The sequence below is a fragment of the Hydra viridissima genome, unplaced genomic scaffold (assembly GCF_058129835.1).
Source record: "Hydra viridissima isolate aposymbiotic clone 2 unplaced genomic scaffold, HvirCarnegie_v1 scaffold_1, whole genome shotgun sequence".
Taxonomy (NCBI): domain Eukaryota; kingdom Metazoa; phylum Cnidaria; class Hydrozoa; order Anthoathecata; family Hydridae; genus Hydra; species Hydra viridissima.
Genome location: NW_028324300.1, coordinates 39,924,226 through 39,996,314, shown reverse-complemented (window position 1 = coordinate 39,996,314; position 72,089 = coordinate 39,924,226). Strand labels below are relative to the sequence as shown.

Here is a 72,089-nt window from a genome sequence, read left to right as displayed (position 1 = left end):
AGTTTAACACCTTATAAAATTTAATTAACTCGATATTTGACAAATGCTCAAAACTACAATTATACCCCCCCCCTCCCCCGTTTAAAAAGATCCCCAAAGTTACGTAAAACAAATAATTAGGAATAAAATAGAGAAGATTTTTAAAAATTGAACTAATTGCATATATCTATATCATTTTAACTGACAAAAATTTACAATAAAAGGTAATCAGGTTTTTTTTATAAAACGTATAAATGCGTCAATCGTAAATCTTAAAGAGAAAAAAAAAAGGAATTATAATACCATAACAAAAAAAAAACAACAAAAAACCAAAAAAAAAAACACCACTAAAAACTGAAAATCGATTTACCTATTTATAGTAACCTATTTTGACATGGCAGTTAATATAAACATTTATCGAAAATTTAACTATAAAATCTATTTCGAAGTACAAAAGGATTAACAATACTAATATATTTATATATAAAATCAAATTAGGATATAAATTGTATTTTTAGCATAATGTTGTCTTGGCTTTAAGTAAATAAATAAAAGCAGTAAGTTTCAATAATGAAACTGCCTATCATTCATTTTTAACAATAGACACCAACATGAAGGTGTTTATTGTTAAAAATGAATTTGAACAAAAAACATCACAACAATAACACATAACAATAGAATATTTACACTCTTGATCCTAAAATCCAGCGAAAATAACAAACCAAATTAAAATATGAAAGTCAAAATTAGAAAACCAATTTAAAGTTAACTATATTTACTTTTTTACTAAACATATAAATACATAAAGTATATTTGTTTTTATATTCAATATTTGTTATTCAATTACTTCAAACTTAGGACATTAAAACACCCTAGATTTAAAGATCAAGGTTGCATACTCTCTCACACACATTACGCTAAACATTAACAGACATTGTGTTTCCAGAATAATTAAAAAGGCCACAAAACACAACCTAGCTCTAAAGCAGTAACACTGCCTGACACTAAATGCTGCCAAGTCACACCTCTGCTATAAATACATCGTTTGGCTGGCAAGGTTATCAATCTTGCTCAACATAATCCCAAGTCACCTCACTTTGAAAACATGGAAACAATATAGTTTAAACATACATACAACTATAAACAAATATGGTTTTATATAACACATATAAACACATTTTATAACAATATTAAATGACAAATATATTTATCAAAAACTATAAAAAATATATACATATATTAAAATAATAAATAAATTTATACAAACAAAATGTGCTCACAACTTACAAACAGTAAATTTTCAAAATAAAAATCTTAAGACTATAAATTAAGAACATTAGAAAATATAACATTTACCTTGAATGAGATGTTTATTAATTTTGAACACCTTGAATGAGATGTTTATTAATTTTGAAAAACAAACTATTAAATGCTCTCATTCTTAAACATGCAACATATTGTTGACCATGAGAGAAACTTGGTTTTTTTAAGATATACCCCAACTCTATTAAATGTTTGACTTTTATTAATTGTCATTGAGTAAGCCAATCTGACAGGAAACTCACGACGTTTCAGAACAAAAGGTATATTAGAACCTGATGGAGCCAACTGAATTTGAGGAACAAAATCCTGTTTACCACCAGAAACACCTGTCAAATCCTCTGCATCAATATAATTATTTTGAAGAGCACAAACTTTCATTCGAGTACCATTGCATAACCCAGCTTTTAGATCTAAATATCTAAGTAGCATTATTACACAAACAATTTTCAATTTTAAACAATGAGGTGGCATACCTGAAGGAGTTAAACTATTCAAACACTCAACAGGTAAGTCATTTCTTTCATTAAGGTCATCAGTATCAATTTGATCAGCACTTAAATAAATTTTGACCTCACCCGGCAGACATTCAAGCACTTCTTCATTGATTGATAATGAATCAACATTAGTTGGTGTTAAAATCACGCATTTAGAATAATCATTTTGATCAGCATCTCCGAAAATCTTTTCAACAGTCAATTTATTTTCTCTAATAATGCACTGATTTGGTATTTTAATGCATCTTTTATAAGGATCCTCCTCTTTGACAGGTATTGTTCCTTTCCCAAGTTTTAGTAGCCATTGGGAAAATTCATCTTCCCCATCTTGTACTCTCATATTTTCAGTTCATGCAAACTTCTGCACCAATTGCCAATGTAAAGAACATTTTATACACGATTCTACTATCTCAGCTGGTTGTCCTCTTTTCACAACAGGCAGAATTTGCATTAAGTCACCACCAAAAAGAATGATTTTTCCTCAGAATGGAAAGTTGTTGTTGCAAATATCTTTTAACAACCTATCAATTGCATTTAATATAGAAAAAATAGAGGATAAACCATAGGATCTAAGTTGGCAGACATACTTGATAGAGTTTTAAGAGGATGACCTCTTGGGTAAACAACATCTTCCCTGGAAACAGGTAGTACACCAACAAATACAACTGCAACTTCATTACATGAAGGGAGACTGATAGCGATTATAGCAATTTATGCTGGAACATCATGATTCCAAAATATTTATAGCAAAATCATGTAGTAAACAGCACTAAAGACAAAAAATCAAATTGATGTAAAACAAATTGTATATATAGCAAAATAATTTGTATTGGCTTTTAGTAAATGATTAAAAGCAGTGATTTTTAACAAAATTACCTATTCACCATTCCTTATAATATAATAGCTTTTCACCTCTTTTGAAAATGTAAAATATTTAATTTTGTAGTGTTGGGGCCCTGCAAAGAAATCTTTCACAACAGATTGTCAGAAGTAATTCTTAAGATGAAATTTTTGATATCTGTTTATTGAGTCTCCTGCAATTAGCAAAAGTATTTTGTTTAAGTTACAAGTCTCTAGTTTTTTTTTAACAAAAATGGTTGAGTAAATGCAGCATCTTGCACATAGTTATTTTTTTCACTAGCAACAGTCTGTATTTTTTATACGGACAATATTTAATAACAGACACAAACATGAAGATAAGCCAAATGTCTATTAACTCAAAAGATAACAAAAAAACATCACAGCAACAACACACCATAAGTTAATATATGTATATAATATAACTTAAGTAAGATAATATTCATATATAACAAAACATAAGTAACAACATTACGCAAAATGTTATTAAAATACATTATGTATTTTTAGAATAATCTTTAAAAATAAAGGCTTGAAAACAGCAAGACCTAAAGCAGTAACAGTTTGACACTAAAAACTATTGTGTAACCCTCTGTTAAAAGTGCATCACTTGGCTGGCAAAGTTGACAAATCTTGCTCTACACGTTTACCAAGTCACAGCACTTTGAAAACACGGAAACAACATAATATAAACATATGTACTAACTATAAACACAATAAATGTGTTTAAATATGTATATAAGGTTAAATATATATACCTCATATACATATTTAAACACATTTTTAAAACAATTATATAACACATACTAACACATACACGAACAATAAAAAAACACTTTACATTATTATAAAAACACATTGATAAAACAGCTATAAGTGTGCAAATAAAAATTTTAAAAATGATGCCAGAAAATTTAAAAAGATACAAAATATATATTTACAAACAATACTCTTTACCTTCTTTTTTTTTTTTTTTTTCATAAGAACTGTAATCTTCACAACAAAATTTAACCTTTACATACTATAACATGTGACATGCCATGTCAGTGTAGGCACAAAATTTTAATTTATTTTCTAAATTTTCTAAAAAAGAACAATAATAGTTAATAGCATCACAGAAATTTCAAAGTAATAATAATTTCAAAGAAGTAATAACCATTTTATGGAAATAGCATTAGTATAACTTTAAATAACATCCATACCCTTATTTTCCTTCTAAAAAATAAAATAACAAAAATAAAACTGCTAAAAGAAAAGCTAAAACAAACAAAATATAAACGATTTAAAAAATTAAAATCCTTTCTACTTTTTCTGATAAAAATTTAAATCCTTTCTACTTTAGCTAATAAAAATGTATATATAACTATATATAGTTATATATACATTTTTATATACATATATATAAATATATATAATGTATATATAACTATTTTATATACTTACTTCAATTATAACATGGTCTTAACGATTATCATTTATCTTAATATGATTCTTTAGGTAATATATCTAAACTAATAATTAAAAAAATAAAATTTCAAAAGGAGAAAAGTTTTAACTCGCTTAAAAGATTTTTTTCAACATTATTACAAGACAATAACAATTGAAATATGGAAAAAAATTTGGGTTCCTTGTCACTTCGGAATGAGTATTTATTGCTTAAGCCAAAACATAAGTTTTTCACTTTTTGAATTTTTGCTGGGCATAAATTATTTAAATTTGTTTCTCCTCCGACTTCTTTCTTCATTAAACAAGAAGTTTTTTCTTAGATAAAGTTTTATATACTGCCCTTTTTTTTTAGACTTCCTTCTAAAACGTATTTACCCAGTTAATGGTAAGAATTATTTAAATTTGTTTATGGAAATTTTTACATGGTCAACCCATTGATAATTGATGTGATTGCTTTATTTTCGAGAAAATTTCTTCGATTCGTTCACTTGCCACAAATTTAAAATAATTGATGAATTCGACTACTCAGTAATTGATAAAGATTTAGTATTTTACTAATTGTAGTGTAAACGATGTTATTTTCAGTTGCGCTCGTTATCTAGTTAGATGGATCGTTTCGTCAGTTTTATTTGTCAGCGTCGTTTTGTAGTAAACTTTAATTTTAACATAGTTTCTATTTTGTGAGTTTTTCTTTTCAGTGTCAGTTTCATTATTTTGTTAAATTGCTAGAAAATATTTATTATTTATGAATTTGTTATGTATCGATAGGTTAGCAATATGCATTAGACCATAGAAAAATGATTATATTGAAAAAATTTCATTTTTCTAATAAGTTTGAAACTGTAAACATTAATTGAAGTATTTCTCGTGTGAGAAATAGAATCAAATACACTTGTGTTTTACTTTACTAGCCTTCGGAAATCGCCTTCATTCGGCCTTATCAGTAGATCAACTCTAGATGGCAATACACCCTTATAACTTCTTATTCAAGTTTAATCGAAACACTTTAGTCAAAACAACTTCTCTCTCTCTCTAAAAATACCCCTCCTAGAGTTTTACGGAAATGTCTCCCTTTAACATATAAGAAGAGGGAAAAAAATAAAAAACTAAAGTGAGAAATATCTATTTCTCTTTATATCTTTCTCTAAATATATTTTAATTATTTCTCTAAATATCTTTAAAAATAAATCCTTCCATTTATTTAGCGACTTAATTTTGGAAAACCACATAAAATTAAGAAAAGAGAAAAACATAGCAGCCCCTCTAAATCAAAAATTGCACCCTTCTAACCCTGTTCTTCATTAAACTGAAACATTCTGTCTTCCCGTAAGACATAAAGCTGTGGGCACCTTTTTCCTATTCATCAATACTTAATTAAGAATGGAGAAGACGCCGTGCATGTGCTTGAAAAATTTTGAAAATCTTAATTTACCTCTCGTTGAATTAAAGTAAGATGCTATAATTTGGAAACTAAGCAAATAGATAGCAAATTATAAGAAAATACTCTGAAAGCGAGTAGCTTTTATCAAAATTTATTCAAAACGCTACGTAGTACCAATCAATAAAACGTAAACGAAACAACACGATATAATATATAAAAGTAATCATTTCTAACTAAAATTAATAACTCATTTTCTCCCAACGTTTAAAATTGTAGATAAAACAAAATAATTGTAACCTCGCGATTTATCAAAATATTTTAATTTCGAATTGATTATATCAAAGAGATGTCAAATTATGATCAAAGTGAACAAAGCAAATTTATGGAATTAATAACCTGTTCATTAGTATCTCTAAAATGACTGCAGCAATAAGATTCCGACTATCCTCAGCTCTTTTAAGTTCATTTTGCTTGGTTGAACGAAAATAGTAACGAAAACAAATGCTAAATGTAAATTGTTGCTCTAAGAATATGGGTATCTAATGTAAACAGCTAATAGAAAACTAAGCAACTCATGTTCATAACATATCCATCCTTAAACTCAACAGCACCTGCTGATATTGACTTCTTAAATTTATTAAAAAAAAAAAAATTGCGTTAATCAAATTGCAGCTAAAAGCAATCACTCAGAGCTATTAGACCCTTAGAAACGCTTTAAGTTCAACATCAGTTTTTGACGTTTAATCGCTGCATTCATCTTGGTTTTAAGTTCATAATGTTTCAGTTGCAAAATATGTTCGATTTCGAATATTGCTAACAGAAAGCACCACTTGAAAAAAGGATATTAGGTTAAAATAGATTGATAGGATAGGGTTTTAGCTCATTGTTTTCTTCTCTGCGAAGTCTCTTGTTGTTTTTTCTCTTTTAAACAATTTCTTACGATAAAAAAACTTTACCACTTAAAGTAAACTAATCGCTGTCATCCCTGCTCTTTCGGTTTGTAAACACTGTTTTTTTATAAAACAGGGTGTAATATTATATTTTATGTAAATGCTTTCGAGGAAAGCACATCCAGTTGAGCTAAGTAGCTTAGTAGCTACTTTGTTTTTATCGTTATTTAACTCAATACTGATTAGTTTTTTGAGGTCACGTATTTCAATTTTCGCTAACAAAAAGTATAATCTGTTTTCAACTTGTTTTTCATTTCAAATGGGGTTTGTTTCGAGCCTAACAGTTCTATTCTGTATTTTTATCGACTTGTTGAACTGAATTGTTCCCTTTAAAACCGACGCTTCGAATCTGAACTCAAACTGGGCTGTATTTATCGTAAAGTTTCTTCCCCTGAAAACATAACAAGAGTTCAAAAATGGTTTTAAATATAACAGTTTAAATGTTTCAGTTTTGTTTGAGAGTTCCTTCAAGAAATCTTTTTTTATATTTTACACATGATGGGTGAAAGGAAAAATAGAATGTCTTTTTTTTTTTTTTTGTAAATTTCAAAAAGAATATTTGGCAACTTTTTTATATAGTTTAGTTGAACAGGTTGTTATTCGATGTTAGTTTTTCAGGAAAAATATTCAATGATGTTGTACAGAGTTGAAAAGGTTTATTGATATTTCTTTAGCTTTTTGTAGCCGCACCGTGACCAATCCTGTTTTTAGAATAGAATCTTCACTGACAAACCTAAGTTTCTATAATTCTTGTTTTTGTAATTATTTCATCTATTTATGTACAATATTTTTAGGTATTATATAATTCATGTATTGCTTTAATTTTTCTTTAATGTTAATTTTTTATTTTAGATATTCGTGTAGTTAGTGAATCTATTAGGGATTGCCATGTGGGAGATTTCAATTGGTTTGAAAAAGAAATTACTGGTAATTATTGGCTATAAGATAATAAACTAGAAGCTGCCATTTCTTTAACTTGTTGAGGGCATTTCTCAATATTAATTTCGAAAGTTTCAGATCACCATATGTTTTCTCGAATGTTTATTGTTTTTTATTGTTTTGTTTATTCTTTAAACGTTTGTTGTTATAGAAAATTGCTTTCCATCTCATTCTTTTTGTCAGCAAATTCTGTTTTCTTTTTATCAGGTTGCAGATTAAGTTTATTGTCGAATTTTTTGATTTTTTGAATCTATTAAAAGACAAATAATTAAATGAGTACGCAGTAAAAAAATAAATACAGCCAATAAGAATTTAAACGTGTTTTCAAATATCACTATTAAAGATATTGGTATTTGGAGCAGTAGTTAAAATAATTAGAGCTCAATTATTCATTAACTTTATGCTTAAACTGATACTTAAAAAACAGCCAGAAAATATTAGTTTTGCCAATAAACAATATTAAATTTTGGGAAAGGAAATTTTTACTATTTAGTAGATTTTTGCGAATTTTTTTATTGAACAAAAAAAAATTGTTTTTTTTATAGATCTTAAAAAAGAATGTTGGAAGATAAGTAAAAGTAATAAAGTTATTGATAAGCCGTTGCTATTTTTTTTAGCAATCACTAAAGTTACAGGTAGCGGTCTCTCTGAATCACTAAATAATTGTGGAACCACCCTTCAGGCTAAATTTTAAGAAATTTCTAGTGTTGATAATTTCTGTATAGTCACAGACCAACTTGATATAAATTTATTAATATCTATATTATAATCGAACTAAATATTATACTTAAAGTGTTTATTTTCAAAACCTTAAAGTGTTTCAGTTTTTATGACACCAATTTCTGTCAGAGAGTGAGATTTGTTAGTCGTCCCTAACAACAAATTAAAATTACATTTATTTTTATCATAATGGATATTATTCGCTCTACGAATCCTAATTGAAAGAAAAATTCATTTGTCTTCATCAAATTTATGTTCAAAACATTCTTTATGCCTGACCTATCCTATTTGCCCGTTTATTTACTATATTTACAATTACTGTGAGGCGGGGTTTTGTTGTGTTACTCTAACTCTTCTAACAATATATTCAGGGGAATTGGGATGGGGTTTTGGGTGTTTTGATAGAGGTTAGGAGGTTTGGGTTAAAGGTGAGTGGGGATGCCTCTTGGTTCTGTGTAATGGTAGCACTCTGAACAGTATTAAAATACGCGCGTACTTTTCTTTATGCGCAATATTTCTCCTTTAAATCTCTAATAATAATAATTCTTTTCTTTTAATGTTCCGTAATCTTTAATAAAAAATTTCTCCACTTAAAATTATAAATACTATATCTTTTAAACTCCTTTTATAAAATCAATCAAAACTCCTTTCGTATTTCTTTTTTTTATTCAGCATTCACTGACTGACTCCAACTAACTCTAACTTCAACTTACACTTCTGTTTTGTATCTCCCCGTTCACCTATCGAACCCCGTTCACCTTCTCCGATCCTTTTCGACGCTCAGACTCTTTTTCTAATCTTTCTCTTCTAATCTCTTTTCTTCTAATCTCTTCTAATCTTTTTATATTTCTCACTCCACCTTTTTATATCGGTTCTAATGTTTTTGGGCGTTGGCGTCTTTTCATTTGTTATTCGTTATTGTAAAATATTAATTAATGTCTTTGGGTGGTATTGCTTTAAACGGCATCTTGTTTTACTAGAATTAGCTTCCTCACATTACTATTAACAGCTGATAGAAGACTAAGCAACGCGTGTTCATAATGTAGATATGCATGTATATCCTTAAACCCATCCTTAAACTCCAAAGCACCTAGTAGCAGCACCGTGACCATTCCTGTTTTAAAGTCTAAACATTCAATATATAGAAAATGTTTAGGATATCTTATATTTGATGATAAAATAATGCAAATAAAGCAACAGGAGTATAAATTATCAACTTTAGTAGGATTGAGAAAATAAAATATTAAATTTTGTCTACGTTTAATGACAGTTTTGAAAATTACTTTTAAACTCATTTATTTGAATAACTCTTAATTAACTATTTGAAGAGGATTTTTCAATTTTTTTATAAGAAAAGCACCTTTCGGCTTGTAAACGCTGTTTTTTGTAAATGGCATTAAAGTCTATTCTAATAATGACATAAAGGTCTATTGATATTTCTTGAGCATTTTGTAGCAGCACACGGTGCATAGGAACATACTCTAAGACCTTGCAACACATCCCCAGAAATTTTATTTTTGATTATCATTAGAAAACGTTTCCTCATTCAAAAAACGTAAACGACAACATTTTTTAGTGGGGGCCTGGGGAGAAAACACATATTTTAGGGCAGTGCCCAGGAATTTAGTTGTTCAAGATAGGTTACTAAGAAGCATGTGGCATACTCAAATTTTTAGTATGTTGATACTGGTAGCAAATGAGGATGACTTGCAAAAAATTAGGGTAATTGGAGCTAAACCAAGCCCTCCCCGATCCCTGATTGCCCCCTTCCTAGAACTACGTGTCCTTTAATCGTAAAAACTTTTTTTTTGTTCTATCATAAACTAGATCAAAATTCATCGACAGATTTCAAATTTCATCAAAAAATCTCTTTTCGTTTAAGATTTATAACAATGCAAAGCTTAAAATTACCCCCTGAAATAACTTTAATGGTCTCAACTTTCAAACGAGAAATTTTTTTTTAATGTAATTTGAAATCTGTCCATGAACTTTGATCTTGTTTAATATGAAACAAGCCAAAAATTGAAAAGTGTTTTTAGGAACCATACCCTAGGGGGGATTCGAGGGATCGTTTCGAACACAACAAAATCATGCCCATACCCCTGTATTTAGATTTTCAGAATCTCTGGGGAGGGCTATTAGGGGTCGAGAAGGGTTTGCTACAATTATTTATTACAGTAAAAAAAAAAAAAAAAACTCTGATTTTTATGGTTACATTATGGTTGATATTTTCCATTTCAAAGTCATACTAAAAGTTTGTTCATAGGAGATTTAACACTTTACTTTTTACAAACTACATTCCTGCAAATAGAAAGCTACTTTAAAAGCGCTTGTAGTTGTAAGCAACAGCCGCGTTTTTCACCTCCTCTATATAGTTTGGGCAGTGCTCTCCAACTTTTCTCATTCGCCAAAATTGATTGAAATCCTGATGAATGGATTCGAGAGCTTGTTCAGTCCAGTAACCTAAGCCTATAGAATAGTAGAAGTACAAAAGAAATGCAAGTTTATTTAATAAATATTCGTCGTAAATTATGCAAATTCTACTATTCAACTGTTATAATAGAGTATTTAATTACTAAGATTATAAATTATTCTTAATCAAATTTAAAAGTTATTTATCATACCAAAGACTCCACCTTTGATGTTGATAAATTCAATAACATGTTGCTCAATTATGTGTACCTTCAAAAGAATTGTAGCCCTTAGATTTCTATAGCTCGTAGAGAACTCCTCTTGATCTTTAACATACGTGGAGCTTAATTATTTTCCAAAATTTTTTCCCTCTATAACTCTGGTATTCAGGTCTATATTTTGTAGCACATGTATAGCAACTATAATAACTAAAACAGCGAAACTAAATTTTAAATGAAGTAAATTAAACATCAATATAATTATAATTACCTTCATAAAACGGCCGCATAATGAAGTAAGGATCAGTCCCTGCAAGCCTTTTTCTACATTTTGAGCAAAGCATGGTAGGAAGGTCAGGGTTATCCGCTGAATAATCTTTCCAGAATATAGTTTTGATAAGGTTTGAGTAGTCATTTTTCTTTTTATTTAGATTTAAATAAGTTGTTTCAGGATTATTTATTGGTCTTAAATCCGTGCCTTTCCTGAAGCAGCAAATGCAAAATTTTTTTACAAAATCACTATGTTCTTTTGCATGTTAAGGCATTTTAAATGAATGCTTCAAATAAAAACTTCTGATATGGATTGATAATATTAGCATGATATATCGGTCATATCAATCAAATGTCAATATAATGGCTATAAACACATGTCACTATAACGGCTAAAAACATGTTTTCAGTTCGTATATCAACGCGTGCAAAGAGTTATTATGCAACTGTTAACAATTAGCAACTGCTAGCTTTTACTAATTGTTAATAATTAAAGGTTGCTTTGCTTTGTTTTTATTTCAATAAAAATGTTAATAGAAAGTAATAAAAATTATTTATCCGTCTGTAAATTTCACTGTTAAACAAAAATTTTTAAAAACTTTAAAAAAAAATTGATAAATCTATCACAAACATTTCTGAAAACCTAAATATGGCATGGGCTCGATTTTGTGGTGTTCGAGAAGATCCCCCAAATCCCCCCAGGGTTTGGTTCCTAAAAACACTTTTCAATTTTTTGCTTGTTTTATATTAAACTAGATTAAAGTTCATCGACAGGTTTCAAATTACATCAAAAAAACATTTTTCGTTTAAAAGTTGAGACCATTTAAAGTTATTTCAGGGGGTAATTTTAAGCTTTGCATTGTTATAAATCTTAAACGAAAAGAGATTTTTTGATGAAGTTTGAAATCTGTCGATGAATTTTGATCTAGTTTATGATAGAACAAAAAAAAAGTTTTTACGATTAAAGGAAACGTAGTTCTAGGAAGGGGGCAGTCAGAGATCGGGGCGGGGTTGGTTTAGCTCCAATTACCCTAATTTTTTGCAAGTCATCCTCATTTGCTACCAGTATCAACATACTAAAAATTTGAGTACGCCACATGCTTCTTAGTTACCTATCTTGAACAACAAAATTCCTGGGCACTGCCCTAAAATATGTGTTTTCTCCCCAGGCCCCCACTAAAAATAGTTGTCGTTTACATTTTTTGAATGAGGAAACGTTTTCTAATGATAATCAAAAATAAAATTTCTGGGGATGTGTTGCAAGGTCTTAGAGTATGTTCCTATGCACCGTGAAAAGCCATCTACAGCCGCAAATTTTGAAACAACTTCTTCTATAAGGTAAGTATGGGTATTAAGGCCCGGCGGGTAATAAGGCCCACTAATCCAAAGTTAGGGAAAAAATAAATTGTGAAACTTTTTTTCGACATTAAAATATTAGAGTTATCTGGTTTTATCACTGGCAGCAAAAAAAAATCAGCATTTCTATACCGCGCGTTCGACAAAGCAAGATTACTTTGTTAGTTTCGTCAAAAATTACTTAAGTCTAATTTTTAAGATACGTGTTTTTACATTTTAAAATATTTTATAGAGCTTCTATTTTTTTCAATTGCATTTATTTGCATTAAGTACTTATTCGTTATCATTACTCATCATGTAATATTTATGCAAGTGTTGAAACAAAAGGATACATTATCGATAAACGTAACAGGTTCAAAGCGGGTAATAAGGCCCACTAAAAATCACCAGCTTCAGTCACCCAACCCAGTCCCTCAACAGTTTCAGTCGATCAACCTGAAATTAATCTTAATGCAAGTTTCAATGATTTAATGCCGAGTCCTGCTAAAAAGAAAAATATGGCTATGGTCGGTCGCAAAAAAAGTTTTAACTATGTTGCTAAAGCCCTAACGAAAGAAGATTTTCAATCTTCTACTTCTAAAGCTGTTAATAATAAGAATAAGGGCAAAGGAAAAGCAAATGTTTCTAAAGACCTGAAAAAAGATTATTCTCAATCTTCCACTTCTAAAGCTGTTAATAAAAAGAATAAAGGCAAAGGAAAACCAAGTGCAAAGAAAAGTAAGTCTGTAAGTGTGGATGTGAATGATTGGTTTTGTTTGTTATGCCAGCAAAAGTCTGTAGAAAGTATGCGACAATGTTGTAAATGTAAAGTATGGTACCACGAGGGGTGCATGGGGTATGATTCTGAAGATGAGGAAGAATTAGTATGTCCATTCTGCGAAGAATAATGTTTTTCTTTGTAACATTTCTTTATTGAATTTTTTAATTTTCTGTTGTTATTCACTGTTGTATAAAAAATTGATTCTTTTAAAGTATATAAATATGCAAGATTACTTATTATTTTATAAATGTGAGATAAACTATGCATTAAAAGAATGCTTCCAAACTTTTTTCTGGTTTTTCTTTATTTATTTTTTGTATTTTTTACATGGGCCTTATTACCCCCATAAGGGGGTAATAAGGCCCAATTAAGGTATGCTACAAAAACATGAATAACTTTTGTTATAATTATTTCCTCAATATGCAGATAAGATTTTTACATCAAGGAATGATTAATCTTAAGCAGCAATAGAAAATATTTTTTTAAACTTAATTTTTAAAGCCTAAATGACCAAAAGTCTGTTAGGTGGGCCTTAATACCCATACTTACCTTAGATTCCTTTTTTATAAATGACGTAATTTTAGGTTGAGTTTTTCTAACTTCAAAATTTGTTTCTTCGTTTGGTCTTTTTTTCGTTTCTTCAATTTTGATTTCCATGCATAGCAGCCGAGAGAAATTTCGGGCCCCGGGGAAGTTCCCTTAAGGGGCCCTCTTTATGATCAATTACATACCCAGGACCAAAAGAAGCGTGCTCTGGTCATTGAAAATGAAAAATAAAAGTTAATTAAATCTTTTGAAAGTCAAAACTATCTAAATATTTTAAAAATTACTTTAAAAAATTGATTGTGCACACGCGGGGCCCCGGGAATCTTCCCCGTCCACCCCCTTCCCCCTCTCGGCGGCTATGCTTCCATGTGAAGATTTTTTAAATAACGAAGAAGACCACTTGAAAATCCTTTACACATTGTTGTTTTACATATATTACAAGTGGCAGATTCTGTGTTTTTTTCTTTGGTAAAATTTTGCCTTGCCTTAGATCCACTTGGCATGATGCGGTATATTCATTATCCTATTAATTAAATAGATAAAAATATACTAAAATATAAAACTATATTACTTACAATAAAAATCCCGAATTAGTGTGCTGATTGTAGATAAATTATTTTAAATTAGTTGTAATTACTAAACATATATTTTAAACTTCACTTACTTGGTTTTTCACTTATTTTACTTTTTACATACAAACTTCTTCCTTAACGTAACCAATTACTTTACTTTCTAACTACAAACTTTTATGCGTAACTAATTACTTTTTTTGCACGTACAAGTATTTGTAACTTGTCCGTAGTTATTTTATATTTAACATATCAGGGACTCCCCTTTATTCATTGTAATTTCTTGCAATTGTGATTATTTATTAGACTAGTCACCAATATTTTGCAGTTTTGGTTTGTGTCTAAGATATATAAAATATTATTGAATTTGATTTATAAATGGATTTGGTTTGTTTATTTAAGCTTTATATGCTGTAAGTTACAACATACAAAATTTAAATAAGTAAATCAAATCTATTCATAAATCAAATTCAATAATAATATTTTATCTATCTTAGACACAAACCAAAACTGCAAAATATTGGTGATTTAATTGCCCTTTATAATATATCTTCCTAATTTTTATAGAAATTTACAAAAGGGAAAAGGAAGTAATTAGAACTCAAATTTTGAGCAATAATATTTTTAAAATCTTTATAAATGTTTAAAATATGTTTTAAAAAATTATCGGGATTCCCGTGAAATTTCATTGAAATTCCGGGAAAACGGGATGGTTTTTTTTTACCTCCGGGATCCCGTTTGAGAAACCCTAATCATGACAATTAGAGTGAAGAGAACGATTTCTAACTGCATTTTAACAGAACTTTAAACGCTTCCACAAAATTAAACCAGAATGAGGTTTTAAGTTGTATTAGAAAATTCGAACGTTGATTCGAATTTTCAATTACAACTGAAACTTTCACTCTGGTGGATTTTCAAAAACCACTATGAGCAAACGAACGTTTTTCAAACGAGAGCATCGCCGCAGGAGTTGAGTTGTTTCACGGATGAAAATCGCTAACTTAATATTCTTGTAAACAATTATTTCTGAACGAGCGGTGTGAAAAAAGTAAGTGTTCATGATTTTATTCTTATGTATAATGTTAGAATTAATTTTGAGCAGAATAATTTATTATAATAATATATTTGTTTAAGTTGAGATTTTAGGTAAAAAGCGATAAAAAGTTCAGCTAAAACAATGACGTAGTATTTCTTTGATTAAAGTTGTAAAATTGTGTTTTTTTGGTTTTGTTAAAAAGATTATTTGATATTTTTTCTCTTCAAAACTTGTTTGAAAGTTTAAAAGTAGATGACCATGAAATTTTTATGCGATTCTTTTCGTTTGAAAATTTTAAAAATGTATTTTCTAACCGTTTTGACAATTTTAATCGACTTTTACCGCTTCTAATTGACGTGCTTTCGTTTACTTTTTAATATTTTTCGTTGCTAAAGCAAAGAAATAGAAAGCGAAGTATTTTTATCTTATTTCAAAAGTAAATCATTTTGCATCAAAAATCTCACGCGACTTTAAAATCAATTTGCGCGCTCTTTCAATGCTTTTGAGTAAGCATCTGATTGGCTTATTTGTTATTCGTATTTCTATTGGCTGTAACGCTACTAAAGTTTGAAAACGGCGTACGACAAGTTTCATAAAATATTTTAGTTCTGTATTTCGTAACTTATTTATTTGTTTAGTAAATATTTATGAAATAAAAAGTATTTTTGGAATTGATTTGTGATCTTTCGGATTGTTTTAATCTGTTCGATATACAAAATCATATCCGTTTTACTTTTATTAAACACGATATCGTGTTTTCAAAATGTTTAAAGTTGATTGTCTTGAGTAACTGTTGTTGCAAATAAATATTAATAATAATATTAATATGTTGTTATTCTTCTTCTTCTTCAGATGACACTCAAGAGATATTCATCAAGTGCTTCTTTGAAGCGCAGGCGTCAATTACCGAGGACTTGAAAAAATCAATCGATGAACAAGAGTGGTCGATTGGTATAAGCGATGGAACAACTGCTCATGAAGTTTTACATTTTAAATATTTCATGGAGAAATTTTCTGCCGCAGGATGCAAGTTGAATTTATTAAGTGTTTATAAAAACATTTTATCTGAGGATGAGAAAAAACTTGTCACTTTATGTTCGACCAACGTTCGTCGTGTCTGGTTATATCATCCAGTGAAGATCGATGGATGGACACCGACACATAAGATTGAGCGGTTGATAATAATCATCGATGGTTATACTTTCGTATCAATTAACGAGTTTGAACGTTTTGTCCTTCCATGGATTCGACTCGCTGAAATATTAAATCTTCACCTTCACAGAGACACAAACTTCATCGACGACATTTGTGAATCGCTTCGTGGTTTGAACTTCAAGGAGTTGAGGATCTTCTACCGTGGAGAATTTTTTTATAACATCGAAGAGTTTAAAGTAAGAAATACGAAAAATGTTTAATATGTTAAATAAAAAATAAATACAAATGTAAATATGTAAAAAGTATATGTAATACAAGAAAGTTTTTTTAACATCGAAGAGTTGAAAAAGTTGAAGTGATAAGAATTACTTTTTATTGTTTAAATATTTTTAATTTGTTAAATAAATATGTAAAATGTATAAATAATGTGAGAATTATTTATGAAATGAAATATAAAACAATTTTAGAAAGAAAAAAACAATTTTCTTTTAAAACATGAAAGGTGGAAAAAAAACGGAAAGAATTTCATTTTTATTTGGAGTTTTTGTTGCGAATATTTGTTGTATATTAAAACTGAAAGTTTTTTACTTCAAAAACTGTAATAATATTATAATTTGATGTTTTAATATACTTCAAAAAATCACGGAATTATGATAATACAGTGTACTTTTATGTATTAATATTGTAATAATGGAAATATTTTAAGAAATAGATTGTTTTTTTTGTTGTCGTCAATGGTAACTGTTATGAAAAAAAATATTCGAGTTTTAAGATGAGATTCGATCATTTTTTAGAACGGAAAGTTTTTTTTAATGTCAACGAAAAAAAAAAAAATTGGAACTCAGAAAATCGAAAAACAAAATCTTTACGAATTTTTTAAAAGCTTCGAACGGTAGACATTTTTTTTCTCTCGAAGGAGGACAACAGTGTTATTTTTTTTTTATTTTTTTTTTTTAAAAAAATAAATGACTTTTACTGCAGATAATCAGCTAATGTTTTGTTTTCAAATCAAGGTTTTTTCCAAGCCCAATCATTTTGATTGATTTCGTATAAATTGGGTCATTTAATTCGGGCTGTTTCCATAGCAATCAAAATAACCTTCAGAGAAAATAAAATGGTGATTAATGTCCGAATTGGGATGAAGCTCTTCACTTACTTTACAATTATCTTTCAAATGGCAAAGCAGTAAAGGAACAAATGCTGTTTAAGTGAATTACAATTTTGTTCAAAAAGTGATGAATGCTGAAAATGTCCAGTTGACATTTTAAGCGTTGTTTACGCTGTTCGTTTTTGGTCCATTATCAGCCACAATCATTAAATACATGACAAATGAAGAGATAATAGGCCGGGTGAATAAAAATGAGCAATTGCTTTTACACAGTAATTGGTCAGCTTTACATGAATAAAAACTTCAACAACTTTGCTTTAGTTTTTATTCACGTAAAGTTGATCAGTTACTGAGTAAATTGCTTAAGTTTACGTGAATAAAAATATGAGAAAAACTCCTAAAGTTTTTATTCAAGTAAAGCTGACCAATTACTGAGTAAAAGCAATTGCTCATTTTTATTCACCCGGACTAATGACATACAACTGCGTTGCATTAAAATAATTATATTTGTTGAATGAACCTCATCATTGATTTTTTTTTCAGGAAAAATAAAATCAGAAACTTTTCTTTTTTCATTAAAGAAATTCCCATACTTGATGTTTTACATACATACATACATACATACATACATACATACATACATACATACATACATACATACATACATACATACATACATACATACATACATACATACATACATACATACATACATACATACATACATACATACATACATACATACATACATACATACATACATACATACATACATACATACATACATACATACATACATACATACCTGCATACTTGATGTTTTACATACATACATAGATACATACATACATACATACATACATACATACATACATACATACATACATACATACATACATACATACATACATACATACATACATACATACATACATACATACATACATACATACATACATACATACATACATACATACATACATACATACATACATACATACATACATACATACATACATACATACATGCATGCATACATACATACATACATACATACATACATACATACATACATACATACATACATACATACATACATACATACATACATACATACATACATACATACATACATACATACATACATACATACATACATACATACATACATACATACATACATACATACATACATACATACATACATACATACATACATACATACATACATACATACATACATACATACATACATACATACATACATACATACATACATACATACATACATACATACATACATACATACATACCTGCATACTTGATGTTTTACATACATACATAGATACATACATACATACATACATACATACATACATACATACATACATACATACATACATACATACATACATACATACATACATACATACATACATACATACATACATACATACATACATACATACATACATACATACATACATACATACATACATACATACATACATACATACATACATACATACATACATGCATGCATACATACATACATACATACATACATACATACATACATACATACATACATACATACATACATACATACATACATACATACATACATACATACATACATACATACATACATACATACATACATACATACATACATACATACATACATACATACATACATACATACATACCTGCATACTTGATGTTTTACATATATACATACATACCTGCATACTTGATGTTTTAGTGTGTTAAACTAGGTATAAAGTGTTGATTCGAAAAAAATATATATGGAAGGATAGGCATATATGACTTCACTTGTTTGTTATTTAAATAGTTTTGAGCAATTAATTAGTTATAAGTTTTAAACCTCAGATTCAGAGGCTGCTTTAAAACATCCCCCTAACTCCACTCCGCAGTGAATAATTTCGACTTTTTAAAATGGGAATGAAAATTGGTAAGACTATTGCGGAAATTTTAAATGTGATCGGAAGAAATTTACGCTAAAAGCATTTTGTTGTAATTTGGCCTCTGAAAGGGCCTGCGATCGAATAATTATGGGTGGTTGTAGTATTGAAGTGTTTTTATGTGCCTAATTACTATAATTGTGCTATATATAGCACAATTATGGCGACTATTAAACTAAATATGTTTATTTTAGCGACTTTAAGGGTGGAATGCAAGAACCGAACTTCAAATTTGAAGTCGAACTTCAAACCTTAAGTGCGACTTGAGCGAATGCACAAAGCGAACTTCAACTCAAGTCAGACTTGAAAACCGCTAAAAATAGACCTTTTTCAAGTCTGACTTCAAACCAGACTTGAGAGAGCAAAAATTCCTTCCGAATGCAAGAACCCGACTTAAAATTTCAAGTCAGACTTCAAATCTCAAGTCTGACTTGAACGGAATGCAAGAAGCGAACTTGAACTGAAGTCAGACTTGAAAAACGAGAATTTTTGAATTTTCAAGTCATTTTTTCAAGTCTGCTCCAGACCAATCTTGAAACCAAACTTGAAAAAAAAAAACAGACCGCCATTATCATTTTGCTGATGCGTAACAAAACTTTACTATTACTATATAACTTATTACAAACTTTGCAAGTATGAAAATGAGTTTTTAACAAGCAATTATATTAGCAGTTATACAAAGAGGTGATACGTGTAAAAGGAGTAAAAGAGAGTTCATGAGAAGTAGTTACAATTACATGAAGTATTAAAAAAAACTTTTTTTTAAATGTTCAAAAATGAATCGGTATGAGCTGAATTTTAGAAGAAGAAGAAGAAAAAATATGCCAAGTCACATACCAAGGTTTATTATTGACAGAGCTAATCCTTTAGAAGTTTACCACGGTATAGAATTTAAAAGGTGCTACAGATTTTCCAATAAAAACCTTTTTAATATTAGCTAATGACATTATTAACATCAGTGTTATCAATCGAGGGTGCCCTCTTTCAACTGTACAACAACTGGCTATTGCATTTCGGTTTTATGCTACTGGTTCATTCCAAGTGAGTAGATATTCAAGAAACGGTATCAGAAAATGGCACCTTCTTATTGTAGATTTTACATTACGTTTTTAAATAACAACATTTTATACCAACAAATGATTATAACAATAAATAAACTTTTTTAGAGAATAATAGGAGATTTGGAAGAGCTGAAACTCAACTGTTTGTCCAGTGGTTTAGAACATTTCAATTCAAATGGCTAACAAAAGATATCAGTACATAAAGTTTCCAAAAGAAGCTGATTCTTTGATAATTCAGCAAAAGTGATTATAAGTTTTCATGGATATCTGATTTTTCTATTTCATACAAACTTCAAACTTTTCTTAGATAAAGAAAATATTTATATTTATCAACCATTATTTAGATTTTACCAAATTCAAGGATTCCCAGGATGTATAGAAGCAATTAATGAACACATATTCCTATAACAATTCCTTGTGGAGAAAGCGCAGAAATTTATCGAAACAAAAAGGGATTTTTTTTTGAATTGCCAGGTCATTGCAGGTGCTTCAAATGAAATTTTATCTGCTTGTGTTCAATGGCCTGGAATTGTTCAGGATTCATTTGTTTTTGCTAACTCAGCTATTAAACAAGTTTTAGAAGCTCGCCAACATGTTCATGTTTCAGGTGATTCTGGCTATCCTTATAAACGATATTTAATGACACCTTTTTCTAACCCAAAAATGAAAATGAAATCAGATACAATTACAGCTTGAGAAGTACACACATGTTGAATGTTGTTGTTGAATATTGTTTTGGTATATCAAAAAAAAACAATACCCTTGCCTTAATATTCCCTTAGGAACAAAACTGCAAAATTCCATAGCTATAATAATATCCTGTTTTGTGCTTCACAACATTGCCCTTCTACAAAATGATTATTGTGGAGGCAATGAAATACAAAATAGCAATGAAGAATGTGGTGCTAAAGCATTCACTAAAGATATTTTTGCAGAAACAAAGCAAAAGTCAAATTTCAGACTTATTTTTTTTTAAAAAAATTTGTGTCTGATAATGGATAAAGGGTCTAATAACAAAAACATTTTCAAATATTTATAATACATATTATTTCAAAAGAATTACATTTTATATTTCAAAATAGTATTATATATGAAAAAAACAATTTCACTAAAAAATAAAGTGATAAATTCATACATTCCAAAAACAATTTGGATCTGATATTGTTAGAAAATAATAATACTCACATAGAATAATTCTGTTGTGTTGCTTTTTTAAAACTTTGTGAAAATTTTAACTGTGAAAATTTTCACAAAGTTTTGTTTGTATTGTTGCTTTTTATGGAGAGTTTTTTTTTATATCATCTATTTCTATTTGTTTTTGCATTAGTTCTTTATCAAGATCATGAATTTCATTATATTGCTTTTTTGTATTTTTTTTTTATTAAGAGATTTTTGTTTAACGTTAAACTGTGTTCTTTTTCATGTGTTAATGAGCAAGATGCTATCAATGGTTTTTAAAAGTTTTCTTTTCTGTTTCTATAAGTGGCCCAATAATTTCAGAAGACCTGTCTCCATATGTGATCTCTATTGACTTACATATGTAAATGGTATACTTAAATACATGTATGTAAATGGTATATATATGTTTAGGTATATATATATATATATATATATATATATATATATATATATATATATATATATATATATATATATATATATATATATATATATATATATATATATATATATATATATATACACTTAGTATTATATAGTATTAGTATTGAGAAAACTAATTTTGTTTAAAGTAATTTTCTCAGTATTTTTAAAAAAAAACCATTATTTTCATTAAAGTATTAGTAAAAAGATAAATAAAAATACATTGTAGTATAGTATCATCCCCAAAAAGTGTCAAAATAAGATTCTGCATTTTTTAGAACATTTCCATGTATTTTAATTCAAATGGAATCTGTTAAAATGGAGAAATCAAGAGAAATTGTCTTGATCACTTAAGTGGTACATATGACCAACCGTTGTTTACCAACAACTTAGGATTTGGAACTGAAAGTGCCAAGATGAATTTATTTTTCTGATGAAAAATACATAGCAAGAACTTTTTTTTTTTACTTTTATTAACTTTTTATTTAATCGTATATTATACAAATATCATTACACGGAATTTGTTTCAGTAAAAGGTTTTTCCCGTAAAAAAAATCCATTATCGCTATTGGTTGCGAAGTGCATTTTCCGATAAACGCCCTAAATTCAACGCCTCGACTATTTTTCAAGTTCGACTTTCTCAAGCACGAACTTGAAATTTTCAAGTCTCGTTTACGCATTCGCTCAAGTCAATTTTTCAAGTCTGACTTGACAAAGTCGAGTTTGAGATTTCAAGTCGAACTTGACTCAAGTTCGGTTCTTGCATTCCACCCTAACTCTGTTATATAGAGTAGAAAATTTATTATATGTGTTGGCTTAAAAGTAACAAATGTAAAAGGTGTTGATCTTCAAAATATAATTTATAATGTATAATCGGTATTATGTGTTGTACTACATTGGATGCCTGTTTCATGCTGGATATCTGCCAGTGGTACATTATGGCTCTAGCTATAGATATAAAATAGAAGTTGTCTAGGCGGCAGTCTACTCTAGTACTAAAAAATGAACCATCACGAACGCTTTGCCACTTTTTGCAGTTTTTACAAATCCATAATTTCACAATAAAAAATGATTTAGCAAGTGTCTTTATCGAAAGCCTTTTAAGAGCGGCCATTGTTTCTCTTACAGTATTGGATACATCATAAAAGTTTCAGTTTTCTCGTAATGTGTTGTCTTGACCCAATCATATATATTAACTAGATGTCTAACTTCACAAAATTTCCGTAAGAAAAAGTGAAGCATGTTTTTTAAGTTTTTAATGCCGGTACCCGTTTTATTTTAACTGACAATAATTGAAATCTTAGGTCAAGACAATGATATATATTAACTAGATATCTAACTGCGGAAGCGCGAGTTAGATATCTAGTTAATGTATATCATTGTCTTGACCTAAGATTTCGTGTTCTTCCACTACGAATGTTGGTGCGCTTAGCCTACCTCGTAGCATTCTTTTTAAAAAATCAAAGTAATTTATTCATAAAACTTTAAAAGTTCATTAAACTTAAAAAAGTTTTTTTTTAGTTCATTAAAAATAATCAAAGACTTGATTTTTTTTACTTTTAAAACTTTTTTTTGTTAATGAAATTAAAACAACAAAAATAATAAATTTTTTACCTTTGATGAAATTTGTAACGCTTGTAAAGTTTTAAGTTTATAAAAATAATGTTAATTATGCCATGGTAATTATGTAATTATGTAAAGTTTTTCTTTCTTTTGTTTCATGTAATAAAAAAAACTCCTCCGTAGGTACTAAAAAAGCGTAAGGGTATTTTTATTTTACGCCGCTTAACTGAAGGATAATCGAAAAGAAATACTGTTAACTTCACAAACTTGTCTTTGAAAACTGTTTGAAGCATATCACTTTCTTGTAATTTTCCTTTTTTTGTCGATAACATTTATTGTTTATTTCCCTCTGCGCGAAAGCTTCGCGACCCTCTAGAAGTCTCAGTAAACAAACTGGCGAGATCGAAAGATAAGATCGAAAAAACAGCGCAACGCGTGGGGTGGTGTTGCACATACTTTGCTAGTTAAATAAAAAGAATTTTTATTTCGAGGAGATCAACACGTTTTACTCAGTGTCGATTGCAAATGGTCGGCGTTGGGTCACTTTTATTCAAAATTATTTTCGTTGCTCCGAGACAAACTAGGTGCATGCAACCTAAAACAATGGCATTGATCAGAGATGCACCTTAACTTCAAAGAGGGATACCCCAGTCTGATAACCACTTAAATACAACAGTTAATTACTTGAAGCTGAAAAACTTCAAAAATTGATATAACTGCATAAATTTCGCAAAGTAAAACCAGCACATCTAAAAAAGACGTTGTCCCCCTGTCATTCAAGCTTGCTAAAGTAACTACAGTAGCGTCCGAAAGTATGTAAAATAGCTAAAAAAAAAAAAAACTCAAAAACGAAACAAAAATCAGTTTACTCTAGATATTCGCAGATTTTAAAATTTTTATCATAAAGTCCTTTTTATGTCTTTTTTTTCAAAGCGTGCTAACGTAGATAGATACATTTCACATATTTAGGTCGTTAGAGAGCTGGCCGGCCATCTTGTTAGAGGCGGGGGCGAACTTTTATGCTATTTAACAATAACCAATAGCACCCCAGAAAACAGGCCACGTGCATGTATATTTTCATCTGTTCTCACCAGACTCATGAGCCAAATATTTCTAACATCGCACTATGGTTTCTGAGACCCGATTTTTTGGCAGAAACCCATTTTTTTTAAGTTCTAAAAAAGATTTTTTTTATGTTGTACCTTAAAGTAAACCTATCAAAGTGATGATAAACGTGGTCTATATTTAAATTAATTGCCTAGTTTGTTTTTAATATGCACTCAAGTTGAGAATATATTTAATCTCAGCTTAGTTTGCAGTGAGTTAGCGTAAAGTGAGCTGTTAGTTTAATAATACATAACTTTTGAAATAATTAACATTTTTGATTGCTGTAAAGAAAATTATTTTTATACAGGTATATACTTTTAAAAATTGTTTCATTAAATTAAAATACTGGATTATTATACTGATTATATAAAAGAAATAAGCACGATTATAGAATTTTTTCTTCCTTGACATTTTTCAAAACTTTGATTTGACTTTTGAAAAAATCTCCGTATTTCTCCAAAAATATTTTTACACGATTGAATTTTGGTAATGTTCAAGAATATATTCCAGTTTTCAAAACTTGCCCCTAGTTGCCCCAATTAAAAATATATCTGTTTTTTTGCCGTGATGTTCCGTTTCAAATACGAGGATTTATTTAATGTCTGGCTGGAAAAGAAAGATATAAATGAGAAAAAGTCAAATGTTTTTGAGCACGTCATTCAATTAGTTGGAAATGATGAAACAGTATTTATCAGTAATAATATTCAAAAGAAAATATGTAGTTTGTGCAATTCTTGTGAACGAAAGTGGTCAAATTGTCAAAGAGCAACATGCCGATTTAAAAGTAAAAATTCAGATTGGTTGAAAAGAGAAATTATATTTACTGATGATGCAATTCCATCAACATCTTCAGGACGACCAAGGTTATCATATAGCGAAAAATCGGATCGGGCCAAGAGATTGGAAGCATCAGAGTTGTGCCGGGATATTTATACGAAACATTTCTTACATTACAAGCAGCAGGTATGGGCGCACGTCAGCAAAAGAGACGTGATTTAGCTTTGTTATTAAAAGAATTGAACACAAGTCCATCACGGCTAACTAAAATTAAAAAAACTATATTTTTACCAAAAAAAGAAACAGTACGTTACACAGCCGAAGAAGCATTTGAGCTAATTTTGGATTCTAATTTAAGTAAATAACAGTATCAAAACATTAGACAAGGAGTTATCAAAAATTGTAAAATGTATCCAGATTACAAAGAGATTTGGAAATGTAAATCAGCATGTAGACCAAGTGGTATATCAATTTCCAATATCATAACTCAAAATACCATTAAAGAATTTGTTAGAGCATACAGTGAAACGTTTTGTACAATTACAAGAAGAAGTGATTTTTCAGCACATGGAATCCATTAATACTAACGAAATTATAGCCGAGATGATCTTTCATCCCAGTATCAAATAAATTTAGATAAATTTGAAAATTGATATTTGATCTGGCAAAATTGATATTTGATCTGGCAAAACATTTTATGTCTAAATATCCTTGGTATCCGATACCTTCAACTCTACATAAAGTTTTAATAAATGGTAGACAAATTCTAGAAAATACAGTATTACCAATAGGTTATTTTGGTGAAGAAGGGTCTGAAGCCAGACATAAAGTTTTTAAACATGATAGACTATTTCATGCTCGTAAAACCAGCAGAGAAAAAAATCTAGAAGATATTTTTCATAGATCCTTAGATACCTTACATCCTATCATATCCAGTATTAACTTACATAGAAGAATTAAGAATCATCTTAAGTTACCTCCTCCTTCTGAGGTAATAAGTTTACTAACAGAAATGCTATTTAATACCTCGCAACATCAACATAGCGAAAGCGAAAAGGGAAGTGAAAGCGATGACGACTATGACAATGCAATCCGACGAGGACTTAATTTCCGTTATCTATTTAGATTTAATTACATTGTATAATAAGATTTAGTTAAAATTTAACTAAGATTTTTGAATATGAATTCATCTAATTATATTTTTTACAATAGATATAAAGAAAATATATCTATATATTAAATATATTTATATACTATATATATATATATATATATATATATATATATATATATATATATATATAACATTAAAAAAAAACATAAAAAAAGATCAAAGTTTAATTTTTGGGAATTTAATCTTTTGTTGTATAAACAAAAATCTATGCAACTTATCAGCTCCTAACATGCACCTTTTCGAATTTAGAATTATGTCAGTGGTAAAAAACATTCTACTAATGCAGATGGCGATGACATTTCACAATATATTGCAGCCACATGTACTAATTTTACTTCTGATGACAGTAGCTGTTCAGAAAGATTTAGAAAAAAAGGCTCAAGAAAATTTGCCAGTTCATCAAGCAGGGTGACTTTGTCTACGTCAAGAGACAACTCGGCTTTCCCAATTCTTTTTAGTGCAACCTGTACTTCACGCAATAGGTCAATTTAAACCTTGTCATTGTGACTGTGTGTCGTTTGTTGATGTTTTTGCATCTTTCTCGTCGTTACCGGAAATGATCTTATAACTCCATCAACTTGCGCGTTTGAGCTAGCTTTGCTTTTAAATTTTCCAAAGAAGTTTTATATTTGGATCATGCTTGCGCTTCATCCACCAGCTCAGCTTTGAAATGCAGTGCTGACACAATATCTCGACATTTAATTGACAGACCATCAACTTCAAGCGCTGTACTTAGGCTGTCTACAGTCAGAAGTTAGCGTAAAGCATGTGCTGTACGGTGCTGCACACTTTCAAGTTTGAGCAGGCTCGATCGTTTCTTCATATTTGCCGCATTTGGCAAGTAGAGATCAGAAACAACGCTGCTAAAAGCTGTGTATGACACTAATCGCATATCAGATCAAAACTCTCCCACTAGTTTCTGCACATAATCAGCAATACCACAACCAGTTTTTTCCGTTAAATCATGGCAGCCTAACGTAACAACATTGAAACTCCAGTTCTTGATAAAGCTAGCTCTGACACCCATTTAGTGGTTTGTCTTGTATTTGTGTTGCAGCATTTGGCAGTGATGTCGTTGGGAACACTTTCTGAAAAAATCCAATCATACTTTCCTTTGCATTAGCTTCAAAGAACAGATCTCGGCAAAACCAGATGACCAAATCTTAGTAATTAAGATTAAGGTCATGCGCTGTTATAAAATGGAACTTGTCTCTTAACTTGTCATTGGGTTATCACTGTCTCAAACTTGTTATACATCTGGATATAACCCAAAATTTTTTAAGTTTTCTCTGCATTGTCACCCTTCAGATTGTGCTTTATAATAAGATGCAAGTAGTTTCTCAAAAACTAGCTATTCGCGAAATGTGACCATTACTTACAAAAAAGACTTACAAACGTAGAAATATTAAAGACGTACAAAGACGTACACACGGAGACATTAAACCTACCATATAAATAAAATTGTTAAACCTGCCATGAAAATTTTTATTTCACTGTGCATCACGTTAAGAGTGATTTCAAACATTAAACTTTACTCGGTTGATAAAATAATATAAAATTAAATACAATAAACAATGATATTATTTAATACGTTATAATATAATATACAACATTATAATACAATATAAAATAAAACATTATAATATGTTATAATATAATAGTATAATATAAACTATATTATAATATGTTCTAACATAATATGATTATAATATAGTATAACATAATTAAATATAATAAATAATGATATAAATTATTACGTTATAATATAATTTACAATAACATAATATTATATTAAAAAATGCATTATAGTATATTATAATATAATAATATAATATAATAATATATTATAATATATTATAATATAATATAATACAATTTTATATGACATAATTTACTACAATGTATTGAATTATATTACACTCTAAAAACAATCCGTTAGAAAAAGTAAAGGATTGCGTGTCTCCGTTAAATTAACGAAGTAATTCGTTTCCAAAAACTTATATTCTTATAATTTGCTATTTTAGACGAATGGCACGCAAAATCACACTGTTAGTTTAAATTAGTTGTAAAATTAAAAATCTCAGATTTTGATTTGCATTTCTTTTGATGGGGGTATTTATTTAGGTTAGGTACAACTAAGTTTATGTTTGTGCCTTGTTTATATTTGTTAAGAATTTACTACTTTAGACACGAGGCATGTGGTATCAAATTGATATTGTTATTTTCATTTCTTTTGGTGTGCTTATTTATTCTTGTTTTGATTTATCGTTATTTAAGTTGGAGACCTTTTTTTTATGTTGTTCCTGACAGGTTTTGAAGTATGTGGAAATTATAGAACCTTTCAGTAATCAGATAAGATTATCTTTTGTTACTCATTTTTATCAAAGATATTATTTAGTTGTTGAATTGAACTTTATCTTTAGAAAATGGTATCAGAAATAAATAAAATAAAAAAATTTCTATTATCAATTTATAAATAATGAAATAACGATAACAATAATTCTTAAAGAGATATTAGTAAAATTTTATTTTTCATTTTATGCTATTTATATCATTTAGGTTCCATATTTTCTTTATTGTATTTTATGTTATATTTATCTTTAAGGAATCTACAACACGTTGCTGGAATTAAAGCGTGAAACATGTACTAAGAACAGCAACGTTAAAACCTAAAACCTAGTTTGTTAACAATTGGTTTAGTTCAAACATCTATTGTGAATATGGGTGTGTGTGTGTTTTATACAGATGTTTTATAACCTCGAATATAACAGGCCGGGTGAATAAAAATGAGCAATTGCTTTTACTCAGTAATTGGTCAGCTTTACGTGAATAGAAACTTCAACAACTTTCCTTAAGTTTTTATTCACGTAAAATTGAGCAATTACTGAGTAAATTGCTTACCTTTACTTAAATAAAAATATGAGGAAAACTAATGAAGTTTTAATTCACGTAAAGCTGACCAATTACTGAGTAAAAGCAATTGCTCATTTTTATTCACCCGGCCAAATGACTATTAAAAATATATTTAAAAATCATTTTGATTGTAATTAAAAGTTTGTGTACTGAATTGAGTTTTCAATGTCCAGTTAAAAAGAGTTTTTGAAGCGTGCTAACAAATTGAGCACTATATTTCTCCCAACCATGTTAGTTAGTATAATTAGTACTGCTTTTGTATCAGATGGGTGGTAATTATAACATTTGTAATGGTTAGAACCAATGTGTGTTAAGAATATCATAATGAAATAATCCATATATTAAAAAATGTAAGTATTATTTTATCAAATTACAATACTATGTGGCTTAATTCCTCTTTAATTATAATGGAGTGATTTTAAATGATTATTCCCTACAATAACGTATTTTAACTGAATAAAAACAACGGATCATTTGATGCATTGACGTAATAACTCCTTTATTTAAAAGGATTGTTTTATCGGAAAAATATCAACGGACTTCAATCCGTTAAAACTTTAATCCGTTAACTTAACGGAAAAGCCGTTGGTGCAATAGCGACGGATTGATCTGTTCCCCAATTCGTTGTATACGATGGATTTTTTTTTAGAGTGTACATGCATTAATAAAATTTTTTCTGTTGCCAAAAAAAATTCAATTGTCTTTTGTTTAAATTGACAGCAAGTTGAGGCATGCAGTACCCTGTGGTGTAGCTGTCACACAGTATAGACTATGGATTTACATATTACTATTGTCAGATAGAAAATTAGTGTGGCATTTAAGGTCTTCCCAAGGACGATCTTTGTAAATGGTTGATAAGCATTTTGCTGAGATTGTTCTCTGTATTTTATGAACTGCACACTGCAAAATGTTCAATAGGCAGGTTTTTAATTGAAAAATTGGGGCTGTTTTTTTTAATATTCACAAAGTTTCTTTTAACTGTTAAAATATTTTATTTCGATATCTCCAACAAGATCTTGAAAAACCAGGATGAACTTGATAGAATAGTAATATCTCAGGTTCCTCAACTTAGACCTATAGTTCAGTGCATAAAAGACTTAAAAAAGTAAAGGATTCTTGTTCTGATCGAACTCTTGAGCCAGAGTATTATATAGCTCCTTTGTATTATCTGCACGGGTTCTAAGGAAAGTAATGTCAGTAGGCTGGAAGTTTCACATTTTGCTGCGTCATTTTCAACCCTTTGTTGAATACCATAACTGTGCCCTTTGTTGAATACCATAACTCAATCCAAGCTTGCTTAACAGAGTGGAAAGGCATTCTAAATTTAAACTGACATGGAGTAGATTTAAACGTGTGGATGAGCATACTCAACATGGTCAGCAACTGCTATCCTCTGTAGCTAATTTTAATGGAGGAAGAAGTTAACATTAAATTTGATATGCACCTCTAGAAACAAAAAGTAGTCAACAAGTCTAGGACAGTGACTATAGTCAAAACGGCTATTTTTATAAATGTTGTGAAAACAGTAGATAGATCGAAAAAAAATGTATAATAATTTGCTCTTATTATATTTTTGAAAAGCTTTTTCAAATCAAACTGAAAAGGTCGCTAATAGTATTATATACAATAATACTATTAGCGACCTTTTCAGTTTGATTTGAATCTTAGATTTAGAAATCAACAAATGATTTAAATAGAAGGAGAATTCAATTTGGTTTTACATGATGAATATCCCACCCAACATAAGACGACTTTAAGACGTATGTAACTTATCATTAGCTCGTCTAGACGTCTACAAACAGTTAAAGACGTGTTTTAGTCGGCTTTTCAACACCTCATTAAGACATCTTCCGACAACCAGTTTAAGGCATCTGTAAGATACCTTAACAATACGTCTGTCGGAACAACAAAATTAAGACTTCCGTAAGATATCTTAACAAGACATCTTTCAGAATAACCAGTTTAAAACGTTTTTCAAAATAACCAGTTTAAGACATCCGTAAGACATCTTAACAAGACATCTTTTGGAATAAGCAGCTTAAGATGTCTTTAATCGTGGAAGTATTAGAGATGGACGTGCAACGTTATTGTTTTTTTGCAAACCATACTAGCTGCATATTCTTAAAAATCTATTGTTTTAAACAATAGAAATTCAATTCTCTTAAAGTCTGTCGGATTCGTCGAAGATTTTTGGGCTTGCATAACCAGTCATATCAACTGCCTTTTACTTATTATAGATAACAGCAATAGAATCAGGTTTTAAGCTTGACTTTATATAGCAAGGCATTCTTAATATTTTATGAAATAACGCGGATGATGAAAAGAAATTGAGATCATTTACTTGAATACTTTAGTACATGTATAATTTGAGAGGTAATAAATTTTTTTTTTTTTTTTTTTTTTTTTTTCTCTTTCAGTTTTACATTTAATTAGTCGTAATACAATAAAGTCCTTGATATATGCTTTTGTGATGCAATAAAATCCGTGATACATAGACTAATTTAAATAAAAACTTGGTATCTGATAGAAGATCTAATGATCTTGTCGCCAGAACCATAAAAAGTTATAATAGAATGTAACTTAAGCCATTAATAAATATAGACAAATAAAAATGACAAAATACAATAAACAAAAGAGCGTGTTTATACAAATTTCTTATTTTTAAAAGTATTTCAACATATTGTCATTAAAGAGAATGAATTTTTTAAATTTCTTTTTAAAGACTGGGAAGGTAATTGATAAATCAAAATTAGGTAAAACAATTTTGTTCCAGAGATTGGGTGCACGATAAGCTATACAGAACTGATTGAATTTTGTTCGACAAAAGGGTTCAAAGAGTGAGTTATCATTTCGTAGTGTGTACTTATTTTTTGTTTTTAAGGTTATAAAATCTTTAAATACGTGTAAGGACGGATTGATTTTACATTGAAACATACAGCATAATATTTTATATACATTCGCTTCATAAATGTTAAGTACTTTTATATTTTTGAATAAAAACTTTCAATGCGTAAGTCGATTTTCAAAACAAACTAAGCTTATTGCGTGTTTCTGACGATGGTAAAGAGTACGCAACTTACTTTTGCTTGTACTTCCCCAAGCAATATATGCATAGTTAATTTAACTATGTATAAGTGAGTAGTAGAGTTGGATTAAAATGGTTTTGTTTAAATAATTTCTTGAATTATAGAGGACTCCTATATTTTTAGAAACCTTTGTTCAAATGTAGTCAATATGTGGTTTCCATGTAACTTTCTCATCAAGATAAATGCCAAGAAAACTAGTAAAAGTTTTTTTTATTTCTAGTTCATCAATAAGAATTTTTAGCATGGTTGTTGGTAAAAAAAGTTTTTTAGATATAGGGTGAAATAGAATGTATTTTGTCTTATCAAGGTTTAAGGTCAATTTGATACCGTAAGATTGGGTGGCTTTTGCCCATTTTGCACCTTAATGTCTATTGCATGAAAGACGCAAAAGTTATTTCCTCAAACACTAAGTACTATTAGAAGTACATAGAAAGGACAGTTAGAACTATCTGTCTCCCATTTGAAAATTATTTACCTGAAGTATCTTTTGGGTGGTTTAAATGGTGGGCCAAATTCGCCCTGTGTGTTAGGGTGACTTTGGCCCAGCCCTGTAAAAAGGGACTAAAGGAAGCAAAACAGCAATAAAAACAACAATATTTAGGCAAAGAAAATAAATTTACAAAAATAAAGTGACAAAAAAAGATGTAGTAACAAAGTTCTTGTATACAGTAAATAAAATATAGGTACAAACTAAACAAGTATAGATACCAAGTAAACAAAACAGTTTAGGTATAAAGTAAACAAAAATGACTTAATAAATGTTCAGAACAAAAATGACTTAGTAAATTTCCAAAGTAACTTTAAAATTATATAATAGTTATTACGTTAAATAATATTAGTTATCAAAATAATTACTAATTGATTAGCTAAATATAAGTAATTCAAAATAAATAAACAAACCTGTCAAGTATTTAACTCTCCATCGCATTTAACAATTACATAACAATTCTCTACAAGATTTAAAAATTTCTCCTTTTTACAAACATTTTTTGTTTTATCAATACTTTGAAAGTTCTTTTTGCCTAATGCTGAATGATCTAAAGATTCTGTATGACTTTCTACGAATAAACTTACATCCGCAAAAATTTGATTAGAAGTCTCAGTAGTTCCAGTATTTGTACTTGGGCCAGCAAAGTCAATGTTGTTGGTCTCAATTGTATTTATAATACTGGTAGATGAGTCTACATTATTTGAATTTAATCTATTATTTTCATTTATAACACTTACAAAATCAGTAGTTGAGTCTAAACCTACATTACAACATGGTAGTCGTGAAAGCACTTGAGACTTGTCTAATGGAAAAATTCCAGTTTTGCGAAAACCAGCTCTGAGGTTATCATTCCCATGTTCATTTAAGTTGGTAATTAAACGGTCTAAAAGTCTAGGAAAATCATCTTTAGGAAGAGAAGCAGCTCTCCTTCCTTTTCCAGCCACCTAAAAAAATTACACACCTAAAAAAATTCGGATTTTAGATGCTTCTTCTAAAGTGCAACTTACAATAATATCACAAAGACTCGAGTTAAGTAAACTAAGTTAGACTAAATAAATAATAAATTTCCCACAATTTGCTACTAATCATTAACCGGCATACCTTGAGGTATCGATTTTAAACCATTTTTAAACAAAAATTTTGCTTGGGCTAAATTCATCCCGTAGTGCCAAAGCCACCCAACTTTACGGTACATTTAAACCACTCAGATACGCATTAGGGTGTCCCAAAAATATATCATAAATCGAATTTTAATGTGCGCAATACTACATTTAGCATAATTTTATCCATAAGGAAAAACAAAAAAAAAAATTAAGTTTTTAGCTCAAGCGGAAGGTTATTTAGGTGAAGCGGAAGGTTATTTAGGTGAAGCGGAAGGTTATTTAGCTCAAGCGGAAGGTTATTTAGGTGAATTCACTTTTATATAATAATTTATAATAAATAAATTTTGATTTAAATTTGATTTTTATCCGAGTTAATTTTTATTTATGTTTCGACAAAAGCGTGGCCAACAATAAAAATAAATGATGCGTGTTTTATAAACCATAAAAACTAATGATGCGTAAATTTAACTCAAGCCAATATATAATTAAAGTATAAATCAAGTTAAAAAGTTGTTTTCAACCGAGAAATTCGTCTAAAACACAGGTTTGAAATTGTATATAAAACTTATTTACTAGTTTCACTATTTTTTCATTACTTTTTGTATAAATTGTAGAATATACTATAATCTATAGTTCTATACTACAATCCTGATTCAATCAGCTACAACTAAATGCGTCTGATGAGGATTTTTTAAATAAAATAAATTTTAGAAAATGTCTCTAAACATAAATTATCACGTTAATTCACTGAAAACAGATATTGATGATTCATCAAAAGCTACAAGGAAGAGGAGACAATTTTATTTGCTAGGGTTTCCTTTACAGAGTTTTGCCCCTAATAGACTTCCAACAAATGGAGAAATGCTGAGAAGATATTACTGGCTTAATCTCGAAAAAAGCATAAGGTAAATCTGCTAGCAATTAACAAAAGCATTACATTTTTTACACGTTTAATGTTAACTTTTTAATGTTTTTTTTGTTTTTTTTTAACTTTTTAGCACCACACAGATCAACATCAAAATTGGTTGTCCAGTTGCTTCCGGGAAGACGTATTTAAGATGCTCCAGGTTTGCTAATGGAGTGTGCAGAGAGAATACTAAGCCGATAGTTACTGGTGTCTGTATTCTGAGAGAGCTTGTCAATTTATGAGAGCAAGCTGGGTTTAATGATGTTTTCGTTGTGACGGAGCAAACTATCAAGACCAGAATCACCAAAAAAAGTCAAGGAATACCACACTTTAAAAATGCTAAAAACACTCGAACTACCAGAGGGTAGCTACAAAAAGAAGGTGAACACTTTTTTGAAAGAGAGCAGTGCTCTCTTCTCTATTAATAAAACAAACGTATTTGATTTAATAAAAAGTGATAAAAATAGGGATGATGAGGCTAAGAAGGAAGACATAAAATTCTTGAGGCTTTGTCTGAGAGGCGATATGGTCAAATTTGGGAACAAGGACAATACATTTTGTGAAAATGCTCACAGGGCACAAGAAAAAATAATTAAGATGTCTGAAAAAATCCAAAGACATAGAGAAAAAAAGTAAGGAAAAGGAGATCAGCTATTTGGAAAGTGACTTTTCTAGCACAGATAGTGACAATCAAACTGAGTACGACGAACTATATTTACCTCTAGCTAAAGTCCAGAAAAAACAGAAAAGGTTTCAGAGTGACATCAAAGTTTGCCTTCAGTTAAGTATGGAAAATATTCTTAACCATTGGATTCCAATTATGACCAGATTTGGAATTGGAGTCAGGCCGGGTATGTGTCTTTTGTCTTCTCTTTACAAGGCTGGTGGAGTTAATATTGATAATATCTCGATATCAAGATCAACTCTAAACAGGAAAACTCATAATGTTGTGGAGTCTGAGGCACAGATAATTAGGGAGGAAAACATTGATAAAATAAGAGGTTTAAAAGTTGTGGTACATTTCGATACCAAGAGTTTGAAAAGATACGATTGGGAAAAAGCAACTTCTAAATATGAGGGCAGAATCAGCGCATCTTCACCAGAGTCTGGTCCACTAGACTTTCTTCTTGGCATCTTAAAAATCGAAAGCTCCAAGGGAAGTGATCAAGGCATTGCAATTCAAACAATGCTTGAATACTATGAAATGTAGGATCAGATTATTGGATTGTGTTCTGACACAACATCCAGTAACACTGGTAAAAATAAAGGTGCTGTAAGTATTATTATTTCCTATGCCCTTAAAAGACCGGTTCTCTGGTTAATGTGCAGACATCACATTTATGAAAGACACGTGGCTCATGTGATGAAAAAAATATTTGGTCCTACAAGTAGTCCCAGCAAAAAACTTCACGTAATTCTCCAAAAACTATGGCCGCAGATTTACGAAGATGTAAATAAACTTGAGAGAATTGTAAAGTTTGACTGGTCTCAAGATGCTTTCAGGCCCGGCTCATTACTGTTCAAACTTGCCTTGGATACTAAAGAGTTTTGTATTACAGCTCTTCATAAGAATACTTTTCAGAGAGGTGATTACAAGTATCTTTGTGAGCTTATGGCATTTTTTCTAGGAGCTGAGTTATCGAACTTTTCATTTAAACAGCCTGGAGCTCATCATGAAGCAAGGTTTATGGCTGACTGTATATATGTACTGGTTATTCAGATGACTCAAAAGTACCACTCTGCTGATTCCGAAACAGTTGGAAAAAATGCAATAAACCATCTGAAAGTCGCAACCAACTACATAGTATTTTTTCATGGACTCTTCTTTCTAAAAAGCCCTAATGCTTCTCAAGCACCTTCAAATGATTTAATGGCGTTTGATATTGCTTTTCAGTTACAAACAGAAGACGAGTTTAAAGAGTTTGTAGCAATAGGTTCTTTATCAAAGTCTTAAGCGTCACACTTGGTATCTGTCTCCGCAACAACTCATTTTTGCTCTTGCTGATAAGGATCTGAAAACCGAAGTTAAGACCAACATGTTAAACAAACTGCTTTCTTATGATATCCTGGAGTTAAAAGGTCTGATTAAAAAGAGACCTGAAGCTAAGGTTGAAATTATTCCTACATCAAAATTAGAAGACTTTGTCAACGAGCAGTCCTACCTTTTGTTCTTGCTATTGGAGATCTCCAAGAAGGAAATTCGGCCATGGAAAGAAAAAGGCATCGAAGGATGTGAAAATGAGGAAGTTTCCCAGTCTTTTACTTACTTTTCAAAGTGTGTAAGAGCACTTGCAGTTGTAAATGACCGTGCAGAACGCCACATTAAGTCAATTCAAGATTTCATAGAGAGAACACACAAAGGAGACAGGCTTCAGGATACTCTCCAGGTATTTTCTTCAATAATACGAAATATAAATGTGATTTTTAGTTGTTATTAATAATAATGGTTGTTAATGTATATGTAGTAAATTTTTATAAATTTATGTATTTGTAATTTAGGTAGTTCAGATGAGCCGTAAAAAGGTTTCAAAGAACGCTACAAAGAAAGATTTAAAAATTATTTTGTTAAATATTTTTTACATTAATCATAATGGTTTATGTTATTTTACATTATGTTATATTATTTTTTGATGTTTGAAAAAAGCGATTTTTTGATGTTGAAAAGGTAAAACTTTTATAGCTCATAGTTTTCGAACGTTAAAAGATTTTTGTGTCAATTTTAAATTTTATCGACGAATATAGATTTAGTTGAGAATAGTAAAAAAAATTACGTATCACCTTGTTGCTCTTACGTTTAGGGCAGTTGTAGCTAAAACTTTAGGGCTTTTTGTTCCCAGGATCCAATCATTGTAATTTTTTGCAAAGCATCCTTTTTTAACATAAGTATAAACATATATGTTTGGAGTTTGTTCTATGTCTGAAAATTAAATTCAAACGTTAAAAAATGCTGTATCTACGAATACGCCTACATTCTAAAAATTATTTACTGTTCATTTTGTTGCATTTAAAACAAATTTCTCCTTAAAATTGATGATTTATTTTGTAAAAAAATTTACTTAAAAACTTAACGACAAGCATATTTGTTTGTTTGACACGCAGCAATTTTTTTGTTTGCTTAGGTAACAATTGTAATTGCAAAAACATGAACTAAGTTATTATTAAGTCAAGTTTTACTTAATAAATTAAAAGTGAATTCACCTAAATAACCTTCCCCTTGAGCTAAAAACTTAATTTTTTGTTTGATTTTTTTATAGATAAAATTACGCTAAATGTAGTATTCCGCACATTAAAATTCGATTTATGATATATTTTATGTGTATATATATATATATATATATATATTATATATATATATATATATATATATATATATATATATATATATATATATATATATATATATATATATATATATATATATATATATATATATATTAATCATGTAAAATTTAGTTATGAAATATTTAGAACATTCTGCCAATCTTGAGAAATAAAAATTATTAGCTGTTTTGTCTTCAAATTTAAGTTATTAATTTATACCAAAAAATCGCGTCTTAGAAACCATAGTGCTCTGGGGTAGGTTGAGCAGCTCGGTAAACTTTAGGGAACATTTTCTCAAACAAATTTAAAAACGCTTTTTTTTCTTAAGCAATTTTTAGCAGACAAAATATTTTTTCTAATAGTGAAAAAATTATGTAAATTTGACGCACAGTGGCTCAGGATGATCAATAAACGGTAAAAACTCAATAAAACTTGATAAATATTGTAAACAAAAATATTATATGTGAAAATAATAGTTTTATGGGTCAAAGAATTCAAATTTGTTAACAAAAATATTTATTACGCGCACCTTTGACACGTGCATTGCGCGCATAACCACAATTAATGACGGTAAAGCACTCAATGCTGTGGTATCAAATATGCTTAAAAGAAAATAATCCCTCTGTGACTGGAAGAATTTTAAATTCGAATATCAATATGATCAAACTATTTAGGGACCTGCTCATTAATATGAACACCACAACCACAAGACCGGATGTAAAAATTTTCAAGCAGAAATCTGAATGTCTGTTTGATCTTATTTCTAACGATCAGTTTTAAAAAGCCATTCAAATGTCACAGTCTGTGCATAGAATGGTTGTTCATGGTGTTTCTTTTTAAGTATCCAGTAGGCTCTTTGTCTGAGAGTGCCATTGAAGCGAGGAACAAACCCAATAAAACTGCACGAGTAGGTCATAGACTTTTAACTTCTTTTGCTGAAAATACTAGGGATACAGCTATTTTTTTATGACATAAGACGTGTACCTATACTGCAATAGAACAAAATGCAAGAGATATAAAAGCTATGCTGCAAGAAGATTTAGGTGATAACTGTTCTTAAGGTAAATATCGGAAAAAACTATGTGTATCTTTAAATTTTGATATTTAATGTTATCGTTTAATTTTATTAATAATACATTTTAGGTGCTAGTGGTAGCCAATCTGATACTTCTGTGGTCTTTTTACATAATCAACACAGTATGTTTTTTTTATGCTTGCAAAAAAAAAAAATAATAATAATAGTTGTCAGAAAAGTTGAAACATAAGAATCCTAAACTTTTCTTTTTGAGGAAAAATTGCGTCAATTGACCTAAAATTGATTCATTTTGCGATATGGTTTTACTTTCTTCGAAAATCTGCCTAAAGTTCTGTTTCTATATAGGGATGCATAGTGCAATTCTTGAAGTTTTGTTGTAAATATTAAATGTTGCTCCACATAAGGATTGCTGAGACATGTTTAGAATGAAAATTTTAATTGTACTTTAACTTTTGGGAAGAGTATTCACCAATGATTCTAAAAATCTATCCGGCCAATTGACTGAATATATGTTGTCACTTTGACCTCTAAAGTAATAGTCCATGATAGCAAACTTTACATTTTATTATAATTTAATGATCATTTACTGACCAAAGTATTTAAGATAAGTTGAAAATAATAAAAATTAATAGCACTCAATTGGGATCAAGGGTGCATACCATAATGGCCCCTTGATCCTACATATATGCACCCTTGATCCTATTTTTGTACACTTGATTAGGGATTGCGATTTCCCGGCCATTTTCCATTCCCGGGATACCGAAAACTATTTACAAAATCCTGGGAAAATATTTATCAGGGAAAATATAAATAACTAAACACACTTTTCTATATTTCTATTTATTTTTTTTTAACTGTTTAGGATTTTAAAGTGACTTCTGAGAAAAACCAGTGCATCTTGATGGATGTCTGTCAATCTAGTTCTATAGTTGGTAAAAAAATCCAGGTGAACTAAACACCCTTTCAGCCTCAACACTGGAAGGACGAAGAGTTAAAAGCGCATTATAAAACATATTTGATCCGATTAAGTAATTGCTTTTACAGAAAACCCATCAATAGCAGCAAAACTAGGCCATCGTTCTCCCAATGAAACATTTTTTGTCATAAAATTGATTGTTAATTGTAGACAACGTTTTTTAATTGATGGTTCTTCTTCTTTTTTTAAAATAATGCCGAGGATATTTTCTAAATACCTTTTCAATCCAACAGTGGAACCACCTTTGCATAGTAATATTTCTGGAACATGTATGCATAGTGCCTCGTCTGCTTTTTTAAGTTCAAAATAACTCCAAACCTTCGAAGATTTTAGATTTAAGGACATTTTTTAAAAATTTCTAATGCGCTGCAATAAATTTCAATATGTAAACAATATCAATAAGCAATATTTTTTATGGTCCGGAAAACAAAAAATTCTGACTTTGGCGGGAAAATTAAAAATGTGTGTACAAAAATCTCGGGATCCCGGAAAAAATTTACCGGGATTCCGGGAAATTGGAATAAAATTTTTCCCGGGAATAAATTTCCGGGAGAATCACTATACTTGATCCGAATCCAAATTTATACCGTGAATGTGTAAAAATTGTTTTTAAGTCATTCAAACAATGTCTATATTAAAAACCATATAATTTTTTGTAAATTTTATTACAACAAGGGATGGCAAAATCCCGGACATTCTCAATCCAGGAATTTCGTGATTGAAGTATTTATCCCCGGGAAATCCCAGGATTAATAAGGATGCGGAAAAAATTATTAGCGGTGAAGCATGTGAAGAAAAAATTTTTAAGTACTCATTAAACACTGAAAAATGATTAAATTATTGTTAATACAATTATATTATTAACAAATTAATAATTTTTCCTTTTTTAGTTAACTAAAATAGTTCATTTACTAATTAACCTTAGCAATTTAAATTATAAAACAATGCATTAAAAAGATAACACAATATAAGTAAAAATAATATGAATATACATGAGTATACATGAATTGTATTCATTTTTGAAAGTACCACCTTAAAAAAATGAAAGCGTCAATCATTTCGTTGTTTAACCGCGTTCGAGTAGTTGAGCATAAAAAGCCAGCCGCTGAGAATGGTTGTTCGGACTACACACTTGTTGGCCGTATAGATCACACATAATCATATGATTTTTGAAGATGATTTTCTTTGTGGCACCACTTTCAAATAACGACACTTCTCTTTGAATTTTAGAAGTTATACTTTCTACCCTTATAAGTAGTGTTTGTGTTACTGCCAATCCTTTTTCCATAACTTCATTTAATTCTTTAATAACAGTTTTGATTTTATTTTCACACTCCTTGCTTGATAAAGTCTCGCTCATTTGAGCATTACTATCACTATTCACTTCTGCTGATGTAATTATATCTGCCGAGCTTAGAAGCTTTATTAGGTTTATTATAATTTTTTTATTTTGGGCACTTGTATTTGGTACAAAAACATCTGGGATTTTCAATGAAGTAACCTGGCCATTATGAAGATAATAAACTGTGCTGCTTAATGGTGTTCTCCTCTCTTTAATTCGGTGACTCAAAGCAGTATACAATTGTTTTCCAATTGCGGATTGTTGTTGTTTTATTTTATTCAACATAAACTCTAATGAAGTATCAGCTGTAATTAAAGTTGCATCTCGTCAACAAAGTGCTTCCACAGTTGCTTTAATGGGAGTCAAAAGTGCTGCACATTCTGATATGCTTCGATATTCGTTTTCTTTCATCTTAACTGAATTATCAAAATTGGAATCCAATTCTAAATCTAGAAATGCCTTTTTAACACAATATTTTAACTTGTCAAGTCTTTCAAGTTCAAATTTAACCAGTTCATCAACCAGGCTTATTTCGTCTACGTCCAGAGACAACTCGGCTTTCCAAATTCTCTTTAGTGCAACCTGTACTTCACACAATAGGTAAATTCAGGCATTATTATCATTCATAAAAATGAATTCCATCAAAGGTTGCGCATGCTAGTTTTAAACTTAAATGACGGTGCTGATGCTGTGACTGAATGTCGCTTGTTGATGTTTCTGCATCTCCCTTATCATTAACGGGAACTGATCTTCTAACTCTATCAAATTGTACGTCTGAGTTAGCTTCGCTTTCAAATTTTCCAGAGAATTTTTATCTTCGCAGCTTGCCAGCTCTTCATCCACCAGCTCAGCCTTGAAATACAGTGCTGACACAAAATCACAACATTTAAGTGACAGTTCATCTACTTCAAGCTCTCTACTTAGGCTGCCTACAGTTAAAAGTAAGCGTAAAGCATGTGCTGCACAGTGCAACTTTTAGCAGGCTCGAGCACTTCTTTATACTTGCCGCACCATCATGGCAAGTAGCTACTGTGCGACGGCTCTATCAACAAAAAATTTTCAAAAAGAATTTTGGAAACGCATTTAAAAATCTAAAAGCCAAACTAAGAGTTTTTAACCATTTTAAAATCCTCTTCGTGAAAGAAGCATTGTGTGGACACTTTTTCCGTTTAAAAAATCTTTTATGAGATAAAAAAGGTTAAAGTGTTGCGCGGCTTCATTTTCAATTGCAAGAAGTGGGCAGCTGAATTTTAAAAAAGTCGAAGACTGCAACTGCAGTAACTAAAAATAATTATTCAGGAAAAATTTTACATTCCATTTATTCACTTTTAATTTTTAACAATATTGTAATATTTTTGAGATTAAAGTTTCGTTTACTTTTTAAATTACTTTAATTCATTTTTACTCAAATTTCTTGGTGGTGCTTTTTATTCTTAAACTTGTTTTGTAGTTTAACAAATCTTAAATACCTTCAACAAATATTTTATACCTTAAGTAATAAACTCAAACTTCTCGCGATTTTTTCATGGCCAAATGGCCAAGTAGCTTTGTCTTTGCTTAAATTTACTTTTTGAAGGACATTTTTTAATTTTATTTTCATGATTGGTTTTTATGAATTAACAACGTCTGTTGATTTAGAACTTTTTCTAACATTTTAACAGAGATCTTTCTAAAAGATCCCAGTTAAGAAGACTTTTGTATCAGTTTAAATTCCAACAGTAAAGTTTTTTTCAGCGCCAGTTTTTCTTGTATTTGTGTTTTAAATAGTCTCTTTAGCGAAACAATTTTGCGATTTCATGACACAAAAAAAAAAGGTGCACATTTTAATAACTGTTATACACACACTTACAATCAAAATAAATATAACACTAAACAAAAAAAGGAGACAATGTAAATGAGGGGAACATGCAGAAGACCAACCACCGTATACAACATCAACAAATGTGTTTGTATTAATATTGTTGATATAAACTTTAGATATGCGCTATTACAACTGTTATAATTTAACTATCAAAACTCGAATAAAAAAACTTTGGATAAAAAACACTAGCAGATAAGTTTAGTTGTTACAGTTTTTAAACTATGTGTGCAGCTATTTGTTATACAGTTTTTATTTGTGCAATCATTTTGATACGAAATTTTGTCACATGATTACGATGGACATCTACTCTCTTTCATCATCTTCAGACTGATTTCATCGTCATCAAACTGATTTCAATATTTTTCAGTAATTTGTGTTAGTAGAACGTTTGTAATTTGTCGTCTTTTTTTGTCGTCTTTTTTTTGTCGCATTTGATGGATAAAAACAGTGAAAAAATTGTGTTGCTTGTTGATCATCGTAAGCGTCTGCGTCTCGGAAGCGTTTTCTTGAAATGAACCGGGACAAACGTAACGAGACGAGAAATTTACCGGAAAAAAATAACGAGACAAAGAAAAAGGTTGTCCCGGAATATAATCGAGAAATAAATTTTGTCTCGGAATTCAAAAATTTTGTCCCGGAAAAAATTATGAAACGTTACGAGATAGATCAATTTTATTTAACTAGATATCTAACTCGCACTTTCGCAGTGAAGAAGATTTTTTGCCAACCAAGTTTGTTTTGCCAGCCAGAAAATGACGCACAGTGACTCAAAACAACAAAAAAACAAACCCCTCACAACTTTTTTGTAAATATTGTGCCCTTTTTTAAATAATATTAAATTAGAATGATCATTTATTTAAAAAGTAAAAACAGATTTTTCATAAAACTTATATTTATATTTTATGGTTAAAAGAAGTTAAAAATTTTAATATTATTTTCAAAGAAATCTAAAAAATGAGAGATTTTTATTTAGTAAAAATGGAGAACTTTTAATCTAAATTAAAGTCTAAATTTACTTTTGAGCTAATCTTTTAACTTTATATATTTTTTGAAGAAATAAAAAAGTCAATCAACCCATAAAAACCTTGTCTTCCGCCATTAGTTAAGAGTGGTTTATTATATGAAAATAAACGAAAATGGCGGAAAACAAGGTTTTTATGGACTCATTGACATTTGTAATTCTTGAATTTGAGTTTTTTACTTGTACGACTTGTTTCAACATATGAAATATAGTCTCAAGAAACATAACTTTGTCATCATATGCTTCTTAGAAATTTGTTTAAATGTTTTTATTTGAATAATGATTTACAATTCAAGAAGTGCTAGATATTTGAAATAGCATTACCTAACAACTTCAGTATTTCCTGTAATATACAAGTAACATTATTTAGTTAAACATTATAGGAAACGTCATGTGATAATTGTCAAAGAAATAATAACATAAAATGTTAAACAGTGTAAAGTGAAAAATGATATAAAGTACTCAAAAATGTTTCTGATATATATTAATGATTTTAAAAACAACAACAACAAAATGATCAGATCTTATCCCGAATATAATGGGAAAACCGGTACCTCTAGTTTACCAAAAAATGGTTCGACACAAAATGTTGTAAACAGTGTAAAGTAAAAAATGATACAAAGTACTCAAAAATGCTCTAATTTTAGTCTCTGTAAGAATTACACTTTTTAAAAAAGTCAAATGTTTTATAGATCAAAAAAGTTAAAGACACTTTGGATAACCTTTCCCCTAAATGTGAGTGTAAACCAAACTCTTGCATTAGAAGTGAATGCTGACATCAGCGATAAACATTATTAAATGATCAGAAACTTAGCCCTTGGATACATATTTATTCCCTTCTTGCACGATATTTTAGTGGAAAATGTTAAATACTATCCCAAAAATTTTTTTTTTTCTGATTTCAGCTGCTACCATTAATATAGATAAAGCTGTGTTTACATAGATGGTATAAAAATATCAATAATAGCAGCTGAATTAAATAATAGTAATTGTACCAGAAATTCATTATTTAGATTTCACATTAAGGATTAACTAGTATGTCTCGTTATGTCTCGTTATGTCCCGTTAAAAAGATGTAAATTCCGGGAAATTGTAAAGCTTTTATTTTGTCCGGGATATCTCGTCTCGTCTCGAATTTCGACTGAATGTTGAAAATTGTCTCGATATTTATCGCTATTTGGGACAAAGATTTTAGGATTGTCTCGTCTCGTCTCGAATAAAAAAATCACGAGAGGCAGACACTTAGATCATTGTGAAGCACAGAGAGACCGCCAAGTTTTATATCGTGTCACAAAAAAGTCGTCGCAATGACGACTTTGAAACTGTTGGGTAATCAAAAGCGTAAGGTTAAACCTAAAGTCCAAAAAATAAACCAGTTTCTCATATCAAATAATACAAATGAAATTTAAAAACATTTATTTGAGAAACAGATCTTGTCAAATCAACTTTCAAGACAAGCTAAAAAAAAATCTTTCTAATAGCTTTTTCTGAAGATTGCAATTTAAGTTACATTTTTCTCAAAATTACATTTTTTTTATCTGATCGTGTCATTTAAAACAAAACACCCGTGCTTTTTTTTGGATTTAGTCCACTATGAGTTCAATGACAAATGGCCCGTCGACAGCTATTTTTAAACAAGATGCCCTTTGCCGCTGCTGCTGCTGAGAATTTTTTGGAGTAAGATCTAACTCTTTATTGTCTATGAATTCAACAATAGGTCCTATAAATTCAACAAGAGGTGTGATGAAACTGTGTAAATATCCTAGGAATCAACTTCAATGCTCCATATTAGTGAAACCAAACCAATCATATCTTCTTAAGCAGATAACTCAAAGCTCTGTGGAAAACGTTTTTCAATTTTAGCAGCTAGACGCGCCTACAACTGCTCTTCTTCAATTGCTGCAGCAAACTTGATTTCTCTTGTCATAAGCTTAAGCACAAGTTGGTTCAAGTTTATTAAAAAATATGATGAATGCTGGCTGCATGTCATATAGATCAACTTCTTCTTTATCAACTGGTGAAAACCTATCGGTTGTAACTTTTGGATGTCCTGATAGTAAGGCAAATCGAAGATCATTAAAACAAGTATCCTAACAGGTTATAAAAGAACTTCAAGTCATATTGGAACTTTCTGTTGATAAAACTAATCAGCTCTGCTCTTCGGAAACAATTAGGGAATGAGAATACTGTAGAACATAATTTTGAAAATTGAATGATCTTGAGGAATCTATATCACGTTTTATCATGTAGAAAAGATAATTTAAAAATATTTATCACAAAAGTGCTGCTTTATAAGCTTTTTCATTTTGTATGGATATATTATGTGAAAGAGAAAGAGAGAGATCTATATAACGTGTAACCATTGGTAATTATGCAATATTTTTTGTAAAATAGTGCAGCTAGTTTTAAGTTGACTAATATATGAATAAGGATTTATTTTTATCTTTTTGTATAATGTACATAAGAACATTAATTTTTTTTTAATAAAAAATAGAATGAATGTTGACCATTATTTTCGTTAAGAAAAACAAAAAACAAAAAGTCAAACATTTTTGTTTAACGAAAAGGAGATAAAAACGAAGGCATTTCAAAATAATGGAAACGAAGTAAGAACTTAAAAAATAATTTTAAAAAACGAAATAAAAACCAAAAAATGTTTTTTTTATTATGAACGATAATTAAAGATTGTCTTCAAACTGTTTGGGATATCGTAAGTAGAGTAGTTACAAACTTCCTTTGCGGTAATTTTTAACTTAAAACATTTCAAAGACATAAGTAAGACTGGTAGAAAATTACGATAAAAAAAAAGAGGGATAAAATACTGGAATTTGCTAGAAACATTTTCATAGCAGACAGATACTTTGCAAACCGATGGCTGTTTTTGTCCCTTATTGTGCGTGCTCTTTTGGACTCTTAGGACAAGTCTGTTTCACGATCACTTCTTGAAGATTTTAAGGAGCATTTCGATTACATTCAACATCCTGGTGTGTCCGGGTTTAATTCACTTTCAGCTGCAGCATCATTTATAGGTCCATCAGTAGCAGATACTTAATTAGTTATTTATTGAGCGGTAGAAAGTAGAAACCTTGATGACTTTTATTATTTGGGCGCTACTACACTTTCTCTCGCTACCCCCTCCCCCCCCCTCCCCTCTTTAATTTTATGATTGATTCGTGATTGAGACTTTTATGCTGATTAAGAATCGTATAAAAATACAGGTCTCAAAATCAATTGTAAGTGGTCTAATCTGAAGTTGAAAGTACGAAATTATACAAAAAATTGCTAATATTCGCCATAACTCCTTCGTATTCACCCAAGATCAGCACAGGTTCTATGGAAAGTAATTTGAGTAAGTTGGAAATTTTACATTTTGCTGTGTCATTTTCAGCCCTTTGTTAATTACCATAACTGTGTCCTTCGATGAATACCATAACTCTATCCAAGTTTGCTGAACAAAGTAGAGAGGCTATTCATTTCAAATTGTAACCGTTGAAGTAGATTTAAATGTACAGAAGAGCATACTCGACACGGAGAGTCGATATTTATTTTATTATTTATTTTATTATTACTTCTGCAGTTAATTTTAATGGAAGTAGTATTTAACATTAACTTTGATATGCAGCCCTTAATACAATAAGAAATCAAGTCTCGGACAGTGACTATAATCCTGTCAAAACGTTTATTTTCATTGCCATAATTTTTTTTTAAAAACATAATTGGCTTTTTCTGTAATATCTCAAGAGCTCCAAGTAACAAGAATAACTTTCATTTTAGGAATGTTTTCATAATCTGCCACAAGGTTATGAAAAAAGTAAGGAGAGAGAATTAAAAAATCAATTTTCTCCTATTATAATTTTGAAAAGCTTATTTAAATCAAACTGAAAAGGTTACTAATAATAATACCTACAAAAGTATGGGCCAGAGTGACCGCCAGGTTGAGTTGTTTCCCAGGTCTGATTTTTCTTTTTCTGTAGCTTGGTATATATTAGTAGACATTATATATAACATTTAAAACTTCTAGGGTGTTAGAATTTTCGAAAAATTAAAAAAAAAAAAAAATTCAAAAACCAGCTATAACTTATCCTATTAAATTTAAAGCAAAAAATAAGAAAACTTTGTTATTTATTTATATTATAAATCTGAATGCTAAAATTAGTTTACTTCACAATATGTACTTTTAACCCCTCTGAAACCCCCTCAACAATTGCTATAAGAAAGGAACCTTTACACCAGTATCATCAAGCTCTGAATCTAATGGGGTTTTTTCTTGTGGATTAAGAACATTTACAGTGACCTAAAGGAATCCTTGACCTGAATCCATAACTATCCTTAAAGTGGAGTCATGTGGATCTATTCCTCTTTCTGTAATAATACGCTGTATAAATGTAGATGTTTCTTTTTTATGAACCAATGTTCTAATAACGACTTCTTCTCCATTCATGAATTCATCTTCTTTAGTAGTATAAAATTTATCTATCCTGGTATGGAGAGCCTCGATTTTTTTAAAAATCTTTTCTTCAATGCAGGTTTGAGTTCCCATACTAGCTCTGCATTTGGAACAAAAGTTCTTGGCGTGATTCTTTAAATGCTCATGAAATTTAACCAACTCCATAACAATACCGAAGGACACCTGTTTCGGTTCAACTTGGTCACTTTTCTTGTCTGGAGTCCAAACCACAATGTTTAAAGTAGAACCTAGAGTAACCAGCTGAAACTTCTGTCCTCTACAAATATTATTAGCCTCCATCTTTTGCTCAAGTATACCTTGCAACAGACATTAATAAAATATGTTTATTATTTGGGTTTTTTAAATATGCATTTTTATTAAAAAAAAAAAACATTCAAAATACTTCCCTGAGGCTAGACGCTCTAAATACGTAGGTCCAAGCTGTTCTGCTCTTTAATGAGACTGTTAACAGCTCTGCTCTCAGGACAGATGTGAGTCACTCCTTGCACTAAAGTTTTTTGTTAAAAAAGAAAAAAAAAAACAAAACTAAATTTTTTGTTTGTTTTAAAAACAAATAGAAAAATATTTTATCCAAAGAAACTTTATTCTGTTCAATCAATTTTAGTATGAAAAAAAAAACAATAATAATAATGATGATAAAAATAAAATTCTAACCAACAAAACCAAAGCATGCAGAACATAGTCCGGAAGACTTTAAACGTTCAGGAGCAGAATCACTTAAAGCAACAATTTCTTCTACTATGTGGTTGATATTTAATGATCTTCTAAGATGTAATCTATCAATCTAAAAATAATTTGCTGGTGAGTGAGTGATATTATCTTAGTATCCTATATGTTCTTTTTGTCTATTGTCTAGGATTAAAATTTAAGTATATAGTAAGTTCATTAAAACTAAATGTTTATTTAAGTAATAATACATATGTTATTAATTTTTTAACAACGCACGTATTATTAAAAAACTTTCAGTTTTCTCAACTCCATGTTTTTATTTAAGAAAATGGGTTTGTAAATAAAACAAAGTATTAAGTGGAAAGTATTAATAAATAATAAAAACAACAAAGCATAGATTAATATGAACTTTACCTTGGATATCTTCTCTATCCAGTTCGCCAGGTACTCCACCTTGTTCATGTCGAGGTTACATAGGTTTCTGTGACAATTGTTACAAATAATCCTGGGATAGTTGGTTACTTCTAAACTATACTGATTCCAGACGAAGGTTTTTAGCTTTCTTTCAATTGCAGGAGTGATCTTTTGAACTTTAGTTGACTTTTTACCGAACTGTGTAAGACAAACAGCAGACATTTTATGTAAACACTCCACCATTTTATACGCAATTTAATAATTTCGCTGGTTTTCAACCGAGTTTTTGTCTAATTTTGTTAACATTTTTTTGATTAAAAATCATAACTTTTTAGCAAAAATTTTTTTACTTTGTCCAATTCCTAAGAAGTGTCTTAAATGGTGTCTACTAAAAAACGAATGATTTTAATGGAAAGAGAGTCCAATTTGGTTGTACATGATGAATATATGTGAAAACTTAAAAGTTGATTTTTCAAACCTTAACACAAAAACCATACACATCAATACTAAGCAAAGAATAAAGGTTTGGATAGAGTGATATAATAAAAAGCCTAGTGGTCTCTCCGGTTCACAGAGTGATTTTTTTGAAAGCAAATTGAAGCAATTTCGGTTTATTTTGATTTTTTTCTTATTTTTGTGATGAGTTTTATTATTTATTCTGTTGGTGGAGCAGCTTAGAGCACTCTTCTATTTTGTACTAGTTTAAATACATAGTCTCTCCAAAGGATCAGTTCTCCAAAGGATCAGTTTTCAATCCTCGAGATTTTACACATGGTATTTAAATCTTTCAAATAATTTTTTATCTAAAACTACTTATATTTAAAAACTTCTTCATAATTTCTATCACTTGAGAGAATAGAAACAAAATATGATAAAGGAAACAGTAAAAGAGTCATCCAATAAGATCATACCATGAAAACATGAGAAAGTTTTAACACGTTGATGACGAAGTTTTGAAAAAAGTTTGAAAAAACGACTTAAATCAGCACGATAAGCAACAAAACGAAATTAACGATCATAAATCTAAGAGCTTTTATTTACAACAAAGTAAATGAAATCAAATAATATTTTAACTGATAAAAAAGAAAATTTTAATTGAAAATTAATTAAGTTCAACATGTTTGGTTTCAAATAAATTAAACTTTTGTATATTAATAGTACTTTTATTAATATTCACTCTTTCAGTTCAAGTTGTTTTTTTACTTGTGAGAAGGTCTTTTGCAGATTAAGAGTTCTTTCCAATATTTGTACAATCTCTACATTCGGCTTCTTATCACAGTAAACAAGGACTTTATTCTATGTTTTGCGACAAAATCATGACTAAAATCTTATGTATTCAAAAGCTTCTGAACAAGACAGCTTTAAAATACGATAAACGTGTTAAACTACTATATTCTTGCTTTTTCGTTCAATTAGCTGTGTCGTTTTTTTTTGAACACGGAGAGAAATTTTTTTTTTAATGCGTCAAATATTTTTTCTGATTCAAGACGCTGAAAGGTTCATATAAAATACTTTATGTTAATGATATAACAGTCTCCACTATTTTATGTATACATGCAGAAAGGTGGTAATTAACGTACTAAAATGATTATAACAAATAATTACCACAAAATGTAAGTAACGTGCCCTTGCTCCATCTTTGCCTAAAACATTTCAGGATTGTCTGTATTTATGACGTGTACCATGATTTTTTATTTGCATCATTCTTCAAGAACTCTGCATTTGGTTTGGTTACATAAACAAGGTTCTTGGTTTCATAAGCATAACTTTGAGATCATTTTTATGGGGAACGCAAAAAATGTTTTTTGTTACAATTAACAGGTGAAAGTCGAAGATTTTCAAGTTTCACAAAGAAATTTGGAGTTTTTCGATGATAATTTCAGTGACTCATTGTCGACTTTCCTGCGCGATTTAATGAGGTTGGTAGCACGACGACTTCCACCCTACAGTTTGCCTGGCTGGCACAGCTACCAGACAAGCACATTGGTAAAAGTAATGGCTACTCGAGTCCTACGGTACGTGTTAAAAGTTGGAAAAGCAGGTTTGTTACATAATTGAGGGCGGTTGCAATAAAAGCCAAGGCGGTTGAGGGCGGTTGCGCTCAACCGCCTTGGCTTTTATTGCATCTGAAGGCTTCTTCCCCGTGAGACGAGTCGGCTCATTGTTGTGTGTAAGCACAATTTCAGGCAAAACTCGCATCCATTCAAAATTGCGTATGGAAAAGTCCCATACATTCAACAGAAACTCTTTTGCTCACTGATGTAAAAGTAATTTCTTTTCAAGTGTCCTATTGAGGCGCTTAACGATGCTTTGGTCTCGGTGTGTGTCCACCCTGCCACAACGCACCTGCACATTGTGCTGAGCTAATTACTGGCTAAAGGTTCCCATTAAGTTTTAACCTGGGTCTTCATGTAGCAGGTTTAGATAAATAAGAGGTCCCAGCTTATATATTTGTGTTAAAGCCGCAGCTACTTTAGCAGAGCTTTTTCTGTCAGGGCTTCAACTTTCTTTAATCGCGAAGGAAAGTCGACAATGATCAGCACGTATTTGTAAATTTTGTGACCTACCTTATAATGTGGTAACTACAATATATCTTTAATAGTTTGACACTCATACTCCGTCAAGACTAGTCAATGATTTCAAGATTTGAACTTTAACATAATCAGCAGTCTTTTTTAAAATTGTACCTTGATTCAGAGATGCAACCGAAAGTTCTTTTACAATGGAAGCTGAATCTCTTTTTCCTTCTTTCCTAAGCATCATTATCGTGACCATACTTAGCTCTTGGCTATTTGATTCCAGGAGATGTTGCAGTTTGTACTTTTTAGCTTTAGGATAACTAGAACAATAAGTTTTTGTTGGCCGGCCAACTTCAATTGTTATGCTATTCTGCTGGAGAGTACGTGGTACATTTTGAAAAATAGGATCAATAAATACAATTTTTTTTTATTTATCCAAGAAGTATAGGGGTGTCGGAAGCATTGTCGATGTCTCACTTTTTAAATAAAAAACCTGGGAGGGAGAACGCAAAAACTAGGGGAGGCATTGTCGTTTTATTAATTCTTGAAACTCTCTTAAATTAATTATAAAATCATTAAGACTGTGTCATTTTCTTAAAAAAAAAAACAGACTTGCGAAGAAACTTTATAATTTAATTCAATAACATAAGTTTTGCAAAGTAAAACAGCATTTGGAAGAAGGCCATTGTCTCCACTAATTCAAGCTCAATGATATATATTAATGAGATATCTAATTCGAGCTTCCGCAGTGAAGCAAATTTTAGGCCATACAAGTTTGTTTTGCCAGCCAGAAATGATGCAACGATAAAAACAAAGCAAAACAAAAATGAGTTATGGTTAATTTAAATAAAGGCTACAGGCTTTAAAACTTTAAAAAGTAGCTTGACTTTTTCTTACGGAATTTTTGTGAAGTCAGACATCTAGTTAATATTTATAATTGTTCAAGCTTGAAAAAGCTCAAGCAGAAAGTGACTAAAAAAACAAAAATTTACTAAGTTTGCTCTTGATATTTGCAGATTTTAAAACTTATATCACAGAAATCCTTTTTATGTCTGTTTTCAAAGCATGCTAAAGTTGGTTCAGTTGACAGATTTTGATCATTAGAGAGCCACGTGATTTACAACTTCTATTGTTTTAACGCGAGATCTACAAAAAACTTGGAACTTTGAACATGCTCGTGACCGTTAAAAGTTTCAAAAAAAAAAGTCACATGTTTTAATGAAAGATTTCAGCCACTTTTGCTGAAGGTAGTGAAGGTTCTTCTAAGAAAAACGTTGTTACCACTGCTACGCATTTTTTTTCTCTGAGAATCAAAATGCTGTATTCAGTTCTTCATTCAAATCAATAATCCCTCTCACCAAGAATATTACCACCTCCTTCCTCCTTCTCCCCCATGGGAAAAATAAAGCCCAATACACTTGTTTAAATTGTATGGACGCTAAATCAATAACGTTCCGCTAAGTGAGAGTGCATGACAAACTCGACCTACAATAGCCCAAAGTTTTGTAAGCTATGGCAATTAAATATACTTTAATTACAATTGATTTTGTCCTCTTTGCTAATCAAAATCCAATTACTATCATTATCACCTTTTTCGTCATTGTTTAAATAATTCGCTTAGCATTTCCTATATTTTAGGAAATTAACTTAAATAAAAATAAAGGAAAAATAACAAATATTGACTTAATTAATTTTCCATTATTTACCTGACAACTATTTTTATAACGTCAATTAAACCCTATTTAATTGAGAATTGTTTTTACGGTAGGTTGGTTGAACGTTGCGGTGAAAACTAATTTCTGAACAAATTACTTTTATTTTTTTGGTATTGATTCTTGATTAATTAGAAAAAAAGCAAATGGTAGCGTTTTCGTAAGATTTTTTATTTTTTCAAATTGAATTTAGAGTACTTTGGGTTGCTTAAAAAGTGTTGTTTCTAAGAAACTTTTCTTATATATTATATATATATATATATATATATATATATATATATATATATATATATATATATATATATATATATATATATATATATATATATATATATATATATATATATATGCAGTTTTTTTTTGTTTTTTTTTTATGATTGATTATGATGGAGAATTTTATGTTGATTCAGAAAAATATAAATACATGGACCTGAAAATCAACGGAAAGTGCTCTACTTCGAAGTTAAAGTTTAAAAAATTCCAGTTACCTTGCGTGATAAACAAAGCTTGTTTCCATTAGCGAAATTATTAGTATTTTAAAGTGTGATAATGAAATGAAATTGAAGATTTCAAATCAAGGTCGAATACAGAACGTGAGAATATAGACAAATCGATGAATAATTACTATCTTCTCGTATGCTGTTTTTTTTTTTTCATAAAGACAACGCTTTATGAGTTTTATTTTTTAAATTTTAAATGTGATAAAACGTTTATGAATTAAATTTCCAAAATTCTTCTTTTAGGAAACAAAACTGTTGAATTTTTTTTTTTAAAAGTTGTTACAAAAGTGCATTACTTGTTTTATAATTTGTTGTCTAGTAAACCAAAAAACTTTTTCATAGCCACAAAAAAGTCAATTTATTTGTTAGGCATTTAGCTTACAGACCCATCGTTGTTTATACGTACTATGTACGTATAAACAACGATGTTATCGAATAGAGCATTTTCCGTCAGAAATATCAGAATCTATTATAATTAATTTTTGACATTATGATTTATTATAGTCCCGTTTTTAATTTCGATTTTGCAATGCTGTAATTTAGCACGAAAGAATTTTCTCCTTTATAAACATGCTTCTCCTTTGTACCAGATAAAAATAACTGGCGCAAAAATTGCAAGATGAAGGTAAATTTAACGACCTTTTAACGTAAAAACCATGCTGTTTTTGTGTTGCTTTTTGTGACAAAAACATCATTTATGTGTTATTCTCAAAATAGAGAATATTAAGGTTTTCAGTGGGAATTTTTAAAACTTTGACTTCGAATTAGAAGACTTTTCGTTGATTTTCAGGTCTAAATTTTTATCTCTATGAATCAGCATAAAATTCTCTATCAAAATCAATCATAAAATTAGGGAGGGGGGGGGGGAGGGGGGAGAAAATGCAGTAGCGCCTTTATATATATATATATGTGTGTGTGTGTGTGTGTGTGTATATATATATATATATATATATAAAGGCGCTACTACTCTTTGTTTACCCCCCTAATCTTACGATTGATTCTGATAGAGAATTTTATGCTGATTAAGAATCGTGTAAAAACATAGGTCTCAAAATCATTGGAAACTGCTCTAATCTGAAGTTGAAAGTACAAAAATATAACACAAATCGCTAATATCCGCCATCTGGAAACATGATTTGATTGAAACATCACGTTTAATTATTATCACGCCAGTTTGATTTTTTACTTTGTTGACTAAAATATCTTTGAAATATTTATGAAATAAGTTGCAAAGTTTTTTTATTAATTATGGACTGCAATGAACTTTAAAGCAACTAAAACTGCTAATATTAAAAAAGTAAACATTTTAAACTATTCACTTTCTTTTAATGCAAGAAGTTAACTCCTCTTGAAAACAATTTTATTATATCTGTAAAATAATATCTGTAAAATTTTATTACATCTGTAAAATATTTTTACTATATTTGTAAAAAGGAATTTTTCAAAAAAGTTTATTTTTGCAAGGAACATCACAGAATTCCATTTTTATCATTCGATAAAAGTTCGTTTTTTCATATACTTTTTTTCTTTAAAAATAAAGATTATGTTAAAAATATTGTCAAAAACTTTGTTGAAAAATTAAAATTCACAAGAAGACATGTTTCACAAGAAAAACATGCTTTATCGCTCGTTTGTTGGTCTGATTTCCCTCGAAAGAACTTTCGCATCCATAATGAAGCAAAAATCTTTTTTTTTTATGGTAGAAATCAGGCTGACGATACTTTGCGGTTGAAAACAAAACTTTGGCACTTTTCGTTCCCTATTTTAGTTGGCGCCGATGGCATCTTTCATGCCTGGGTTTGTGATTCGACCATGTAAAAGGCGTTTAAGAAATTACAAAAGTATATCCGACCAAGATATACTTTTGTAATTTCTTAAACGCTTTTTATAAAGATATCGTTTATGTGTTAAGCTTAAAGGTAAACGATTTTTCTGGAAAAGAACTGTGTCTTACAATTTGATGTTCTTTCCCCTCAAATTATTTGATGAAATGAATGTTCAGGAAAATTTAGTTGGGAATTACTATTCTGGTGATCTTATTGGATTGCTGATATTAACCACGCTAACATTAACTTTCAACAAAACTGATCATCAGTTGCAACACGTTCTTGTTCTTTTTGTGAGGGATATTCATCTGACAATGTATTGCCAGTCAATTTGTTTCACTCAGTAATAGCACATAAACATAAAATTCTCAATCAGAATCAATCATAAAATTAGGAGGGGGGGGGGGGGGAGTAATAGCGTGTAAGTGTAGTAGTGTCATCTCTGTAAAGCTTTTTTCTCAGTTTTCAACTTCGTTTTAAAATATTGCAGTGACAAACAATAAAGGATCTGTTTTTTTTATTTATATAAATATTAGGCAATCCTAAAAGTTGTTTTTAATTTTATCATTTAAAAAAACAAGTTAATTTTTAAGGTGTAGATAAGGGCTTAAATTTTTAAGTGTGCATACTTTGTTATTTTTGTTTTAGAAACCTAAAAGTTTAAATATTTAAAGCAATTCAGAGAACTCATTACGTCATTGTGGTTCATAAAAGTAAAATGAGTTTTATAATAGTGATAATAGTGATTATTCTGAGCGACAGAGCCATTTCTCATAAGAATGAAGGTTTTGAACACACTGCAACCACACATTATCACAATGAAACTTTTGAACAAAGTGCCAACTCAACAAAATCAGACAACAATGTGTTGCTGTACTTTTTTATAGTATTTAATAGTTACTTTCTTCTGCTAATAGGTGGACAATATGCAACTAGTTTAATATCTGCTACAATCAGGTTTCCAAAAGAAAAAAAAACTAAGCGCAGAAAGCTTAATGATGCAGATAACTTGATTTGGCTATCAATGTCTTGTAATCGAAGTGATCATGAAAAGGCACTCGCTCTTGCTGCAAATGGTGTTGATCCATTTAAGTTCAATTACCTTGGTACTTCAGCATTTTCAGCAGCATTGGAGGTAGAAAATATGTATTTAGCAAAAAAGTTTTTCAAAATAAATCCAAAGATTGGCAAGTATAAGAAGTTGAAAGACTCTTTAAAGAGTTATAAACGTCTATTACTGTATTTGGGAAAAAATATTTACAATGAAAAGTCAAAACTGGTGGAGTTTTTTAACTGGAAAATGAACAGTCGTGATGTAGAAGACATGTTTGAATCCCTTTTTTGTGCCTGTGAGGATTTTGATGAAAATTTAATTGGTTATTTTCGAAGGTATGAAGTAAAATAAGAGAGTCTTGATGAGAGTGAGAGCGCTCTTTTACATGGGCTTGAATAATTAAGTTCTTCATTATTTATATTATTTTTACTTTTTATGTTATTATTTTGAAACTTTGGATACACTAGTCCAATCTTTTATTTGACTAATCTTTTATGTGAATCTTAGAAGCTCAGATATTTTATAGTTTTTCCTTTTGATTGACTCTAAAAACGTTCTTGACGACCTTTTTTGTGAAAAACTTTTTTTTATTTTCTTGGTGCATTTTTTTCTTAGGTGAACTGAATTGTATTTTGAATGTTTAAGAGACGTTTGGTAAATTTTTTATTGATTATTGATTATTGTTTTCATGAGTAGTTTGCTTTTTATACAAATTATAATGGTTTGTGTAGGGTCGCCTGCTGTGGTGTGTTTATAGACAACTTAGTTTAAACAAAGATCCATCAGGAAATTCCTTTTCTATCAATAATTCTTCTGAAGTATTTTAAAACTATTGTGAGGGCGGCGTTTTTTTTATATAACTTATTCATTATTTAACTATTATTAAACCTTACTATGTAGTAAGGTTTAGGATTAAAGGAAGTAGGGATGGGTTGGTTTCTAGATTAATGTGGAAAGGTATATGGAAGGTTGGGATTGAGGTTGATGGTGTGGGGATTACTTGGGAAGGAAAGGGCGAGGTTTGGGGAAGATTTAAGTTAGAAATGGGCAAGGTTTAATCGTTAAAAGGTTAAGATTCTGTTTACTATCCTTAGTATATTCTATTATAAAATATAATTCAATAAACGTTCTGTTGGTGTGTAATGGTTAGCACTCTTGTTCATAACGTTTATATAACGCAAACAATATTCTCTTACGGTTCTTGCAGTGTTCAATACTGTTTATATCAATTACTCCTCTTTTTCGTTCTCTTTTATTCTCCTTTGTTTGAAACTTCTGGTTGTTCTTCTTTAATCAACATTTCTTTTTTTTTTTCCTCTTTTACTCAAATACTTATTAAACTGTTTATAAAACTGCTTGTTCATCAAAGTATTTTTTAATCACAAAATCCTCTCTCTTTTTAAAATTTTTTTCAAAACTTTCTAAAGACTTTCTTTTTAAAACTCCGTCTTCCTTTCTTCTCTCCTTCCAACCCCACAACTCATCCGTCCAACTTTTTTTTTGAATTTTTACTGTTTTTGGTTGTTTTTCTGTTGCAATACCTATTCATCTTTTATCTATGTGGCAGGTTAATGAGTCTTCGCGTTTGCGTCTTTTCCCAGTTGTATTTATATTATTTACGCTTTATCGTTTATGCATCTTCGTGTTTAGGTTTTTTCTTAGTTGTATTTAATTTTTCTTCTTTTGCTTTATTGTTTATTTATATGAAGAATTGATGAGTTTTCTTGTGTACGTTTTTTTAAACTTTGTTTTTAATTTAGTTCTCCCTCCTCGCACTAATTTTAGTAATGATTAAAATTCTTTTTCTATCATTTTTCATCCTATTATTTCTTGCACACCAAGTTCATCATCTGAATTAAATGTACACTGTAGCAGACCTAGTTAAAACCCCTTCCATAACCCTCCTGCAAAACTTTTCATTATGCTGCATGGCATATTGTATTGCATGGCATATTGTATTGTGCTGCATGGCATATTGTATTGTGCTGCATGGCATATTGTACAACTCGATATTCAGTTTTGCTCTATCTAAAGCATTACTTTTAAACGCTTCAGCATTAAATAAGTAAAAAATAAATAAAAATATTATAGTACCAAATAAGTAATAATAATATTGTACCAAATAAATATTTTTGTACCGGTCAGTGTTCACAAAATAACCTAGAAATTTTTAACTAAAGCGTAATTAATTTTAATTACCGATGAAGCTAAAGCTGGAGTCTTGAAATATTACCTTGCAGTATTTCCATTCATTTGTGATTTTAAATTATCCATTATATTTATATTGCTTCATTTGTTTTAAGGTTTTTCAATTTTATGTCATTTATATAGCTTTTATCCTAGCATCAAAAATGACACAGGACGGTGAATCAGCAGGAGCAATAAAAGTCTTGCCATCAAATAAGTGTTAATGACATCAAATAAAGTTTGTGTTGTAAATCGATCGCAATGCTTTCTAAGAAAGCTTGGGTTGGTGTAACTGATGCGATCTGCTCTCTAATTTTTCCAATTTCAATATTAATTAGAGCTTGAATTTCTTTTTTAAATACAATCATGGCCTACTACACGGCCTACTACACGGCCTACTACACGGCTGTGTATGTTATCATGGCCTACTACACGGCTGTGTATGTTATTATTTATAAAAAAAAGATAGCTACGCAATTAGAGAGAAAAAAACATCTTATCCAAACTAAATATAATATTACGAGTAGAAATAAAAAAGTATTTACAGAAAACTTGCATTTTGTACTTTCATACCAGCAATTTATGAATTTATAAACATATATATTAAGGCATATATATATATATATATATATATATATATATATATATATATATATATATATATATATATATATATATATATATATATATATATATATATATATATATATATATATATATTTAAAATGACGACATCTTGTATGAGAGTTGTATAAATTTACTATATGAACTTCAATAAATACGAATTGCTACAACCTAATAGAATGCGAGTGTAAACAAAAATACATCGGCGAAACAAAAATGAAAATAGCAACAAGAACAAAACAACACCAAAAAAATGTTTTTGAAGAAAAATTAGAACAATCTGCAATTGGGCATCATAAAATTAAATGTTCATGTAATATAAAATGGGATCAAGTAAAGACGTTAAAAGTAGAAGCCAAAAAACTTGAAAGAAAAGTTCGAGAGGCAATCGAAATTCAATTCAACAAATGCGGACTTAAAAATGGAGGTATGAATTTAGATGACGGTCAATATGTAAAAACGAAATTCTGGACGCCATAATTTTTATACCTACGTAATATTAAAGAAGCCCAATTAAAGCGAAGTTTAAAGAAGCCATTAAAAAGTGACGTTACCGTTAAAGTTTGTTTGTAATTTAATTTATTAATAACTTGTAATTAAAGCTGAAGATGCTAGTACCAATAATCTAGCGAAAATTTCTTAGATAAAATAAAAAATTAGTATTGAGAGAATTCGTATTTATTGAAGTTCATATATTAAATATATATATATATATATAACGTTTATATCTAAAAATATATATAACGTTTGTATCTAAAACATATTTTTATATTTGAATATTACACGCTATTGTTTTTTGTTGTTTTTTTTATAAGAAACCTGTTTATAAGAAACTTGAACAAGAAGCCCCAAAATCTTCAGAAACCTTCAAAATCTTCCGGAGTATTAAGTTACTTTTTGATAAGAAACTTATTTTATCTGAAACTTAAGAAACTCTTAAGAGACTTTTAGTAGAGACTTTTAGAGTTGTAAAAAAGAACCCTCCCCCCCTCCTTGAAATAAGAAACTTTCTAGTTACTAACTTTCTAGTGTTTGATTGGTTTTTTATAAAAATAAAAAAGACAATAAGAAAACGCTCACACATTTATATTGACAACAGAATTGAGATTTTACAAAGAAATCCGAGACTAAGTTTTATTGCAAATTAAGGTATGTAAACCACCAAAAAACTTTTAATATTGAAAAGTACAAGAACGATACGGAATTTTCTAAAGAGATATAGAAGATAAAAGAAGAAAATTTCACGCCTGTTGTTAAGTGCAAAATTATCAAACACTACAAACCGTACAACCCGGCCACAAAATGTTGCATGCTATGCCTGCATGAGAAGTACATGATTATAATGTTGCAAGAAGGTATCTTATTGAATAAGAGGAACGAAATGGCTTCAAAACGCAGGCACAGAAACAAAATTCTTCTTTCGAAATTTGACACTGGCGACTAGGCCTAAATTATTTCTTTCTTTCTTTCTTTTCTTTATTTCTCTATTGGTTTCCTTCTTTTCTTTTTTTCTTGAATACTTTATTTCGTTATTTCCTTTCTTTATTTATTTCCTACCTTCTTTATTTCATTCTACCTTTCTTTCTTCCTTCTTTTTACTTTCTTTCTTTTTTCTTTCCTTTCCAAATTTCTTTCCTTTTATCTCTTTATTTCTTTATTTCTTTATTTATTTCTTTTCTTTCTTTCCTTCTTTGTTTATTTTCTTTCTTTCTTTCTTTATCAAGCGTCTGCGTCTTGAAACCGATTTCTCGAAATGAACCGGGACAAGCGTAACGAGACGAGAAATTTCCCGGAAAAAAATAACGAGACAAAGGAAGGGGTTGTCCCGGAATAAAGTTATAAATTGGGAGATAAATTTTGTCTCGGAATTTAAAAGTGGTGTCCCGGATAATCATGACACGTTACGAGACAGATCAATTATGTTAACTAGATATCTAACTCGCGCTTTCGCAGTGAAGAAAATTTTTTGCCAATCAAGTTTATTTTGCAAGCCAGAAATGACGCACAGTGACTCAAAACAACGACAAAAATGGCAATAAACCCCTCACAACACTTTTTTAAATATAGTGCCCTTTTTTCAATAATATTAGATTAGAATGATCATTTATTTAAAAAGTAAAAACAGTTTTTACATATTACTTATATTTTAAATTTTATGTTTAAAAGAAGTTAAAAGTTTTAACATTATTTTCAAAGAAATCTAAAAAATGAGAGATTTTTTTTTAGTAAAAATGGAGAACTTTTAATCTAAATTAAAGTCTATATTTAATTTTAAGATAATCTTTTAACATAATAAATGAAAATGGCGGAAAACAAGGTTTTCATGGACTAATTGACATTTGTATTTCTTGAATTTGAGTTTTTTACTTGTATGACTTGTTTCAACATATGAAATATAGTTTCAAGAAACATACTTTTGTCATCATATGCTACTTAGAAATTTGTTAAAATGTTTTTATTTGAATGATGATTTTCTATTCAAGAAGTACTAGATATTTGAAATAGCATTACTTAACAACTTCAAAATTTCCTGCAATATACAAGTAACATTATTTTCTTAAGCATTATAGGAAACGTTATAGGAAACGTAATGTGATAATTGTAAAATAAGTAATAGCATAAAATGTCAACCAGTGTAAAGTGAAAAATGATATAAAGTACTCAAAAATGTTTCTGATATATATTAATGATTTTAAAAACAACAACAACAAAAAGATTACATCTTATCCTGAATATACGTGAATTAGGAGTGGATAAATTACGATTTTGGAAGGATATACTTAACGAAAACATAAATTAATGCTACTTTAGATACATTTATTTCAAAAGTGAAGAAAAAACTAAAACAACGTGGTAGAAATTATGATTCTTTTATAGAAAAAGAATACCAATGGCTTCAAGAAAATTTTTTGACCAATAAAAGTACCCGTTTTGGTTCTGGAAAATCCCATAAACGAAGGGTGGTCCTTGGAGAGCAAAGGAAACAAAAAAAATTAGAACCTTTCCCTTAAATATGAATGTAAACCAAACTCTTGCATTAGAAGTGAATGCTGACCTCAGCGATAAACAATATTAAATGATCAGAAACTTAGCCCTTGGATACATATTTATCCCCTTCTTACACGATATTTTAGTGGAAAATACTATCCTAAAAGTATTTTTTTCCCCCTGATTTTAGTTGCTACCATTAATATAGATAAAGTTGTGTTTATATAGATGGTATAACAATATCAATAATAGCAGCTGAAATAAATAATGGTAATTGTGCCAGAAATTCATTACTTAAATTTCACATCAAGGATTAACTAGTATGTCCCGTTAAAAAGATGTAAATTCCGGAAAATTGTAAAGCTCTTTTTTTGTCCGGGACATTTCGTCTCGTCTTGGTATCGGCTCAGATTTCGACTGAAAATTTAAAATTGTCTCGATATTTATCGCTAATCGGGACAAAGCTTTTAGGATCGTCTAGTCTCGAATAAAAGAACGAGACGCAGACGCTTATTCTTTATTTCCTTTCCTCGTCTCTTTCTATTATGACGTCAGAGCACACAACAGTAACTTTTGTAATTTTATAACGGTTTTTATATTTTTGATTTGTATTTCATGGGTGATGATTGCCGTTCGGCATTAAGCTTTAAGTACCATTCATAGTTGTTATTTCTTCGTTTTATATATATATATATATATATATATATATATATATATATATATATATATATATATATATATATATATATATATATATATATATATATACAGTACTGTGCAAAAGAAAGTAGCACCTAAGAAAATTTTAAAAAAATGCACATTTAAATAAATATAAGTAAATAATATTGAGTTTTTATTAAATTAAACTAAGATATTCTTTTAAATAAAACTATATTTATTTATTTTAGTTAATGATTTCGTTAATAATATAATATTATTAATATTTATTAGATGGTTTCAACTCGTATCATTTTTCACCCACTTATAATGTTTGCTCATTTATTGCGGACAAGGATCAACACTAGAAATTGATTACATCAATCACTGTACTATTTATTTATTTTGTTTAAATTCATTATTGTTAAATATTTTTTGATAAATAAGAATGTGGCGAAGAATTTTTAGTTACTGTTGAGTTCTCGCGTTAATTACAGATTTTTTCGCCTAAAAAAATTTTTTTTTTTTCAAAAGTTTTGTTTTATAATAAAATTACTTTTCAGTACTAATAAAATGCCAAAGATATCAATAAATGACAGAAATCGCATCATTGTTTTACATGAAGAGGGCTATAGTCAAGTTAAAATAGCCAAATGTGTGAATTGTTCACGAGCCTCAGTTCAAAAAATAGTTAAAAAATATAATGAAACTGGTGATGTAGTGGATAAAAAGAGGTCTGGTCGTCCCAAGAAGTTAAGCCTATGTGATGAACAGTTTTTAAAAATAACAGCGCTACGAAATCGCAAGAAAGTAAGCGCAGAACTCGTTCAAGATCTTAAAAGAGCTAGTGGAACTTTAGTACATGCATCTACTGTGCGACGATCTCTAATAAAATCTGAATTAAAAGGCTGTGTAGCTATTAAAAAACCTTTACTACGCAAAGGTAATAAAGAAAAAAGATTAAAGTTCGCCAGAGAGCACAAAGAGTGGCAGAAAAATCAATGGGACAAGGTATTATTTACAGACGAATCTAAATTTCAAATATTTGGGACGAATAGACGTCAGAATGTTAGGCGAAGAAAGGGAGAGGCATTGAAAGAGCCATGTCTAGCATCAACTATCAAACATGGTGGGGGGAATATTCAAGTTTGGGGGTGTATTTCAATAAAAGGGGTAGGGGACATTGTTGGAATAACAGAAAAGCTTACAGGTGAAAAATATATAAATATTTTACATAATCATACTGTGCCTTCTGGACGACAACTGATCGGGGATTATTTTATCCTACAACAGGATAATCATCCCAAACATACTTGCAAATTAGTTAAAAATTATTTTGTCAAATCTGGAAAAGGATGGAGTGCTTAAAACCATGCCTTGGCCTCCTCAGAGCCCTGATTTGAACATAATCGAACATGTGTGGGACTGCTTTGACAGAAAGAAGATGGAAAGGTTGCCAAAGAATGTAAATGAACTTTGGAATGTTCTAAAAGAAGAATGTTATAATATCCCCATCACATTTACTGAATATCTGTATAAAAGTATAACTAAAAGGCTCCAAGATGTTATTGTAAATAATCGTGGTCACACTAAATATTAATTCTCTATGTATAGTTACAAATTTAAATGTTTTTAATAAAACTTGTATTATATTACACAATTTAATAAAAAATATGTTTGTACATATATCTTTGTTTTAATTTCAATTTGTTTGACATTTTATCTTGAATATATAAAAATTCTCTTAGGTGCTACTTTCTTTTGCACAGTACTATATATATATATATATATAGTATATAGAGATATATATATAGTATATGGAGGATTCTATGATCGCCAGATCCGTCAAGAAGAATCCCTGGATATCATCAGTCGAAATACAAAAGCAATTAGAGCTGCCTGTATCAGACCGAACAATCAGACGACGTGCTGTTGAAGTCGGATTGTTTTCTCGACGCAAAGAAACCGCTGATTTCACTAAAAAAACAGAAGAAAAGACTCCTGTTTGCTACATCTCATATTGACTGGAATGTGCAGAAATGACGAACTGTCCTGTTCAGTGATGAATCGAAGTTCAACATCATTGGGAGCGATGGCATTTGCCGTGTACGTCGACCGGCCGGAAAACGCCTCGATTTACGTTACTGCCATAAGGAATAAAAAGAGCACTTTCTGCCAAAAGTCTGATCAATTTATGCATTTTCTTTTGTTTCTCGTTTTTTTAATCAATATATATGCATATATCTTTATGTAAGTGTATATATACATACATATACATATATATATATTTTTTAAGTAAAATTTTTGAAGAAATATAGCTACGTTAATTTTATGGAGAAAATAAAGAAAAGTAAAATTATGTTATAAATATGTAGTAAATAATGAAAGGAACATTAATGTTCCTTTATTATGATAATTTGTTTTCTTTATTGTAATATAAGTTGTACGTTGAAAATGATAATCTTAAACGAACAAGTTATTCTAATAAACTAAAATGATTTTAAAAGTTTGCTTGATTGAAACTATAGTATAAACACGTGACAGAACTTGTAAAACTCACGTAAAATCTACGTGTTTTTGGTTGCGTTTAAACCGTCTCACGTAAAATCTACGTGTTTTTGGTTACGTTTAAACCGTCTCACGTATAATCTACGTGTTTTTTGGTTACGTTTAAACCGTCTCACGTAAAATCTACGTGTTTTTTGGTTACGTTTAAACCGTCTCACGTAAAATCTACGTGTTTTTGGTTACGTTTAAACCGTCTCACGTAAAATCTACGTGTTTTTTGGTTACGTTTAAACCGTCTCACGTAAAATCTACGTGTTTTTTGGTTACGTTTAAACCGTCTCACGTAAAATCTACGTGTTTTTTGGTTACGTTTAAACCGTCTCGTACACGTGTTTGATCTAGATTTAAGTTCCAAACTGAAACCTCATTTATTACGTGCTTGAAACCTTATAAGACACGTATTTAAAACCTCAATAAACACGTGTTTAAAACTTCATGAAAAACGTGTCAAACTCCAGTAAAATTCCCGTGAAATCGACGTGTTGTTGGTTTACGCTTGGATCGTGACGATTACGCGTTTATAAGGGTTTTAATTCCGAAATTGAAACTAGATGTTCCGACTGGTACTTTCTATCACTTAAGAAAATAGAAACAACTTTTGACAAAGTAAACAGGAGCGCTAAATGACCAATTAAACTAAGACACAACTAAAACTGAAAGGAGTGCATATTAATAAAAGTACAATTAGTGTGGAAAAGTTGAATTTATTTGACGAATATTGACTTTTAATTTTATGAAACAAAATATGTTTAACTGTAGTCAAATTTCAATTAAAATTTTCTTTTTTATCAGTTAAAATATTATTTGATCTCATTTACTTGTGTAAATAAAAGTCTTTAGATTTATGTTCGTTTTTTTGTTATGTTGCTCATCGTGCTGACTTAAGTCGTTTTGAGTCGTTTTAAGTCGTCATGGGTGGGTTTTTATTCTTCGACACCTACATAAAATCATTTGTTGCGTTTTTTGGACGAAGTTTTTCAAAAAAGTTCGGTATATTTTTTTCCGCAATACAATGTCACGTGACAAAACTCCCTACTTTAAACAAAGACTTTATTCTATTTTTTGCGACAATCTCTCAACCAAAAGTTTATTTATTCAGAAGCTTCTGAACAAGACAACTATAAAATACGATAAACGTGTTAAATAACGTTATTCTTGCTTGCTTCTCGTCCAATTAACTGCGTCATTTTTTTTTAAACACGGAGAGAAACATTTTGTTTTTTTTAATGCGTCAAATTTTTTTGCTAAACCAAGACGCTGAGAAGTTCATATAAAATACTTCATGTAAATGGTGCAACATTTACATGAAGTACTTTATATGAACTCCACTCTTTTATGTATACATGCAGAAAGGAAATGTATATTTCATTTACGCAAACACTTTTAAAAGTATTTTGACTTTGACTTTAAGAAGTCTAACGAATATATTATTTGTTGGTCGATTATTCAAGTGATCTTCAGATATGCAACTATGATAAGCAATCTTCTCGAAGTCAGTAACGTGCTCTCGCTCCACTTCTGCCGAAGTCATTCCAGGATCGTCTGCATTTATGATGTGTACCATGATTTTCTAATTTGCATCATTCTTATTGCGAATGTTCTTGAAGAACTCTGTTTTCAATTTGGTTTCATAAACAAGGTTTCATAAGCATTACTTTTAGATCATTTTAATGGGGAACGCAAAAAATGTTTTTCTTTTTGCGATTGCAAACAGAGAAATTCGGAGTTTTTCGATAAAAGTTTCAGTGTTTCCTAATCAATTTCCAAGGAAATTTTTTGATAACTCTTGATAACTACTGATGAATAAGTATCATTTGTCTGCAATAAGCGATAGATATTTATTTGGTCACCACGAGCATCAAATTTGTGAAGCAAAATAAAACTTCGAATGTTTTCTTTTTGAATCAAGAAAATGTTTACAATTTTTCGATGAAAAAGTAACTTAGTAATGTCACCAAGTAACATCGTGATGATGCTTCCAATAGAAGTTTTCTGTTTTGATTGAGAAAAAACCTTATGTAATATGAGTTCAGTAATAGTTTCAAAGACTAAATGTTTTAGCAAGTGCATTATTGCACTTGACAAAAGAAATTCGTTTAATGAAAAGATTGAAGCACAGAAAAGTATGACTTCAGCTGTTTGTTAAAATCTTTTCTTTTGGCAATTACCAAATTATTCGTTTATTTGTAAAATATCATTGTTGAGTGTACACCCAACTTCAGGCAAAGCTCGCATCCATTCAGAGCTACGTTTGGAAGAACCCCATGGATTCACCAGAAACTCTTTTGCTCATTGATGTCAAAGTAATTTTAAGGCAAGTGTCCGGTTGAGTCGCTCAACGATGCTTTTTTCTCGGTGTTGGTCCGCTCTGCCACGACGCACTTGCACAATGTGCTTAGCTTGTTGCTGGCTAAAAGTCCCCATTAATTTGTGAATGGGTCTTCCTGAAACAGGTTAGGATAAGTAAAAGGTCCTAGCTTACATATTCGAGTTAAAGCCGCAGCTACTTCAGCAGAGCTTTTTTCTGTTAGGGCTTCAGCCTCCTTAAATCGCGAGGAAAAATCAACAACGATCAGCGCGTGACTATAAGTTTTGTGACCTACCTTATAATGTGATAATTACAGTATATAGTATATCTTGAATAGTTTGACACTCATACTCCGTCAAGACTAGTCAATGATTTCAAGAGTTGAACTTTAACATAGTCAGCTTAAGAGTCAACCCCAATTTTTGTACACGAATTATGCGAATGTAAAACTTATGAACATCTTAGCACTAAAACTGTAGTAATTGCTATATATAACTTTAGAAAACTGCAGTCATACCTAGATGGTTGAAGCTAGTGAGCAGTTTGAAATACAACCAACTTTATATTTCTAATCTTCTCTCTTATAAGCAACCATTTTTTTCTAGACCTTACATTTTTACACGGGTGAATACTGTGGTTAACATTTATTAACTCTACCTTTGGTTGGTAGAAGATGTAAAATGGAGGCTAAGAGCTATTGGAACTTTCGGGTCACTGGTGTCCAACACCCGTTTTAAATTTTGAGGTTTTTTACGGTACGTGAATCTTATTAGTAATAGAAAATATTCCCAAACTACAATTTTTCAGAAGATATCTAGTTTTGAAATTATTTGAGAAAATGCAGCACGAGGGTGCTTCATTCTGCCTGTTATTTAAGTATCACGTGACCGCAGAAATCTCGGTGTCACGTTAAATAAGTAGCTCGTTAAAAAAGCAGACAAGCGAGCTATCTACGCATGCGTCATATTACGGCTACTTATTTAACGGGTATATGTAAGTACCACTGATCTCTATAATAACTGGATAGCGCATCTCTAATATCAAAATTGACGCCAAAATCGCCATATTGGAAAGCCCCAGAACGCTGTAATCTGATACCGTGTATTTAAAGCGATTAGTCGAAAAACAGAACTTAAAGCTTACAGGATTTAAATTTTTGGGGCTTTCTAATATGGCGATTTTGGCGTCAAAAAATTAGAAGTTTTGCTCGGAGTTGCGCTATCCAGTTATTATAGAGATCAGTGGTAGGTACGTGCGTATCTGCGATTTACGGCACCGATTTTAATGATAAAATCTGTGACCATTTTTTCTCCGCGTGCTCGAGGTAGGTGTTGTACGGATGGACTTTTCTCGTCTTTTTTTTTGAATTTTGTATTGACTTAATATTTAGATATAGAGATAATATTTTAAAAGTAGAGTGTTGTAAGTTTATTGCAATTTGTTTTTTTTTTTTTGCAGTTGCTAACGTTTTTAGTGATTTCATTGCTATTGAAAACTTCATTCCTGTTCTTGAAGTGAATTGACATTGATAGGATGATGGGGTTTTTTTCTAACTTTTGAATCAATTTTATATATCTATTTTCTATGTACCTGCCAAATTTTATTAAAAAATAATGACACTCTCATATTCTATTTTTGCACGCAGTAAAGGTACCAAATATTCTTCTGTAGTAGAGATTGGGGGGGGGGGGGGGAATTCACGATTATGAACATTTTGTATATTAGACTTTTTTATTCATAAAAAAATTGTTTTTTTAGAAAAATGAAACTTTATTTAAAATACTGGTGATTTTTTGAAAATATTCAAAAGATGATTTACACACAAACATACACAAAAAAAACCATATTCTGTTATTAGTTGAATGAAAATATAACCGAGGCAAAGTAATGCGCTAAAAACTAAACAAAGAAGTTCAATTATAAAACCACCGTCAACCGAACGCTAATTTTTTAGGTTGGTTGCAGTTTTCTTAAGCATTCCTTATAATGAATTTTTGTCACTTAAGGGGGGAAGTACCCCAAAAATGTTAAAACTCATGTTCAAACAGTAAAATTGATTTTAAGCAATATGTAATGTCAAAATTTTATGTTTCAGAATGAAAATTTTTAAAAATTGTGTTTTGTTGCCATGGTAACCAAGAAAATATTGAAATAATAACCAAAAAACAGTTAATGCCTCGGCTAACTTATCCGAAGAACTACATATATTCGAACTGTCATATTGCAATTCCCTTTAACTAATACTTCCTTCAAAGTTTTCAAAATTGTCTTTTGATGTTTTTGACAAGCCTCGTAGAATCTTTCGCCGCTTCTTGGATGACTCTAGATTTTTATATCCAGCTAAATAAATGCGTTTTCGGTTTTGACTATCGCACAAACTTGATGTATATCTTCCAGGTGTCATGTTTAACTGTTTATAAATTAAAATAGAACTTTTTCTACCAATATTAAAGTTTGCTACAGCATCATATGTTCCAAATTTTAACTGTTTTAGGCTGACAAACTTCGTTTTTGGGATTCGATCCCAAATCATTGCATTTAGACTTTCGTTTTGATTTTGTGTCTGCCCATGCAAACATTTACTTAACAAAGATTCCTCACTTAAATGTGCATATAATTTAATGTTCTTAGACATGTCCCAACTCGTTTCTGAACATGGCCAACACATTCTAACTTTTCAACTTCAACACCAGGATAAGTAGATTTCACAGCTGGATAACTTTTACTGTCACCATCTCCATAAAATTTAA

The 72,089-nt window shown here is 29.8% G+C and overlaps 1 protein-coding gene and 2 pseudogenes across 3 annotated transcripts in view; 2 read left to right on the top strand and 1 right to left on the bottom strand.

Annotated features, from left to right (window-relative positions):
- LOC149894960 (NACHT, LRR and PYD domains-containing protein 12-like) overlaps positions 1 to 11,559 on the top strand; it is a 36,057-nt gene extending 24,498 nt beyond the window's left edge. For all 3 annotated transcript variants that reach the window (XM_090076754.1, XM_090076752.1, XM_090076753.1), the window contains exons 10-11: positions 4,453 to 4,485; positions 7,284 to 11,559. In XM_090076754.1, the coding sequence (XP_089932880.1) occupies positions 4,453 to 4,485; positions 7,284 to 7,375 (125 nt within the window). In that variant the 3' untranslated portion in view covers positions 7,376 to 11,559. The remainder of the gene's footprint in view (positions 1 to 4,452; positions 4,486 to 7,283) is intronic.
- A 24,024-nt stretch (positions 11,560 to 35,583) lies between these two features.
- On the top strand, positions 35,584 to 40,515 carry LOC149894959 (uncharacterized; annotated as a pseudogene).
- Positions 40,516 to 49,318: 8,803 nt separating this feature from the next.
- Positions 49,319 to 50,639, bottom strand: LOC149894958 (uncharacterized; annotated as a pseudogene).
- Positions 50,640 to 72,089: the final 21,450 nt, after the last annotated feature.